This window comes from Gossypium raimondii, chromosome 6 (genome assembly GCF_025698545.1).
Source record: "Gossypium raimondii isolate GPD5lz chromosome 6, ASM2569854v1, whole genome shotgun sequence".
Taxonomy (NCBI): domain Eukaryota; kingdom Viridiplantae; phylum Streptophyta; class Magnoliopsida; order Malvales; family Malvaceae; genus Gossypium; species Gossypium raimondii.
In genome coordinates this window covers 28073613-28145701 of record NC_068570.1, presented here as the reverse complement: position 1 = coordinate 28145701, position 72089 = coordinate 28073613, and the positions used below count along the sequence as shown (strand labels likewise).

At 34.2% G+C, this 72089-nt stretch overlaps 3 protein-coding genes across 3 annotated transcripts; all 3 read left to right on the top strand.

Moving 5' to 3' along the window:
- Positions 1–38573: 38573 nt before the first annotated feature.
- LOC105773524 (uncharacterized) lies at positions 38574–42241 on the top strand. Its single transcript, XM_012595502.2, has 10 exons — positions 38574–38832; positions 38926–39009; positions 39579–39698; positions 39901–40043; positions 40134–40281; positions 40396–40479; positions 40791–40906; positions 41005–41084; positions 41533–41623; positions 41755–42241. The coding sequence occupies exons 1-10, from the start codon at positions 38574–38576 to the stop codon at positions 41980–41982; spliced, it is 1353 nt and encodes a 450-aa protein (XP_012450956.2). The 3' UTR covers positions 41983–42241.
- Positions 42242–60554: 18313 nt separating this feature from the next.
- LOC128041707 (secreted RxLR effector protein 161-like) lies at positions 60555–61049 on the top strand. Its single transcript, XM_052632004.1, has one exon. It carries the CDS (start codon positions 60555–60557, stop codon positions 61047–61049), a length of 495 nt encoding a protein of 164 aa, XP_052487964.1.
- Positions 61050–62033: 984 nt separating this feature from the next.
- On the top strand, positions 62034–67946 carry LOC105773585 (hypothetical protein). The gene is made up of 2 exons (XM_012595592.2): positions 62034–62198; positions 65261–67946. The coding sequence occupies exons 1-2, from the start codon at positions 62192–62194 to the stop codon at positions 67345–67347; spliced, it is 2094 nt and encodes a 697-aa protein (XP_012451046.1). The 5' UTR covers positions 62034–62191; the 3' UTR covers positions 67348–67946.
- Positions 67947–72089: the final 4143 nt, after the last annotated feature.

The window sequence follows — 72089 nt, the reverse complement described above, 5'->3', positions numbered from 1 at the left end:
GAACCGATTTAGATGGAATACGGTTTAGTGTGAAAGCAGCTCTCTCAAGTGCATGTCCCCAAAAGGAAGTCAGCAGATCAACATGACTCATCATGGATAGAACCATGTCTTACAAAGTTCGATTTCTTCTCTCAGAAACTCTATTCCATTGAAGAGTACTAGGAGGAGTAAGTTGTGAGACAATCCCACATTGCTTCAAAAGTTCATCAAACTCTAAGCTCAAATAATCCTCACCTCGATCAGATCGAAGTGCCTTGATAGTTTTGCCTAGTTGATTTTGTACTTTATCTTTGAATTCCTTGAAATTTTCAAGGGACTCAGACTTATGGCACATGAGATAGACATACCCATATCTACTGAAATCATCAGTGAAAGTAATGAAGTAGTGAAATCCTCCTGTTGCCTGTGTATTTATTGGCCCACATACATCATAATGTATTAGGCCCACTAGCTCGTTCACTTTTACCAGTAAAAGGAGATTTAGTCATTTTTCCCAATAAGCAAGATTCACATACTTCAAATTGTTCAAAAACAAATGAATCCAATAGACCATCTTTATGGAGCTTGGATATGCGTTCCTCACTTATGTGGCCCAAACGACAATGCCATAGATAAGTTTGATTTAAGTCATTTGTTTTTGATCTTTTAGTATTTATGTTGTAAATGAGATTCATTTGATCTAAAATATAGAGGCCATTAATCAATTGTGCCAAACCATAAAAAACATTATTAAGATAAAAGAAACAACAATTATTCTTAATAATTATCTCAAAAACAATTTTGTCTAAACAAGAAATTGAAATAATGTTTTTAGTCAAATTGAGCACATAATAACAATCCTCTAAACATAAACCAAGTCCACTAGGCAAAAGATAAATTATATGTTCCCACAGCTAATGTAGCAACTTTTGCTCCATTTCCAACTCGTAGGTCCACATTCCTCTAGCCAAAGTCCTACTCATTTGTAGTCCATGTACAAAAGTACAAATGTGAGAACCAGAACCAGTATCTAATACCCATGAAGTAGTAGTTGATAAATTAATATCAATAACATAAATACCTGAAGCAGATGTTCCACTTATTTTGGCCTTCTTGACTTCCTCAAGATAGATAGGGAAGTTCTGCTTCCAATGTCCAGTCACACCACAATCAAAACAGTTTCCTTCCTTAGCCACCCCATCTTTAGGTTTCAATGCAGCCTTTACTTTTCCAGGCTTGGGCCTACCTTTGCCCTTGGGCTTTGTCTGAACTTTGGCCTTTCCCTTGCCCTTATTATTACAGATCATTAGTATAGGTTTGGGTCCAACCTTTTTCATGTTGCCTTCAGTAGTTCGTAACATACTGAGCAACTGTGGCAGAGTCTTATCAATTTCATTCAAATTGAAATTGAAGACAAATTAGTTGTAGCTATCTGGCAACGATTGCAAAATAACATCAGTGGCCAACTCTTGGCTCAATGGAAACCCAAGCTTACACAGGCTTTCAATATAGCCAATCATCTTAAGGACATGAGGTCCTACTGGGCTTCTTTCAGCCAGCTTACATTGGAATAGGGCCTTAGAGATATCGAACCTCTCTTGTCGTGCTTGCCCCTGATAAAGTTCTTTCAAGTGCTCAATCATTTCATAAGAAATCATGTCCTCATGTTGCTTTTGAAGCTTAGGATTCATAGTGGCAAGCATAAGACATCCAACGTCTACCATGTCATCGAGATGCTTCTTGTAAGCATCTCTATCAGCCCTCGAGGCATTAGCGGGTGGTTCGTTAGGAACCAGTTGTTTAATGACATATAATTTTTGTTCTTGTTTGAGGACAATTCTCAAGTTACGGAACCAGTCAAGAAAATTCAAACCATTCAATTTGTCCTTCTCAAGGACCGATCGCAATGAGAGTGTATTAGTGTTTGCAGTCATAATGCATCTACAACAATAAAATATGCGTGTGTAAATATATCAAATTTATATCAACCATTAAAAGGACTTTATTAAATGATGTTCCCACTATTTTATTACAAATTTAATAACCCTCATATATTAGTTTCGGAAAGACTTTCTCGAAAAATATTTCAAGTGGGTTAAGGATCCATATTTCACCTCCTCTTAAGTCAACTTTGGCTTTACTCTCAAGATTATGGTTATCTAGGTAAACAACACTTGCTAATTACTTCATATGTAACTCCTAAAGTTTGGTGAACAACTCTTGTTCTAATCATCTTATGATTTATCCAAATTACTTGCCTCTAGGTTTCTAATCCTATTAGAATAACCTAGTTAAGTCATTAACCAATTTTAACCAACGAATATCACTTATTTATTCTTCGTGTTTAACCAAGATAAATACTAGTACTTCGCTTTAGCAGAACCTATACAGTATTGATCGAGGCCTTAACGAGGGCAAAATTGGAAGGCTATATTGACTTAATATTTTAATAGGGGGATTTTGTTAAGGTTGTTCCATCTCACCAATTATGGTTTACCTTAGTCCATTTAGCTATTTAATTGATCTCATCAATTAATGTGGTTAATTGTTATCAAATTTTAACATATTTAAAATTTGGCATGTTTTAGACATCCATAGCATCTCATACATGAATAAATAAAACAATAAATAAATGCAATAGTTATAGCCCATAAACTATGGTCGTGCAACCCAAGCCAATGGGAGAACCAAAAGGAAACTTAAAGGTGTAAGCCGTTTCACAAGCTATCGGTCCACACTAGTTGACCCATCTTCTTTCTCGTCTAGCCCATAGCAACTCTTACAAATTACTATATGCAGAAACTCATTTTACATACAAGGGAGTAAGATGAGAAGAGAAATACAAGAGAATAGTAGTAAGGCACGACACGTAGGCCGTATTTATAAAATTACAACCTTTTATCAAATGGGTCATCAGGCTATAACTATGCATTTCAAACACCGTGCATGTCAAAAATAGCATACATAACACAACGTCTTGTTAAGGTGAATTATAACATATCCTTTCAACTTTTATGGCCACCAAGTTTAATTTATTATAAAACATACTTTAAGAATATGGGGTCTGAAGCGGTCGGAGGAAGTAGGATGAAGGCCCGCGACCAGAGCCGTCTTCAGATCCCCATCCCCAAAACACAACAGGAAATTGCCACGGTAGGAGCAGGGGGTGCGGGGCGGAGCCCCTGCGGTACGAACCGCATACCCCATTCAAATGAAACCTCACAATTTGATAACTTTTATCAACAGAATCGTGTTTTCGAGATTTTAGTCATTAAGGTTTCATACCAGAACAAACCTTGTTCCACTAACCAGTTAACTCTTACAGGAAACTATAAGCACCACTGTCGCACTATTACAGATCTGTTAACACTTAACAGTAATAACATAAAACCGAATAGGCCATAACACCATGATTAACATTTAATCCATTTTCAAAAGGAACGGCTCTCAAGTTACTTTTAAACGATTTAAACAGTAGGAAACGTAATAAAAATAGAAGCATGCATCTCATAAAATTACATCATCCAAGTATTTAAACCCGAGTACATATCACACAACCTGGCTCTGATACCACTATTGGAACACCGGCACCCCTACAGCGATCCTAACCATGGATCCATGTGTGAGGAACGAATCGGGGTGAAATAAAGGTTTCAAAATTATCAAATCTTTATTCTGAGTAGACAGCAACGCCTCAACAATGAGTAATCTGATCTACTATCGAACCAAGCCACAATCTATCGTGACTCCGGCCTCTACGTATTTCACCCAATTGACAATGAACGGAAAGAATTCCCAAAACTGTTTTTGGAAAACTTTGCTTTGCCGGCTCGTAGACCCCAAGCAAAGAAAAAATAGGATTTTTATATCTATTTTTAGGGTTTCTAGAAATTAAATAAATATAACAATGTTTTAAACCGAAAATTATAATTACATTCATTATAATAATGATTTCGGTAAACTATATATTTATTTGAATTTATATACTAACCAAATTCATGTTCTCATTATGCGTACAACAACCTTGTACATAATGTGTTTGATATTTGATTACCCAATTAAATTAATTCTATAATTAATTTAATTCAAGCGACAACCAAACATAATACCAACTATGTTTTATTCCGTTCATTTCAACTATAGGCTATGACCCTGTAGGTTCTTGTAACGTTAGCAGTAATACTAGAATGATTCCAATGTTACAAACAATGAGTGGCACCTAGCAATGCATCATTGCTACCTAAGTCACAAGAAATCATGATTCGACATAACATTTTTATGATTAACCTTTCATGCAATAATCCTTAAGTCCTTTATCTCTGGACTAGACACAAGTCATGGAATAGTCACACTTGCATAATCCATTCCATGTTCCTTGATATCTTAAGTAGACTATGATATACAAATAAGTCTGGCATCTCATATCAGCTTATTTGAGCATGGTCATGCATTTTTAGTCTCACTCAATCAAATGGCCTAAGATATTACTCCCACTATGTAGGAGGGACTTATCCTATATCGATCAACCATATCCCTCTACATAGATCGTGGTATATCCAACATCAACCTTTATAGAACAACCAGTTACGGTGTACGTTTGACTGTATCAAAATATACAACTCACGATGTTGGGATTATGATGATCTCAAGTCTGAGGATCATATACATACTAATCACTATGAGTAATGTTGTGACAATTACATAATAATCCAAGAAACATACTCATAACGGGTCAGTCCATATGTTGTTCTCTAACACACATATTCATGCATCGATTTTGACATTCCATATCAATGATAACTATTTATCATCAATCAACTACATGTTAGTCTTAATGCATTATTGTTGTCATATCCAACAATAATACTTGACTAATGACCTTTAAGAATAATCATATTATTCTCGTGACATTATTATAAAATAGTTTATTTATACACATAGAAAAGAAACTGAAATAATGTAAATTGTTTAATAAATTAATGAAATATGTGAAAATATGAAATTAGGACATAGAAATTATTAAAATGTGATTTTATGCTTTATTATATAGTTTTCATGCAATAAATGGCTTATTTTATATTAATTTGAATATATTATATTTTTAAGACATAAAGTAGGTCATGCATGATTAAATTAAATAATAAAATATAAATTTATATTTAATAATTCATTTTAAAATATTTCATTAATAATTTGGGTGTTAATTAATTAATTAAATTGGATAAATTTTATTCTTTGGTCCTCTAACTTGTTGATTTATTCTGGATAGGTCTGATAGCTTTGCTAGATTACAAAACTGTCCAAATTGGAGACCAAGTCAACCCAATATTCGGCTACACATGGCTGTCCATTTAAACCATTCTTTGGTTTAATTACACAAGGTCTTTGCAGTGTTAAAGAAATTAGAGATTTGCCTGAAGATTTACGATTGACCGAGTCTCAGTCCTGAGTTGTGTGGCATCCAAGATTACTTAAAAATCAAGCAAAAAATCAAGTCAAAAGCCCCTAAGCATTGCCGACCACAATTTGAGGAGATTTGAAGAGGTTAACATCCACTATTTTTAGCAAACTATCCCCCTCTCCTCACCTATAAATAAGACCCTTTATTTCCTTCATTCATCATCCCTCAAGCATCCCTCAATCATTCCTCATTCATTCTCATCATTCATCATTCTTTCTTTTCTCCAAATTCTCTTAGCCTTTTCCATTCCCGTGCCTAGCATCATCTCTTTATAGAGATTTTACCAATTAAGTCTCTTAAAGAACCCTTGGTCGGCCACCTTGGAGAGCCATCAGCAAATAAGCAAAGCAAATGAATGAAGGAGTCTCGTCAGTCAGAGTCTTGGGTGACAGCTACTCTGAATTGGGTTTAATCTTCCTTTTCTTTAATTTAATATAAAGATGTTTGCTATGTGTTCTTTGTTCTTATTTACAACAATGTTAGCTTAATTTTATTTAAGTTAGGATGATTGCTTTAATTAAATAATATTTATTTGATTCATGCTTACAATGTTTGCTCCTCAATCAATCATCTTTTCAATTAAAATAAAGTCTGTATTTCGTGCATACATGATTGAAATGCACCTGAATTAGCAGAGCAATACTGACCAGACAACGGCTAATGGACACATAATTGAAATGTGCATGATCAATTTAGATCCTGACCCGATTAAATTGGAGGTTGCATAACAACTCTGACCAAGCTCTGTTATCTGCATAGTTTTTAGATTTGTGTGATTAAATTGTTTCAAACCTGACATGTCCCTGTTACCTCACACAAATGCTAAGAAACCCTTAGTAAATAAGGATCAATAAAATGCGTATTTACTAAGTAAAGGATTCCGAAAGGACCTAATGTGGTTTCCAAACTCATGAAAGATCAAGTTGCCATGGAATGTTTTTCCGAATGTTATTAAGCATGTTGATAATAGATTGAGTTTAATTAAAGTAATTGTCCTAGTTTATTTATGTTATAACTGTTGCAAATTGTGTTTAATTTTACTAAAATCTATTTCATTCATATAGTTTGCATACTTAGGATAATTTGCATTAGGGATCATTGCATTTAGTTTAATATATTTTAATCACCACTTCTCAACTATATTGTGTTTTTATTTACCAAATTGTTAATATAAGTTTACAAATTAAGTGACTTAGCACAAATATAATTCCTATGGACACGATAACTCGACACTTCCTTATTACTTAATAATGACTGTGCACACTTGCACGAACCTATGCGTTACAGTATGTCGTGACACCCTCAGCCTGGTTTCGTGACGTTGAAGATAGTTTCTTACTTTCTGTATTATGTTCTCTATGTTGCGACTTAGCTTCTAGGATTGGCCTAAATTGCCTTCTAATGGTCTCCTACACACTCACGAAGTATGTTAGCTCTCCTTTAGGTTTCATTCGGCCCTTAAGGTCCATAAAAGGCACAATTTGCACATTATATTAAATGCAAGTAAAACTAAAGTAACTCAATTAAAATAGAAAAAAAATACATGTATTCAAGCTCCTTAAATGTGAAAACTAGTTTAATCTCCTACACTAAATTACGACAGCTCAGTACCATATTTGCTCAAAGCCCATATTTGAATTACTATTTTTTTTTTTGCTTTGCTTGAGGACAAGCAATGACTTAAGTGAGGGGGAGTTTGATCTGTCGTAATTGGTGTAGCAGATTAAACTACTTTTTGCACTTGAAGAGATTGAATACAATCATTTTTATTTTGTTTTAATAATAAGGGGGAGTTTCATTTACATTCAACAAAAAGTGTAATTTGAGTTTTTTATTGACCTTAAGGGTGGAATGAGGCCTAAGGGTGAGCTAACATAATTTGTGAGTGTCCGAGAGATCATTAGATGGTGTATCAACTCAATATTGGTCGTTGTGTTGCAACACATGGAGCTTAATGTCACAATATAGGGATCATAAAGTAAGAAATTCAAGATTGCCTTTAGTGTCGCGACATAACTAAGGGATGTCACGACTTTCACAACCCACTTTTTGATTATTGAAGCAATTGTGAAACTGTCATCTCCTATGTTTTAAATTAAATGCGCAAGTTTGGAAACAAGGGAATTAATGGTAAAGTGGTTTAGTAACTAATTATCTATCTCAGTGGTCCAATGTTCAAGCCTCATTGTTCACACTCTTACATTTATTTCTTTTGACAATTTTTTCCTTTGTTTAATGTTCTTTCTGCCCACTTTGTTGACCATAATGGGGAGGATTTGTTTCCTCCATTTGATGGTCAAACTTACCACAATTAGGGTGTACATGATCTATTTTTTGTTCCATGTCCCCACCCTTGCCATAACCTCACCTCTTACCATGTAGCTTGATACATTGAACCTGGCCATAGTTGACCAAGCTCCTCCCTTGCTTTTGTCGTCCATACACCCTCTCATTCTCACTTTCTTCTCCTCTCCTTAGTTGAACCTCCAAACTCTATCATTGTCGAACCACCGTCGAACATAGCATCACCATCCTCTGACTGCTTTGAGCCATGCCTTCGCCACCGTCAGTGAACAAAATCTTTCTTTTATTTTTATTTTCCTCTCCTTGTGTGAATTCTCATTTTGAATTAATCAAACTTATTATTTTATCTCAATAGTACTTTCTAGATTACTCGATTCTCCAAAGTCGCCCCTTCTCGATTCATCATTTGATTTGAATTGATCAAGTGTAAGTATGGATCATTTTTAAGTCATAAAATCACTTCTCCTAGTATTTTCTTAACATGCTCAAATGTTATAGTGCCATGAGTCATATTGGTATTTTGTTAATATTAATTACTATAGTACTAATACTACATCTGATTGTTTTGAAGGACCAAACAATAATCGTAGGGGAGACCCCTAACTTCGCAAAGAAAATTCTTGTTTCAAAAGTCTTAGACCACGAAGGTAAGAAATGAGACTATTAGTGATAGACCTCTAAAGTGATGAAATGTTTTCAAAGATCCATACTAATATATTTTAATTATGTGATAGATATTCTTGCTAGGTAGATCAAGTGAAACTGATTAATAAGGGTTGAAGCAAATTGAATCTACAATCTAAGGTGTGGGATCAATACTATTTGTTAGTGTGACATCAACATTTTATTGTTAACAAAATAATTATATGAAATTATGAACACACTAAATATTTATAAAAAGATGTATAACTCGTCGAGATGGATACCAACTAAGAGCTCTAACCAAGTGGATCTATTAAATCGCCATGTTTACATGCATAACTATATAAAGTGATCTATATGTTTAATAAGTGAAATTGCCATATCACATGCATGGGGTGGGATTATGTGAAAGGTGGAAGCAGTGGCGGTAAATCAACAAACTAGTGGTGGCTTGTCCACATCAGTGTTGTCAGTTTTATGAATGGTAGTTTATTTGCAAATCAGTGGTAGTTTATCTACAAATCAATGACAGTTTATCTATAAATTAGTGGTGACATGTCCACAAAAGGTGTTTGAATGGACGAGTTATGGGGAACTCGATATTGATGTGTAGAGAAGATGGGTAGGAATTTTTATAAAACATGGATCGATTTTAAATGTGCATCGATATGTTCATGCATAGTTATTAGTGATAAATTCCATAATTTTGATGATGTATGACTTTGTCTTGTTTGGTATATGAGTTGATGTGTATGCAAATGTATGTATATTATGTGGTGATCTCACACTGAGTCTGTAAAAGCTCACCCACACTAATTATTTGTTTAAGATAATCCTCGTGGCTAGGACTCAGTTTTGGACATTGGAGAGGCTCTTGAAAATAGACGATTTTTATGTCTATGGACTATTTTTTTATATTGAGACTTTAATTTGTGTTTTATCATTGAACTGTGGCATGGATGTTTTATTTTAAAACTATGGACAATTGGAATTTTTGCATGGGTTTTTAATATGGATCAACTATTTTGATGTTTTCTTAATAAAATTCGTTTTCAGCAAACTCGTTTTACTGAATCTAAAATTTTAAAATAATTATAACATCTTTCAAATGATCAACAAGATTACTTCTCAAGATTATGTTTTAAACAAACGAATTCTAAAGAAATATTAAATATGTGTTTTAAAAATTAAATCCGTTTATTTCAACTCGTATTTTGGCCATTGCCATGGCCCATGTGTTAAGTTATCACTATGAACTATATGAATTAGGCTATGGCAAAAACAAAAATACAAATTTGTAAAGGATAATCATGTATGAAATATTAAAATTAGATACCTAACTTAAAGTGTTATGGCAATTTAACGACAAAGTTGAGAGGAACTATGTTGTTGAACGGGAAGGTTGAAATTACTCATATTACATTCTTATAACACAATAATGCCATGTCAAAGTTTTAACCAATATGTTATTCAGATTCTAGCTATAGTAGCTTGCTTCTTTCGAGAGTCTGACTTCAAGCTACCATTCGTAAGGCTTTGTATGTCTACAAGCTTCAAGGATGAAACCCAATATTATTTCTTCCTTACTCTATACAAAGCGTAGCTCTATGTCTAGAGTGCTATGAATATTCTTTTGAGTACTCGCTTGTGTCATTCGATCACAATCCAACTCGTCTAACCTTTTCAGAATTAAATTAATTTTGTGAACATACCATACATCGATCTATGTATAAAGATTGCATGCATTCATAATAACGCAATTTGAATGAAATAGGAAATCTAATCAAGTAATTCTAACCCAATGAGATTAGCTCATGGGTTGGAAATTAACATCTAAAATAAAGGTATCATTCAACAACATCATTTAACAGTTAAGATTCACAAAATTTAATCAAGATAATGAAGGAAGAAATTTAGAAAGCTTTCGCCAAATCAGCTCCCAACTCCAATCTTGTAATATTGTGCAAGATCCAGGGTTGAATGCTTTGTCCCTTTTCTTGCGTCTCTGCTCTGTGCTTTAGCTGCTATCCTCTCTTCTTTTCTCTAGATTTTTCATGAGTTTGTTAGATAAAAACCGCTCTCCCAATTCCCTTCCTAAATCCTCATGTAAAATCCCTTTTGTAGAACTATCCTATCTTTCCTATTTTATAGGGTAGGTTCCCTCTCTCAGCACACACTTTTTTCCCTATGTTTTAGGAGGATTTATCTGGTACATGTCCAACTCACTGAGAGTGACGAAGACTGAGTGTTGCATTAGCATCTTCCTAGAATTGCATGGCATTTATGTTGCAATCTATCTAACCTTTTTCCATGGCAATACTTCACTCCTTCATTTCTCGTCTTCTCTCCTACACCTGCTATAAACACAAATAATTCTTTTCCTTCCACCAATAAAAGTAACATATAACAACATTGAAAGCACAATCCAAGCTTCATGGTGTAATGTTGTAAAATATCCTAAAAATCAAACATATCAACTTAAGTAAAGACAATTAATCAAGTTTAGAGGCCTGCAATACAATTTTTTTCAAGAGTTATCTGGCTACAAAAAGGATCTTAGACAATATGAAGTGCACCCCTGAATAGAAGTTTAAGGAAACTATGCCATTGCTATATAATGAGGCCTATCGCTGGTGGCAGGCCATAGTGAGAGGTACCCAAGCTGAGCGATTGACATGGGATTATTTTTTGGATGTTTTCCAGAAGAAATATGTGGGCGTAAGGTAAGTTGAGGCCAGAAGACTGGAGTTTATTGAGTTGAGATAGGGAGACATGTCAGTGGCTGAATATGAGGTTGAGTTCCTAAGGTTTAGCCGATATGCTCTAGGTATGGTAGCCAAGGAACAAGATAAGTGCGCTCGATTTGAGTTCAGGCTAAGGTCAGAGCTGATGATGCAAGTAGCTCCGCTACAAGAGAGGGCTTTTAAAGCTTTGGTATAGAAAACCAAAATCTATGAGGAAGTTAGGCGCATTGAGTATGAGAGGAAGGAGAAGGCGAGAATCCCTCTGAAGAGAGAATTGGGCCAAAATTTATCGATACTCGGGGTAAATTTATTGATACTTCACGAAAGGTACCGATAATTTTTTAGACTTTAATTTTTAATCAAGAAATAGAATCCAAGTTTGGTATTATTTTTCCAGGTGGTATCGATACTATACAGAGAAAATATCGACACCCTAGTGTCAGTATCGATACCTACGTACATATTTTGAGAATTTCGCTAAATGGATCTTGTACATGTTAACACTCGTTTAGGGGAGCTTTGCATGTAGTAAAACTGATAATTAACCAAATTAAGTGACCTGAAACCTATAGACATATTATTATAAAGGAATTTTTGCTTAGAATAGGCTTTCCACTTGCTGTGAGTGAGATGAGACGGTGGTGTGGCATCTCAATATTCAGCCTGGCGTGCAAGTCGGGTATCATGAGTCTAAATTTTGTTGTTTTCTTGGAATTGTTGATATAACTTTATTTCAATTACATTTGATTGTTTGAAATGTTCTCATTGAATTGCATGAGGGGTAGGAACGGGAACACATTGCTATTAATCCTAAAGTTTGCCTGGAGGAACAAGACTTGGATTATCTCCTCGCCACTTACACCGTTGCTTGGTTATTTTTTTGTTTGTGTGTATGTTAGATTATTAGATATGCCTCCTAGACGTGTTAATTTTAGAGCTAGTGCTCAAGAGGATGGTACATCTTCCGCACCTCATGTACCGCTGCGTAGAGTGAATATACCTGATAAGAGAGTAGGCCCTCTGATGGAAGCGATAATCGAAGCGTTTCAGCGGATTGATAATGCTAACCCTGTTCCTACACCTGCCAATCCTGCACCTGTTAGTCCTGGTTTATTGCTTAAATATCTTCAGGCATTAGATGGTAAAGATTTTTCTAGAGTAAAAGGTACTGATTCAACTGTAGCTGAGTATTGGTTGGAAGGAGTTGAAAGGATCCTCGAACAGATGTCCTATTTTGACGAGGAAAAGTTGGGTTGTGTTGTGTCCTTACGTGACGGTGAGACTCATCTTGGTGGAATACGGTTAAGAGAGGTATTGTTTCTAAAAGATCGAATTGGAATTACTTTCTTGAGGTTTTTAAGAGGAAGTTTATAGGCGAGCAATAAATGGAGGTTCGTAAGTGCGAGTTTTTGGATTTGGTTCAAAGAGATTTTTTGTGGCTGATTATGAGGCTGAGTTTGTGTGACTTAGTTAGTATGCTCCTGAGATGATACTTTTTGAAAGGGACCATTGTAAGAGGTTTAGTTTTGGGCTTAATCATGAGATTCGGGTTTATTTAGTAGCACAGAATGTAGAGAAGTTTGATGAGTTAGTTGAGAAAGCCAAAGCAATTGAGGAGACTTTGGCTGAGCTGCCTTGTTCTATGGTAACAAATTCAGGTGAGAGGACTTTTGATGGTGTATCTAATCGACCGCTTAAGAAAAGGTGTGATACTTAGGGTTCTGATAGGAGTACACGACACGAGTTTCGACCAAGTGATTCTAAACAACAGAGTAATGTAGTAGCTAGTAATAGTGGTTCAATGGGTGGTTTTGGATGGCCACTTTATGTGCATTGTTAGCGTAGGCATTTTGGTAAGTTTCTTAAGTTGACAAGTGTTTGTTTTAAATATGGTTCGAAGGAACATTTTCTGAGGGATTGCCCGAATAGAGTAGAGGTTTCACAGACTCAAAGTTTGACACCTGTTTGTGCGACTGCAAGAGGCCGTGGTAGAAGTAATGGGAGACCGATTGAGCAGTGAATTGTTGCTCATACTGTTTCTACATCAGTTGAGTCTAGAGGTCTAGCTCAAGTTTATGCTGTTAGGAAACAACAAGATCATGATTCAAACATTGAGATTCCGGGTATTTTTGTCTTGTGATCAATTTCTTTATTCTTGTTAGTAGATTTAGGTTCCATCCCTTCGTAAATTTTAAGTGAACTTGCTAATAAGTAGAGAATCCCGATGGAGACTAGTGAATTAGAAAAAAATGGTTACGAGTTCTTTAGACAAGAATGTCATAGTGAATATAGGAAACTGTTAGAAAAGTTACTGTAGAATAAGTTCATGGTAGTGAATAGATCATTAAGAAAAGCAGTAGAAAGTTAGAGAGAATAAGAATCAGAGTGCGCAGCGAAAGTGTGATGGATAATTTAAAAGTAGAAATAGCATATCATGTGATTAAGCAAGTGATGTGTCAGTAGGGAATTTCGCGGACAAATTTCTTTTTAGACGGGGAGAACTGTCACACCCCAAAATGAATGTTCGGACTTTCGTGACATGGCAAACCAGTAATGTTTTCAATTATGCGTTTTAGAAAATTAAATAAATTTTTGAAAATGAGTTTTAAATAGCATTAATTTTGAAAATATGACTGATTTGCAAAAGAGTCAAAATTAAAAGCTTTTATGAAGCAATTTGATCAAATGTCCAAAATCAACCTAAAAACCCCATTTTCCAAATATTTTTTCATGTCAATTTCTCATCCCCCATATTGGTGCCGTCTCTTTATTTCCCTTCTACTCTCCCAATCATTTTTTACTTCTAATTCCTAAACCTCTTTGACCACCCTCACCCTTGAAACTTAAAACCTCTGTAAAAACCAAGAAAAGCACCCAAAAACTTCATCATCTTCATCATCTTTTGCAAAACGTGAGTTTTTTGAATTTGTGTCAAAGCTCATTTTTCTTCCATCAAAGGTAACCATTCGAATTTTTATGATTTTTAAATCATATCTAGTCCTTTAAACTGAATTTCTAGCCATTGAAACACATGTTTTAAATAAAAGCTGAAAATTAGGTCGTTAATGGTGGATTTCAAGATTTTGCATAAAAACGTGGTTTCAAAGTGTTTTTTAACTTGTTATAGCATGATTAGAAGGTTTTTGAACTTACCTTGAAGTTTCGTTAATGATTTCTCATGTTTTAATAAATTTTTGAAAAGTAGCCATAAATTATATTAAAAAAGTCAAAACTATGAATTGTGTATTTTATTGTAGTTTAAAGGTTGGGAATTAGTCGTAGGTGAATTATAAGATAAACGAAATTGGTTTTAGGCGAAAAGATTAAGTATAGATCGAGATATTCTAAATTTAAAGTTTCCTATGTTATAAGTTTCGGTTACATGGTAACATAGCTTAGGATTATGTTTTGTATGCGTGTAATGAGTCCTTAACTAATTTTTGGATGTATTGCAGCGTGAATTGTTGTGTTGAAGTTTCAGATTCAATAGAACCTTCTACGAGTACAAATAAAGGCAAGGAAAAACTAGTTTAAGCTTTTAGATTTTCGGTGAAAGCGTAATTGGTGAGTGTTTGGAATAATTTCTTGTGGACATGATTCAATGCATTATTTTGGAATTTAGTAGTAGCCTAAACCCCTACTCTAAATTTTGAGTGTAAGCTTTCTCATACCTATGTTATCTTGTGTACAAAGTGCTTATGTGTTTGTGAATAGGCGAATTGAGATAAGATGCTATAACATGTGATATGTGGTTATGATAACTATTGTGAAAATGCAAATATGTACATGTTATGTATATGTTAAATGTTAGTGACAGTGTTTTGCTAAAGATGCAAATATGCAAGGATTGTGCATGTATAATCGGTAAGTGATATGTGTTTAACTTTGGAAATTTTGGCCTTGTGATCTTGAAACCATTGGATATAGTTGGCACGACATAGGATTGTGAGTACTCACCTATATGTACAGTGATTTTGGGCATTGAGGCCCTGGGACATGTTGGAGGGATATGAGAATGTGAGCTGAGCTCCATTCAACGGGAGATGTGAGGAGAAATAAGGACAATGTTAGTTTTATGCTTCAATTTTGGGACATGTTCGACTCTATGAGTCTATGTTTGGTATGTTGGATATTTGCATATCCAATAAGTGATGATAGAGATCGCTTTTATGTTTCATAGCTCAAGTGCCAAATTATCTTAAATTATGAATATGTGTGTATTGTGATATGTGTTTATATGACGTGTGACCATTATGCAATTTATCTATAAACTTGTTTTTTAATATTATGATATATGCTTGAATGACAGATGATTATATGCGTAATAGGTTATATGCTTAAAAGTGAATATGTTTACTATGTAAAAGAACTAATAATAATGCACGAGTAAGTATATTATGACACTAAAGTTGGAACTATTAAGGTTTTGCTATATGGTTGTTTCGTTAATGTTTGATGAACTGTTTGCATGGAATTTGTTCTAGCCATTCACTGAGCTTCTTAAGCTCACCCACTACCCTCTTTAACCATTGTAGACTAGTTGTGTGCCGGTGTGAGTGTTGTGGTTCCGAAAGGTGATCCAAGTAAGTCTTTCGCATTATTTCGTAAGTGTTCTATATTTATTTACATTTTAGGGAAAATGGCAATGTGGTTGACTCTTTATGGCCCTGTTGATTTCTAGACATTATGCTAGTTTTTGGTTCGATTTATAAGGATTACATGTTATTGTTATGCTTGGGTTCATGAGCATGAGAATTGATTGATGTTACTTGCTCGAACATGATTTTGCGATATTGAACTGTTAATTAGGTCGTTGAATGATTATTTTTTGAAGTTATTAGTGTATGATGTTTGGAAACTAAATTGGAATGGGTTAATTACTTATATATGCTAAATTTTTTAGGTTTGGAGCAGAAGTATCGATAATCGGGTTTTAAAATTGATACATCTGTGTTTTGAAACGTGCAGGAAGTTAGAATAGAGGTTTGGCTAACTGACCGCCTCCGGTCATACTAACGCCCAAAGTGTGAATACTACAATAAGATATAGAAATATAGAGCGGTACCCGCAAGTATACGGGTCAAGTTGTAATATATTTTTACAACGGAGTAGGTGAGTACCCCAAGGATCGTACCTAAGGGTGGTGAATGTTGGATAAATTCTAATCTAAACACTAAAAGGATCTAAGTAGTACTTTAAATTAGTTATAGTACGAAAACATAAAATAAAGGATGTCTAGGGTTTTTATAATAACAAAATAAAATATCATAAAATAAATAAAATTCAAGAGATAGAAAAGGAGAATGAATCAAATCTTGATTATGGGTGATTAGCTCGCTTCAGTAATCCCCATCAATTATCGTTTCAGGTTCCTTGTCAATCAACTAGTCGCTACCCTAATAGGATCTTCCAATCTTCCACTAACATAACGAGTCAGCAATGACTACTTATCTTCTGGCCTCACGTCTAGACTGGCTTGGGGTGAAGGTGTTCACGGATGGGACATACTAATTTTGGATTAATTCCCACCTTGATGGCTTCATAGGGTTATCAGTCCTAGGGTTTGTTTCCCATCCTTCCTTTCCCAAACAGCTGATCCGTTGAGTAACCATACAAAACAGTCAATAAATCATACCTCCACTCACTAATCCCCCACAGAGGGATTAGTTCTTCATGGTTTTCATAGACAACATAGAATCAATATAAAGAGAAAGCATGCTAATTAAATCGATAGTATATAGTATATGAAAGAGCCTGATTGTATTGAGATTAATCGCGAATCCACAAAGTTTGAATGCTTTCCACAATTTAAATATATTGAGAATAATAATTAAAATAAATTCTAAAAACGAAAGAAAAACTAAACTAAATTTACTAATGAAAATCTAGGCTAAGTGAATAGTGTCCATAACATATGCTAAATGAGCCTATTTATAAATTCTAAGTAACCATCATCCTTAACCCTAGGTTAGCTAATGTTCCCAATCTTTAAGTTTGATTGTGCAGACCAAAACACCCCTACTTCGTGTTTAATTTCTGTCACAAAGTCGATGTTGTGACACACTAGGACCTGTGTCGCAACATGGCAATTAGTATACTCCTCTTGGGCTATCTTTAGGTGTATGTTGTGAAACCCTCAATCCATGTCGCGATATCAAAGGTAGTATTGAGCTTTCTCCATTCTACTCATTATGTTGCGATATCAAACATCCTGTATTGTGACATAGCGACTAGTATTGGTTTAGTATACTGTCTAAAGGTCTCCTGCACACTCACAAAATGCGTTAGCTCTCCCTTAGGCCTCATTCGGCTCCTAAGGTCAATAAAAGACTCAATTTGCATATTTTATTGAATATAAATAAAACTAAGAAAACTTAACTAAAACATAGAAAAAATGTTTGTATTCAAGCTCCTTAAATGTGAAAACTAGTTTAATTTGCTACACCAAATTATGACAGATCAAACTCCCCAACACTTAATTCATTGCTTGTCCTCAAGCAACATAAACATAAGTGACAAGTAAAAAAATAACGACCCTTGAGTAAGTATGATAAAAGCATTGACTTCAGAGCATATGACTTAGGCATTTCATGCTTACTAACAACTTTTACATGATGAGCAATTGACTTACCACTTTTGATCACAAACATCTAAGTTCAATATGTTACAAAATATACAAGCATTAAGGTTGTAAGGTCAATATGTTACAAAATATACAAGTTCTTTGATTATCCGAGCAAAATACAAATAGTCATTTATGCGTATATTTAGTATGATGCCCATTCATGTATACGGATATTTAGTTCAGATAGGACTTTTCAGCTTGTAACGTTTTTAAACTTAGGACATGTATGAAATTTAAAAATAGTAATCATCAAAAGCGTTACAAACACGAAAATAGTTTGGCACATCGTATTGATCCCTATCCTTCCCCCCTTAGTGACCCTTACCCGCTCACCGCCTTATCTCTCTTTCTCTTACCTTCCTTATCTTTCCATATATAGCAAGTCATAACATGACATAGTAACTACGACTGGCCTTACGAGTTTTTGTGCACTAACAAACGAGTTTTTCTTTCTTTTGTGACTTGTCACTTTTCTCTTTTCTAATACATCTCACTCATGAATGTTTCTTTTACTGGTTTAAGACTTTTTCTACTCGTACTATTTTTCTTGTTGGATTTTTCTTTTTGTTTCGTATATTAGGCTACCTTATAGCTTCTATTTCACAACTCTTTCCTATTTCACTCTATTTTTACAAACTCTGCCGTGATGTATCTACTTAACCCTCAATACATATGGCCAGGCGTCTATAATCATGCAGCATAGAACCAAAGAAAAAAAGGCAAATACAAATTAAATTTTTCATACTCGAGGTTTGTAATGAGGTTCATCAAAAAGTGTCAACAGGCTTAAAAATTGGTACTAAAGGTGAAATACAAATAGGTCAGCTTTTTTTCTCTAGAAGTAGACAAATAAGGTCTTCCTAATAAGATCGGTATCTCACGATCTTCTTTGAAATCAAGCACCACAAAATATGCAGGGATAATAAAACTTTGCCCATTGACTACCACATCTTCCAATACCCCTTTTGGATGTACTAAAGACCTATCAGCCAACTCTAATGTTATTTGAGTAATTTTAAGATCTCACAACCCAAGTTTTTCAAAATTTTATAAAGGCATTATATTAATACTAGTTCCTAAATCACATAGAGCTCTATTAAAATGAATGCTCCCTATCTCTATAGGAAAAGTAAAACTCCTCAAGTCTTTCAATTTTCAAGGTACCTGCCTCAAAATAATCACACTACAAGAACCGTTTAAGTTTAACTTGTTCGCCTACCTTAATTTTCTTACGCCTCACCATCATCTCCTTTAAAAACTTGGCATACTTGGGAACCTTCTCAATTAACTCAATTTAAGGTAAGTTAACATTTAATGTTTTAAACAAGCCCATGAAACTTACAAACTCGTCCTTATCCTACTTTTGTTTTTCTTCAAGTCTCGAAGGGAATGGAGTCTTTATGATTTTGACATCTTGAGGTACTTCCCTTTCTAGTTCAGCCACTAGGGTCATTACCTCTTCTAGCTTCGGTTTATCTTCAGCTTCTAGGGATTCTTCTTGAGGGTCATCAATATTCTCCATAATTACCTCTGGAGTAGGGTTTTCTGGGCTACTTAGTACTTTGCCCGACCTAAATGCTATTGCCTTCACATGCTACTTATCTTACCTTAGTGGATTGTATTCTGTATTACTGAGAATACCTATTTCAATTTGACTTTTGATGTTGCCTATCATGCTCATCAATTGACTGATTTAATCCTCGAGCTTAGTCAAAGTTCTTATTGAGTTGGTGCACTTAGACTGCACATGCTTGACATCAGTTCTCATTGACTGTATTTTTTCCTCAATTCTATCCAAACATTGACCACATGCAATATGGTCACTTGGGTTGGCCCTATCTTGGGGGTTCTGCAAATAAGGAATTTTTCACTTGATTTGAACTACCTGTTCCTTGGTTCCCTCCCTATCTTAGATTCGGGTGATCTTTCCAACCAGCATTATAAGTATTTGAATAAGGGTTTCCACTCCTATTCCCTATGTAATTTATATCCTCGGCAGGATTGTTGATATAACGGAAGAGCAATTTGTCTACCCCATGTGTAGACGGTGTAGAAGCAGACTCGATACAACTTTAACCGTAGCGGGTTTCTGGCCATATCTAAATTGTTCGATAGGCCACTAACAAGAGTTTAATGCCATGTTCTCAATGATTTCATACGCATCCTTGTATGTTATGTTCATAAGGGCTCCCTCTAATACTCCGTCTAATCCAGATTGTGCGTTCGCATCCAACACGTTATAAAATACCTACAGTCGCATCCATTCAAGAAATCAATTGTACGAGCATTTTTGAATCAACATTTTGAAACATTCCCACGCCTCATAGTTGAACTGCTTTACTAATCGAGAAGAACTTCTATATGAACTTTCCAGTGAGTTTATCCCATGTCATGATAAACCCTGGTACCTGCGAGTCTAACCAAGAAAAGGCGTTATCAATCAAATAGAAGGGTAACAACCGAAGACGACCAATATCATCAGTGACCCCGTTATACTTAAAAGTATCACAAGGTTGGAGGAATAATTTTAAATGTTGATTAGGGTCCTCTATCATTGTACCCCTAAATTATAGATTATTCTGAATCATCTAAATCATCGTTGGTTTAATCTCGAAATTATTAGTTGTAATTTTCAGCCTTGTTATACTTTCTTGAACCATGTCCAGACTTGGTAAGGCATAATCCCTTAAGGTTCTTTAGTTCTGAGCCATGTGTATGTTTGTGGGTAGTTGTGGTGCTGGTGGGTTTCCAAGGGCGTTATCGTTAGCGTCACCGAACAGTGGATTTTCACGTGGTACATTACTTCCAACAGGTAGTGGTCAATCTTGCATTTGTTGTTGTTGTTGATGCTACTATCGATGATTTCTTCAAATTATTCTCTCTGGATCTGTGACTGCTACAATAGGTGTACCCCTACTACTAGGCATACACTAACCCAGAAAGAAAATATTAGTAGTAATAATTAAAAAAAATTGTATCTATAACTTAAAATTTTCCTAATTATTATTTTACGTGTAAAAATTTAAAAATAAACTAGTATCGTTGCCTCCCTAGTAATGGCGCCAACAACTTGATCACCTCCGGACGTACTAATGTCCACAGTGTGAATACTGCAATAATATATAGAAATATGAGGTAGTACCTACAAGTATACGGGTCGAGTTGTAATCTAGTTTTTACAACAGAGTAGGTGAATACTTCGAGGAACGTCCCCAAGGGAGGCGAGTGTTAAGTCAATTCTAATCTAAACGCTAAAAAGATCTAATTAGTACTTTAAATTAGTTATAGTACGAAAACATAAAATAAAGGATTTTTAGGGTTTTTATAATACTAAAATAAAATATCATAAAAGAAATAAAATTCAAGAGATAGAAAAGGAGAATGACTCAAATATTGATTATGGGTGATTAGCTCACTTTGGTAATCCCCATCTTCTGTCGTTTCAGGTTCCTCGTCAATCAAACAGTCGCTACTCTAACAGGATCTTCCGATCTTCCACTAACATAACGAGCCAGCAAGGACTACTTATCTTCTGACCTCATAGTCCAGACTGACTTGGGGTGAAGGTGTTCACGGATGGGCCATACCAAGTTTGGATTAATTCCCGCATTGATAACTTCACGGGGTTGCCAGGCCAAGGGTTTGTCTCGCGTTCTTCCTTTCCTAAATAGTTGATCTGTTGAGTAACCCTAGAAAATAGTTAATACTTTATACCTCCACTCGCTAATCCCCCATAGACGGATTAGTTCATCATGGTTTTCATAGATAATATAGAATCAATATAAAGAGAACGCATGCTAATTAAATTGATAGTATAGATTATACAAAAGAGCCTGATTGTATTGAGATTAATCAAGAATCTACAAAGTTTGAATGCTTTCCACAATTCAAATCTCTTGAAAACAATGAAGAACAAATGAAATAAATTCTAAAACCTAAAAATGAAAGAAAAACTGAACTAAATTTACTAAAGAAAATCTAGGCTAAATGAATAGTGTCCATCATATGTGCTAAAGGAGCCCATTTATAGAATCTCAGTAGCCGTCGTCCTTAACCCTAGGTTAGCTGACGTTCTCGAGCTTTAAGTTTGATTGTGTAGACCAACACGCCCTTGCTTCATGTTTAATTTCTGTCACAGAGTCAATGTCACGACACACCAAGACCTATGTCGCAACATGGTATTTAGTATACTCTTCTTCGGTTATCTTTAGGGCCATGTTGCGACACCCTCAATATGTGTCGCGACATGGAAATCAGTCTTGAGCTTTCTCTATTCTGTTAAATATGTTGGGACATCACAAATCTCGTGTTGCGACATAGTGACTAACATTTGTTTAGCATGCCTTCTAAAGGTCCCCTACACACTCACAAAGTACGTTAGCTCTCCCTTAGGCCTCATTCGACCTCTAAGGTCAATAAAAGACTCAATTTGCACATTTTATTGCATGTAAATAAAACTAAGAAAATTTAACTAAAACATAACGAAATTGCTTGTAGTCAAGCTCCTTAAATGCGAAAACTAGTTTAATCTGCTACACTGAATTACAACAGATCACAGACCCATTAGATGGGCAAGGTTCACATACACACCAATTTAGAAAGGATGGATTACCCACCAAAATTAAAATCAAAATGTTAACAGTTAAGCAATGTTTATCTTGGAGCGTTTTCTGAAATAAAAGTATGAAGAGAATCTAAAGATTTAAGTGTATCTAACACTAGAAGGGCTAGATACCTACCAAAGAGTTGGCATCTATGACCTGTAAAGTGTAGAAGGGATCCACAAATTGGGCAGAGTAAGAATAACATGGTTATACATAAAAAAAATAAGCAAGCCAAAGAATCGGTAACAATAAAAAATAAGAATTCCTCTAAGTTTGCCTCAGAAACTAATATGGAAGGAAATTTTGAGGGTGAATTTTTTTTTATGATGGAAGAGTTTTCACATCTGATTTCCTTCAAAACCAGAAATTAGGAACATTTAGCGATTAAATTGAAAGAAACTAAAATGGCAATCTCTACTGAAAAAATATAGAGAGGCTAGTTGGACATAGTTGAGTTTCAAATCTAGTTCAGTTATATTAAAACCAGAGAGTCCTTTAGTGGGGGGACAAAATGATTACAAATAAGTAGGTATTATATGATTAAAAACCACGTGAAAGAGCTATAAATAGCTGAGAAATAAATCCTCAGGTGGATTCCTCTTAATTCTATTTCATTCTCTCATCTTCATTATCTTCCTTGGTTAATCTGGAGAAGTGATGCTTATGGAAAGCTTTGAGTGTAGTGATGATCGTGAGGAACTAGTCGAAAAAGTAGGAAACCAGAGGAGCTGGTAAGGTTCTAAGTCCTTTGGTCTACGTAAGACTTAGGAAACAAGGTTCTAAGTCCATTTTAGGGGCTCTGCATGTTACTAAATACTTGAGTTTAAAATTAAAATACTAAGTTTAACGCTTTATTTTTAGATTTTCCATTCTTAGCTGCCAGAAGTGTGGAGGCTCTAACATTCGAAAAAGTTAAGTAAAGGAGAAGGCAAAGAAACTTTAGGTGAGTTTTTATACCCTATTTTTGGAATATTGTATGAATGGCATGAATTAGGATGTGATGCATGTATCAGTTGGTGTGTTCCATGTTACTCGGTTAACGTGATTATATGTATGTGCTTGTGTGTTATAATTGTGAGACATGACAGGAAATATCGAAGGCTTACACGAAGTTAGGAATCAGAAAAAGGGGTGTTTCTGCTAGACACCACCATACGATATTGATGACTGCAAATTGTGATATGTGAAGCTCCAGGCCTTGCGGAGGGGACTGCAGTGTTCAAGCATCAGGTTAGGAATGGTGAAATGGAGGAATAGATGGAATGCAATGAGAAAAGTAAATAAGAAAGATCATGGCTAGGCCATAGGTCTGATTGTTGGCTATACCCATAAAATGAGTAAGACCATAGCTGAAAGACGCTATGACATAATATGAAATCACGCCAGAATGATAAATAGGACTAAGAAAATAGCTGAAAGACGCTATGGCATCCTTTAGTAGTCTATTGGGACAATAAACATGGGGTTATATTGTGTAAGACCAAAGTTGGGATAAGCTAAGTGATACGACCTCGGTTTAGTGTTGAATCCGAGTCGTTTAGTTCCCGATCATAAACGAAGAAGTAAATTAAGAAATAACGATTCAAGTGAAAGAAAAGGAATGTAATTGAATTCAGAGAAGTCAAATAGGTTCGATCAAAGATGGATATGGAATTGGTTTAGGTTAGAAAGATGAGAGTAGATTGGTCAAGTTCAGTTTAGATTTAATTAAGAAATAATGTTGATTTTGTTACGATATGGTAATGGGGTTTGGTACGAAATGGTATGGAAATTTTGGTACGTAATAGACCAAATTTGCTCTAAAGGTTCAAGAATGAACCAACACTAAAGAGAAGTGTTGACCCGAAACTTATAGGACCTAAAAAGAGTCAGAAATGGCAATTTGTAAACCTTGACCCGATACTTAAGAAAGTATGAACCAAAGGTATTAGGGTGAACGCCACACTCGGGTTTAGGGAGTGATAAGTTCAAAAAGACTCGGGAAGACGCCACTAGAAGCTAGATAAGTCTTACGGGTCTCTAACGAAATTTGAGAGAAAATGCCTCACAAATTCGGCAGCAATTCATTAACAAAAATGGCAAAAGTCCTTTACAAAGTGAAAATTTCAGCTATTTAGAAGTAGCACCTAAACTAACCGAACGGTCAGTTACATTCCTTAAAAATTAAGCAAATGAACCACTTAATTGAACCAACAAGATTCGGCTGAATATTAAGCTCTAATAGTCATCTTCTAGATGGAACAATGGACTTGGAAAAACTTGGATAGTGCATGGATTGCTAGGTTCGGCCAATGAGCATAAATTAGCTCATTTATATTGCAACTTTTGGTGAAAAGTGACCAAGAATTAAGAGGGTAATGAGCGACCAATTCTAGTGTGAAAAATCAGCATTGAAGAGTCATGGAGTGTGAACATATGGAACCGAAAAGCCAAAATGCATCCAGCAATGTGAAAGGATTAATTGGAAGCTTTGGAATTGGAAACATTAGCTCCCTTGACCGAATAGTCACATAGGAATGTCAAATTCAGCTCACCAATTTGATGACATTTCATGCATGTATCGCCAGGTGCAATGAACCCAACATGCATGCACCTTGCTAAATGAATCCCCACATTCGGCCAACCTACACAAACATGAATGAACTCAAATTAATGTGATATTTAGCTTAACATAATTAAGAATAAAACCTTGACAAATTAAACACATTAATTCGGCAATAATGACACTAAAAATCTGCTCATTTAATTCGGCAGCCTTAGGACATAATTAAAACATGTAATGAAATTTGACACATTAAAAAAATGCATAAAACATATTAATAAGCTGTAAAAATTAAGACAAACTAATAACATGTAAAAATAACTCAATTAAAATGCATAATTAAATTTGTCCAGATTTTAAACCAAGCAAACAACTAAAATTAATTGAGCTGTAATAAACTAATTTAGTTGACTCAAAATAATTATTCAGCTACTATATTAATGTCTAATTGATATTGAGCTGAATCGTAAGTGTTTGAGCTGAAATTGAGCTGATTCGAGCTCATTGAGCTGAAAAGGAATTTAATTCAGCTCGTAATAAAGTGCACGGAATGCTCATCGGGTTGGTCCAAGCTTCTTCGATGTGTCCAACCAAAATCTCACCCCAAACTTTATCTACTAAGGCCAAAACAGCCTCCTTGAATTGTTTGGCTCGTGATCGGGTGATAGGACCTTGAGGTAGCTCCAAAGGTTCCTTGTTCGAGCTAGGTAGGACTTGAGGCATGGCCGTATCACTATGACATCATAGAGAGCCTGTCTGGACAATAAACATGGGGTAGTCTGTTAAGACACTAAGGGCATTTTTGGTTCGATGGAATGGCCATTCCATTCCGTCCCTATTCCACGCGCTACAGGGACACATTTGTTTGGTTGAAATTTGACCGTCGAATCGCTATTCCGTGCAGGCTCTATTATGCGTAAACAATGCATATCCATTCAGAGGGTCAGGTTCTAAATGCCTCTTTAATGCCTCTCGTAATAGCTTTTCTTTTATTTCAGACAAAAATCTCCTCCCTTCTTTGGTCATGGCTTTTTTCTCTTGCGTCGCTTGGCCTTATGTTGCTAGATGGTTTATTTTTTTTCTTTTTCTCTATTTTTTCTTCTCATTTCTCAATTCCAATGCACCAGTTTCTTGAAGACTTTTTGTTTTCTAGATCATATTTAGGGAGAAAAAAAAAAGAGAAATGATCATTTTTTTTTGTTTTTCCTTTATCAATTTTCGTACCTAACAAATTTGATAAGCTAGATTTGTTTATTTTGCAAAATTTTGGTGAAAATTAGGTTGTGGCAAGATGTAGAGAACAGAAAATTGCTTGCTAATCGTCTTAAGAGGAACATTAAACAGGTTTCTTTCTGCGATGTTTTCGTTAGGACTCAGAAGCCAAACAAATTCTCCTTGTTTGATCCTATTTCCTCTGTTTCTATTATTGGTAAAAATTTTGGGTGTATGTTTATCAGATTATTCTAGAAACGTAGTTTACTATTAAATAAAATTTTAATAACTATAATGTGTCTATTTTACCTCTGATGTTTCTGTTTTTGTATTGCTAGAAACCAAAGGTTCTTACCATTGAAGATAAGCTAATAGTCTTAGGATGCAAGTATATTTCTCATTTCTAATTCTTATCATCTTTTCACACTTTCTATTGTCTAATTGGATTGTTTCTGATTTTATTCAACCCTCGTTTGGAATATTTAATTTGATATTTAGGGATCTGGAAAGAAAGATTGTAGAAGTTGAGATGGATTTGATATTAGCTAAGAGTCAAGGCTACCTCAAGCACCAGTTGCCACAAAGTGAGTTTTATTCACAACGAAAGCTTCAGCAATTATTGGAGTTTATACTGGATTTGGTAGTTACTTGAAACGAAATACATTTAGAGGTTCTTGGATGCCTAGAGGTGAGTTGCTAGTTTCTTATACTCTAAAGCTTTAATTTAGATTTTCCGTTGGCTTTTACTTTCATTTCTAGTGTTCACTAGTCTTTCTGCTACGATGCTATTACATCAGTATAACATATACTTTACTGTAGAAAGCATGTCTTCTCTATATTATCATGGTTTTTGCCAGGTGATGCTTTAAAAAAACTTGAGGAAAGAGGAGTAGTGATACGATTTGTGATTGGTCGAAGGTATTCCATAATCTTTAATCCTTACTTCATTCATGTTTTTTTATATGGATTATCGATTCTCTTCTTTTCCCAGTTTCATTCCTTTGCTATTATGCAACTGGTGGGCACTAATGGGATTAACTACTTTAAAATTGGTAGTGCTAATCGAGGAGATAGCTTGGATTGCCATATTGATATTGATGAGGAAAATAGAAAGATGAAAGATTTATTTATTCTTGTAAGTGGTGGCATTTGAATATGATTGCAAATTTGATTTTTTAACTTTTTCTTTGAGGCTTAGATATCTTCATGATAGCAAGACTTCATCAGAAGATTTCTTTAATTAGATGCAAGACATTGGTTTGAATTCTTCTCTTGATTTGGGGCTTTTTTTTTGGTAAGTTTAATTTTTTATTTTGGTTTTTTATTGTTTGTTTTGGGTTTGAAGTTCAATAGCATTTCGTGTTTGTAATGAAAATTGTGTATAGATATCATTGTAGGCTATGTTTCGTTTTGCTAGTGTTAAAGGGAGTTTTTGGGGCTAACCATTCACGGGTATCACAGGAATGGAGATTAAAGGTGTTGTTGCTGAAATCCAGAAGGACAAAAACACTCCTCTTGTGCCAAAGGTTTTTCTTTTTCCCTTCAATCTGTAAATGTATACTATCTAACCTGCAAACTTGTTGTGCTATTGTTTTTTCTCTATTTATTTTTATTTTTGGTTCAATGTTGTGTTCTTTACTTAAATTAAAACATTCAATGCTTCTCCTAGTACTAATTGTATGCAATTCTGATATCCTCTATGACACAAATATTCAAGATGGTTGGGATCAAATAGTTGTACGTAATGTATAACCCCCTTCTTTTTAGAGAGATGGGAAAGGAAATCTTTGATTGCACATATAATACAACTTACATAATGTATCAATACTTTTTCCTCTATTGGTTATCAGATGAAATTAACTTTGCATGTTGCATATTACCATGCCATCTGAAGTTAATATCTTTATCTTTTGTTCTTTTTCCAGGTCTTCATTGTAGAGTATTCTCTAATATGAAAAATTTCATCATTCTCTATATTACAAGAAGTTAATATCTTTATCTTTTGTTCTTTTACCCATTTGCACTACCTGTTACTCATTTTTTAATCTTGTTGAGATAGCTTTTTAGTTTTTATTGTTTATTTCTTTTATTTTTGGCTCTAAAATAGACATACTGTTAGTTCATACCATTTTTTTAGATGTCAATTTTCTATACATTACAGAAACTGTGGCTAGGGAAACTTAGATCAAGTTATGGCAAATGCACTTTCAAAATCTGGTTCTAATTGATCTGCAGCATACATTTCATGTTTTCTTTTTGCAATGGCATTTTAAGGATGCTTTTTTTCTTATTCCTAGAATGCTTATAAGTTATGACTCTTTTTGTGTACCAGAATACTGTGAGAAATATGTCAAGCCTAAAAGATGTTGTAGGAGCAGAAGAAGTGAAGTCAAGTGATGAAAAACTGAGAGAAGATGAATATGCTACCTCGAAGGATGAGGAAATTGCCAGAAAAATAGATCTTTAGGCACATATTATGCCCTGCATACTCACTACAAAAATTGTCTTATGTTGTACATGATGTTCAGCTCCAAGAAAATTTGAACACGACAGAACCGGGGAACATGTGGAAAAATTCCTACTTAACCCTTTTTGTCATTACTTTCCATGGATGTTTGTGTAAATTAATCCATTGTTGTTCAATAATTCAAATATTTATCCACTGCTGAGACTTTAAAAATCAATTCTCCCATATGCTCCTCCTTGTGTGCCTGCATCAATTATACTACAATTTATTATGTTTTGTTAGTGTTCATTTATACATATTGGTTGGTCTAACTTTGGTGATGACTTGGTTGGCTGCCAATGGAATTTATATCTCCCATGTCTCTAACACTTTATGGTGGAATCCATTTTACATGGCTTTTGATTTGGTCTACAAATTTTTGGTTGGCTAGGGTAGTCTCATAGAGAAGTTAAAACATGGGTTTTTTTGGTGTATAAATGTTTGATATTTTTTATATATATAAAAATGAGAATAATTATTGCTTTTGGATCAATATTTGTAATTTTGGCAACTATGATCCCATGAGATTATGTTATGATTTTAATAAAATTATACTAAGAATGTTATTAAATTATATATTTTATTTTTATTTAATTATATTTAGTAATAATTATATTAAAACATAATTAAATTATTTATTATTTTAATAATAATCTTAGCAAAATTTAATAACAATAATTATGTACTTAAAAAATATGTTAAGGGTAGTCTGGTCATTTTAGCTTTTTTTTCTTATACTATTACAACATCATTCCACTCAACCAAACACAAGAATACCATTACAGTTCTATTCCATTCCATTCAACCAAACAATTGAATTACTGATTACAACTTTATTCCATTAAACTTTATTCTATTACAACTCTATTCCATAACAGCGAACCAAACATGCCCTAAACACAGGATAGTCCATGGGGACAGTAAACACGGGGGTTACAAGGTGTAAAACCATAGCTCGACTATGGCAACCAACGGAGTTTGACAGAATGCTAAACATGAAACCTAACGAGCAATACCATAACTCAGCTATGGCAGTTTGTGGAGTCTGTCGAGACACTAAACACGGGGTAGTCTACTAAGATAATAAACACAGGTGGTCAGCCACGATAGAAATCATGGGAGAATCCTGTGAATAAAGGAAAGGGGATTAAAAAGGAGAGTGGAAGTATGAGGCGAAATGGTTAGCAAACGGGTCGAAGGAATCCGCCGATGAATGAGGGACGAAATGAAAGTTAGAAAGGACAACTAGAGTAGTAGTTGCGAAAGATAATAGGGCATAATGGGGGTAACCCAGCATGAAATAGTCATGGGAGTTGATGCACTAGTGGTACCTAGTTTACAAGATAATGAAAAAGGGTTTGCCCGAGGATAGTAGATAAAGATCCGCCAGAAGGCATTCAGAAAAACCCTATAAGTTAGAAAGGTAAGTAAATTGCACAGATTGGTTAACAAGAAAAGAGGGGTTAATAAGAACACATTGACTAAGAAGGATATATTGGGTGATGCATATGTCTATCAAGACTATTCCTTTTGAAAAGAAAAACCATTGGGGAAGTATCAATCAAATGGCTAGTTCCGTAGGGAACCAACATAAAGGAGAAATCGTGAACTCAAATAATCACTCCAATGATAGCTACGAGGTACTGATGGCTAAAACGGCCTATAATAGACGGATATGTCACACTTTTGAGCATGATATCTCGAACAACGTGAATTACAAAGAAGTAATTCAACCGCTATTTGTTCTAAGAGGGACTTAATCCTCTAAAGTGATGGGGTATTCACTAATTATCCCAAATGATGGGATGACAGTAAGTCATTCGAAACTAGGGTAAGAGAAGAAGTCTGCCATGGACTAAATAAATTTTGAATGATTACCGAGAGGGAGAGACCCAATGGCATTTAGAAGGGTAGACTGCAGGACTACCTTATAAGGACATTGTGGAAAGAAGAAATTAAGTAAAGGAAGGATAGAGTTCTTGGAAATAGTGAAACATTTGAAGAAATCTGACAAAATTAATCGTAGGTTGATAGGATTGCCCAAGGGCAATTCACTTAACAAACTATCAACAAATGAATAAGATTGGGAATAATTCAGAGCCATTATGGGTTTAAGAGAATTCACTCGCACTATCAAGGAGTTATTTGTGTTTAGTTTTTTTATTTAAACCTCTGTAAGATAGGGTCTATTCTCACGTAAAAAAGAAACTCATAATGTTCATCCGAACTTACAGGGGTTTAATCTATAGGTGCAGGAACTGCGGATTAAGGAACTTAAAGAGGGACTAAGCCAGACCGTGTTGGATCAAGGGATGCTATAGTGTTGTTTCATGCACATAGGAAAGGGAATACCTTAAGAAACTTTGCCATGTAAGCGATTGTTTTGTATTTATGAAGTTCCCTTAGAGTCTAGAATTGAGATAGCTTTGTCTCTGATGTAATTTTATATTATAAATAAATAATATAGTTTGATTGTAGAATAATGTGTTTGAATCTTTTACATAAAATTGGTTCAGTTGTGATGCCCTATACTCGAATCCGACGAATGAGTCATGTAAGGGTGTTACAACTAGACTTGTGAAAGATGGCACTTTAGGCTCGCTTAAAGAAGTTGATCTTTCACAATATGAATCTTAATTTGAAGGCAAGATGACTAAGTGATCTTTTAATGAAAAAGGAATGAGGGTCGTGAAAGCTTAAAACTTGTGTAAACTGACATTTGTGGCCTCATGAACGTCAGTTCAAGAGGTGGTTATGATTGTTACATAACTTTTATTAATGATTGTTCCAAATATGGGTATGTGAACCTAATACACTGCAAAATTGAAAACTTTGATAAATTCAAAGAGTTTTCTGTGGAAGTGGAAAAAAAATTAGGTTTACCCATAAAGAAACTTAAGTCTGATCAAGGTGTGGAATATTTATCAGATGAGTTTTTAGGGTGGCTTATAAAGAATGGGATATTATCCCAATTAACTGCGTTGGGAACTCCATAACAAAATGGCATGGCAGAAAGAAGAAATCAAACTTTGTTAAACATGGTTTGATCAATGTTAAATTATTTAAAGCTGCTAATTTCCTTTTGGGGATATGCCCTGTAAATGGCTTGCTATATTCTAAATAATGTACCAGCTAAGGCTACATCTGAAACTCTATATGAATTGTGGCATTACAGGAAGCCAAGTCTAAATCATTTAAGGATTTGGGGATGCCCAATCCATGTATTGGATAAAGATGTGAGGAATTTGGATTCACGGATAGAATTGTGCATGTTTGTGGGATCTGTTAAAGGAACAAAGGGTTGTTTGTTTTTTAACCCCAAAAGAGCAAATAGCAATAGTGTCCACTCATGCTACCTTTCTTGAATAAATTTTCATGAATGAATTTAAACCTAGAAGTAAAGAAGTACTTGAGAAACTTTCAAAAAATACTCAAAGCCCTACACTAACGGTTCCCAAACTAACTCCTAACAATAGACCTACAAACGATCAGCAGCATAGGGAGCTTTCTCGTAGTGGGAGGGTCTCTCATAGGCCTAAGTTCTTCCAATCTAGAGGAAGTTTTCTAAACATTGAGTTTGCCAAATAGGAAGATGATGACCCACTCACATTCGATGAAGAGATGCGGAGTGTTGATTCCAAGCTTTCTCTTAGTCGAGCACTGGCTTGATCATTACTATGTGCCCTGAACTTATCTTAATTTTCGCCCTCAACGAAGTGTTCTTTACTACTAATCTAATCTTCAACATCATTTCTTGATTCATCAAAAAATTTCAAGCTAAAAACACAAACAAGAAATAATTCAACATCCAGTTCTCAGCTTAGACTCGACTTGACTTTGGCATATACCTGTAAACTCAATATAAGGCTTGATTTAGTTCGAGAATTGACTAAACTTGTAGGCCTGATACCACTAAATGTAACACCTTACACTCAAGCGATTGTCAAATTCAAGACGTGAGACATCACATTCGTTGCTGAAGCAACTACGATCTCATTTCAACATCTAAAAGAAGAATCATATGAACAAATTAAGTTTAATCATGAGCTCAAATAAGTAAATGAGATTTTAAACTTTTAAAAGCGTTATTAATTCAAATTTGATTTATAAGTAACCTTATGAAAGCTCTCATGAATCGTTGATAACAAATGAGGGATTAAAATGCAAAAATGGCTAAAGTAGGGATCCTGTTGCGACATTGAAGAATGCATCTCATGACACTAAATACAATTAAATTTTGTTGTCGTGACTTTACCAATGAATGTCACAACCTTGGAAACAATAGCTTGATGTTGTGACTTTAGCAAGGAAATGTCATGCCCATGGAGACAATTTGCTCAAGATTGTATCATTTCTTACAAGATTACCAAGCATCAATTCCATTTGGCCCAAAGTGACACAAAAAATCATCCCATCATATTATGGGCATTATACAAAAATTCCAAATAGCATCCTTGGCATATCTAAACATTTATAAATACATTGTCACAATAACATACATATTCATACTAGATTCATGCATCATACTCATTTACTAGGCATGCAAGCAATATCTCAATCATAGCATAAAATAACCAAAATGAGAAAGCATACCATCTTATCACTAGATTAATATATATACATACCACTAAAAATATATGGTCACATTCAAAATGCAAACTTTTCAACAACAAGAACCAAAATAACAAGATGAACATAAAGGCCAATACATGACACTAGGTACATGTCACTTGCTACAAGCATATCAAAAACTGTACAAACTTTGCTAGGTTGATAATTGAGCCTTGGATGCTGTCATACACCTCGAGTCCTCAAGATCTAACATTACCTATGCATGAAAATAAACAAAATCGTACACTGAGCAATAATGCTCAATGGTGCTAACATGATTTAAAGTAATAACCAAATATAAGCAAAATAACAAATAAATTTAATATGAAATCCAACTACTATTATATCCAACATGCTTTATGCTATTTAACATGTCATATACTAACATTTAACCTCTTTACCATTATATCTCAATTACATGTATATTAAAGCATATCACAAGAACCAATTCACTTTCTCATTACATTCTCTAATCTATTGATTCGTTTTATAACCATATCAGTCCTTAGGGCTCGTATTTATTGAATCACATGGTCTTTCACATGCTATCTTTCTTTGCTTTCACTTTAATATACAATTTTAGAATTTACCTTTAACATTCAATATACAATGTCAATAAGTAATGTTTCATATTCCTATTAATCGGACACAGACTCAAGATGGATACACGAATCATTGAACCATCACACCAATATATTTGACACTCAGTGCCTCATCGATACATGTGAAGTATAATGCGCTCCACACCTCATCAGTATAAATTGACGTAAATATATAAATGTTCTTAACACCTCATTGGTACGTCCAAAGTATAATATGCGCTTCGTGCCTCATCAGTATAAATCGAAGTACAATCCCGTACACTAATCTTATGGCATGCCAACTATACTCGACTATATCCAAGACTTTTAATAGGGTATCAAAGTTTCAAACATATATAGTTCACATATCATAATTTAGTACCTAATAAATTCACATCATGCTCAAAAAAATTTCATGCCATTTCATATCATCTTATTATATTAACATGTTTTCTTACATTATTCATCATATCCATATCATCATATTTAGTATCATCACAGTTTTCACAAGTTACCTACTATTTTATACTTACCTATTAACCCGACAAGTATGATTATTAACTTAAGCATGATAGTTGTAACAAGTCATACATATATATATTAAACTCAAATCATGAAAGCACAAGCCAAAATAGGCTACTCGTATACGACCTTCACCTTTCCTTTATCTCAAGATGACCCGACGTCATCCTTAACTACGTACAACAAATTCGATATAGAAATAATATCAGTTTCACATAAACATAGGAAAACACAACAATTTAACATAATGTAGTTTTAGTCCATATATCCGGAATACTCATATTTTTCAATATTTAGTATCAAATAAAAATCTAATTTCACATTCTTTCATTAGGGACCCAAACTTTCAATTATAACATTAGTTTCTAAAGTTTTCACTTTATTGAAATTAGTCCCCAATATAAAAATTAACTATATAGCTATACCTTTAAAATCGAGCTACTTTGACTATCTTCTAATACAATTTTAACAAAATCTAAGCTAAACATTTAAACCTCCATTATTTTCAAGTGAACAACTCTTTAATGGCAATTTAGATTTAACATAACAATTTGAAATTTTAACACATGGGTACAATATGCTAGGTTGACAAAATCATAAATTCACACAAATTAAGGCTCCGTTTGTTTGGTGGAAAATATTTTCTGGATTTTCCAGCGTTTGTTTGGTGTAAAATGAATTCCTAAAGGAAAACATTTTACAAACACGGGTAAAATCACTTCCTTAGTTTTGGAAAACGTCTTACCGATTTGGAATCCGTAAGACATTTTCCATTCCCTTCTCTACACTCTCATCGTCTTAGCTTAAAAAATTTCTTCGCAGAATTTCTTTAGAAAGGTATATATTCTGTGGCTTGTAATTTTTTAGACTGTTGTGAAGGAGGAAAATGAGAGATCGTTTCTGGAAATTTTTGGAATGGAGGAGTTGGAAAGATTTTGGATTTTCTCTGTATTTTAATAATGAAAAATCTTACCAATTCTTGCCATTCCACTGATTTCCAGCACTTCCTCTCCATTTTCTTACCTTTCTTCAATCCTTTTTGTTTCATCATTTCCTGCAGTTTGTAAGTGAAATCGGTAAACCTTACCTAATTTTCTTACTCTTCTGTTTTATTTTTATATAGATATGTTCTTAACTGTCTTCCATGGATCTTCTGAGATTTGCTTCTTGCTGTATAGTTCCAGATCCTTGGTTAGGAGCGGCGGAAATATACACGCAGCGGCGAGGTCCGGTGACCTTTCAAAACTTCAATCAATTCTGGCGTTTAACCCTTTGGCCGTTAATTCCCGAGATAAGCACTCCTGAACTCCGTATCCTATTCTCTATTCTATTCTTCTCTATCCTAAATCCTTATCCAATCCTTCCTTCCTTCGTTGATTTTATTTTTATATTTTCTTCGTTTTGGAATCATTGCTGATAATTTTAGCTATATTTTGTATTCAATTTGGTATAATTTGCAATATCACTTACCCACGCATGATTTCGTTATTCCATTATCTAAACTGAATGTTATCTGCTCTTGAGATTTGATTTTTGATGGTCTCTTAGGCAGTAGTTACTAATTTGATGGCTGCAAATTTAGCCTTTGCTTGAATAAGTGCCTCATAAAACAAACATTGAATACATTGCCCAAGTGTTTGGACTAGGGCTAGTAGTCACATGAAATAAATGTTCTTACGTTTTTTATTTGGATTAGTCACAAATGAAAATTAATGAAATAGCATTGCTCAAATTAGCAACACCAGTTCAATTCAGATTCTGGGTTCTTTTGGTTGAATCCCCATGCTGGAAAATGTTGTTGAACCCTAGCTTGTGCTATTTTTTATGTATATATATATTTATCATTTTCAGAAGTGATTAGTGGATTACCTCAGCTAATTTCACTGACATGATTGTATTCTGGGAGCTGCCTCCCAAGTGTTGCTTATTGTTTCTAGTGACTACAATGTTAGGCCATGGGGGATTGATCCGGTGTAACTGTATGAACTGTTAAAATTAAAGCAAAATATACTTGTTGCTTGAGATGTTGCAATTGTTGTGAATGATGCATAGCCTGATTAGCTCTCTACTAAGAAAGAGGTCCTCTGTTCAGAATTGTACCATGCTCAAACGATGTGCATTCTGCACTTTTTGAATGATTTGTATTGTATATATTTATTGAATGAAATTCGGAATATCCTTGCATCTCAACAAGTCGCACCATACTGTGCACCAAAATGGGCTGTTGAAGGTTTACGCAGAATAGTAGCAAAGAAGATGCCTGATGGATTTGCCGTTGTAGCACTTAGTCCTGGTGTGATAAATACCGAGATGCTTCAATCTTGCTTCGAAAATTCAACCTCGGGATATCAGACACCTGATGCATGGTATTTTTTTTTAGTAAGAGTGAATATGTTTTTTCCTTGGTTTATGTAGTTCTGCATTTTTGCCGCAATGCCAATTTTATTGTATTCTGGAGTCATATAGAAAGGAGGATGCTCACATATGTTCCTCTTCGTTTTAAATTCATCAACAACCCATAAATTCAAATAGTTTTCGAAAAACTGGTCCTTTAATTCAACTCATTGGAAGACAGGTCTTTGAAGGCAGTTACAATGATAATCTTACTGCAACAGACAATGGTGTGTCCTTCACCGTTTGATGAAAATAGAGCTGTCGTTTTCAGATTCAGTTTATCTCGTAGTTATGATAAAGGCCTTTGAATAATCAAATCATGAATTCCCTTGCATTGCATATGAACAAATTGTATCATTTTATATCTGTCCCATTTCTCTAACCGCATGTCTTATTCATTAGCATCAAGTTCTTATATTATGTAGACATTGTAAGGTCTTTTTTTGGCTGAAAATTATAAGAGTTTACTTGCAATGACTCATTGAGTATTGCCGGTACATCGAAGATCAATTTGTATCGAACTTTTTTGTAACTTTGAAGCTAGTTACTTGGGTACAGATGATTGTATGATAAAATATTATGTCGAATTCTGATACTTTTCTAGATCTTGTTTATTTACTTATTATTGTTTAATCATAGGGCTATGGAATTTATCTCTTGCAATATATGACTTTTGTACCTATGGTACAGTTATTGAAAGAACCTTGTTTTGGAATGTCAGTTATCGAAAGAAATCCATATTTTTATATTCCAGGAGGGAAAGCATAGTTTGTATTATCTAGCGTGTTACTTTGCTTTTTCGAACTAATTTTAAAATTTTAGCATACCATTGTCATCATTTCCGGCAAGTGTTTTAATAGTTTTTTATAAAATTGTTTGAATAAATGGAATATAGATCATCATATGTGTATGAAATTTAAATATCTTCATCTGACACATCCAAACGTAAAAAAAATGTTTAAAAAAGTATCGTTGATGAACAAATTAAATTTGTAGGTGAACAACTTGGCAAAATTAATAATGCTTTGGAACAATTTACTGCAGATAAGACACCACAATTTAAAATATAAAAAATTATTAATATGTATATTAAATATATGTAAAAATAACATTTTCAGAAAATATTTTCAGGAAATCTGCCAAACAGTAGAAAATATTTTACACAGATTCATCCAAACACCAGAAAATATTTTCTGTAAATCATTTTACAGAAAAGTAAAATATTTTCCAGAAATCATTTTACGGAAAACATTTTACTGGCAAACAAACGGACCCTAAATGAAAATTTACATTTTTACCTTGAGAATTTTTGACCAAAAATGGCTATGGAATAAGCATTTTTTTTTCTTCCTAACTTGGACGGCAAAGATGGAGAATTTGAGAACACCTTTTCTCTCCACTAACTTGTCTATTTAAACATATATACATATATATATATATATTAGAAATTTTTAATGAATAATACTTTTTGAGTTTTTGCATATTTAAATATTTATATAATTTTCAATAACTCTTTTACAATTTTTTAAAGTTTTTATTTATTTATCCAAAATGAATCTAAACAATGTTGTTCAAATTTATTTATATGTACATTCTAATTATTTTTTTAAATTATTTTTGAAAAATTAATTTTATTAGTACTGCACGAGATAATTTTAGTAATTTTATTAATCATGAAAATTAACTATCAAATCAATCAACTGCTAATTTTTATTAATTAATAAAACTAATTAATATTTTTTGAATCATTAAAAACTCAATTGAGTCAACATTTTTTATAACTGTCAATTAAATTTGTTATTTAAAATTTTCTTTTTGACCTCATATATGATTAAATATAGTATAGATGTTTAGTGAGGCGAGTCAAAGTTTGGGTTCACAAGTCAAATCCAACTCAGAGTTCAGACGCATCAAGACTACGACCGAAACATATATTCATGGTGAGACACCTTTAACAACCCTTATTAACCTCTACTCTCACAGCTGCTTCAACACAAAACCCAAGAAAAAAAATAAGAACATGCCAGCCCAGGATGACGAGGAGCAGGGCCAGGTATTCTTTGATGAATCCGACATAATCCACGAAGTTGATGTCGACGAAGAAGGTTTCGGTCTCTCTATCTAAATTTACGTTTCCTTAGTTACTATATTCTTTTAATATTATTTGTATTTTTCTTTCTGTGCGTGGGTTTATTCAGATCTTCCTGATGCTGACGATGAGGATGATATTGAAAATATTGAGGATCCAGATGATTCTATTCACATATTCACTGGCCATACGGGTATTAACAATTTCTTTTTTTAGTTGTTGTTTTGTGTTTTCATGTTCAAAGCTGGGATTAGATTTCGTGGTAGCTTCAAACGGCTTAACTTTATTGTTCAGACCTTGATTTATCTGGATTTTAAGTTTAATTTGAAATTCGATATTAGTTCCTGAAAATAATCATTGATGTTTGTTGAATTTTAATTTGCCATACTATTTTTCTTGAGAGAAACTTGCTTTGATTACCAGCTCAAATGTCAAAACTAATCTGTGTTTCCTTAAAGGGGAAAATAGATCTTAGAATTGTTTACGAAATTATTCCATCAATATAGAAATGGGAACTAGAATATTTAGAAAGGGTTGTCCCATCAGATTATTGTAATGTTTATTCCATCTCAGTTTACTCTTTACTACTAGCTTCCTTCATGAAGGCTATTTTTCACAATAGATGAACATCAAGCATCATTACGAAAGTTTGTAAGAAAAACAAAATCCTTATGAAAGTCATCCTCTATGCGTCTAAAAGAATTTAGAGTGAAAACTCACCAGAATTTGTACAGAATCTTAATGCAATGAATGTTTTTCCAGGTGAACTTTATGCAGTTGCCTGTAGCCCAACAGATCCAGTGTTAGTGGCTACTGGGGGTGGAGATGATAAGGGGTTCCTTTGGAAGATAGGTCATGCTGATTGGGCTTCTGAGCTCCAAGGTATGGCCATGATACAATACAACATCTAGACAGTTCACTCTCTTTTTGCAGTACAAGTTTTTCTCTTCAGTGATTTATTGAAGCCAATATTACTTTTGCATTTTGCCAAAGTGGATGTGACACACACATCCCTTTGACTTTTCTAACATTCTTCATTTCTTATGCTTCTACTAAACCTCTTGTAAATGCAACGCCTGTGCAGGCCATACCGATTCAGTCTCTACTTTAGCCTTTAGCAGTGATGGACAACTACTTGCATCTGGAGGTTTTGACGGACTTGTTAAAGTTTGGGATACCTTTGGAAATTTCAAACGCACACTTGAGGGTCCTGGAGGTGGCATTGAGGTAAAACTACATAATACTTGGATGCTAACTACTCTTAATATTACATGTTTTCTTTGGAACTTAATTAATGATGGACTTGTTGCCTGATAGTGGATTAGGTGGCACCCAAAAGGTCATCTGATCTTAGCCGGATCTGAGGATTGCACTGCTTGGATGTGGAATGCTGATAATGGGAACTGTCTTAATGTATTCTCAGGCCATGATGCCATTGTGACCTGTGGTGATTTTACCCCTGATGGTATTAACTTTTCATTCTCTACTATTAGGTCATTTGTTTTGCTCTTCTTTTTCTGTTTTTGCATCTTGCTTTCTGTTTGAGCAAATCTGATAAGTATATATGTGATTTAACTAGGCAAAACAATATGTACTGGTTCTGAAGATGCTACATTGAGGATCTGGAATCCAAAAAGTGGTGAAAGCATTCATGTTGTAAGAGGTATTCTACTGAAATCGTATTTTAGATGTCCTAATTGATATTTCAGACCCAACCTGATTATAAGGTTATATAAAAGAGCATGAACTTAATTGATTTGAGAAAATACTATTGAAATCAAGGAGCTAAAGAGATATGCAGTTTGACCGCAAATATAGTAGCATTGGAATCTTCTGCTGTCACAGCTAGCTAACGTAGTGAACATGTTCACAAAAAAATATCATTTTTTTTTGTAAAAGAGTTCATATTTTTTATTTGCTCTCATTTTCACAGTCCTCTTTTAAATTGTTGATAGTAATTTTTTTTCTCGTTAGGTCATCCATATCATACAGAAGGACTGACGTGCTTGTCTATAAGTTCTGATTCAACTTTAGCTATTACTGGTTCTAAGGATGGCTCTGTTCACATTGTGAATATCACAACTGGGAAGGTATGGCTTCTACAAGAGATCGATTAGTTCTTAGTTCGAAGGATGGCTCTATTCACATTGTGAATATCTCTAACTTGCAAATATCGCCATAAATGCAGGTTGTTAGTTCTTGCTCTTCTCAGACAGGTTCAACTGATGGCAATCCGGAGTCAATTGAATGTGTTTTGTTTGCACCAAAGTATGTATATGATGCTGTCTCTCTCTCTATCAGCTAATCCAATACTTGTTTCACTAGTTCGAATGTAGTTGCCATTTTTCATCAGATAATTATTTCTCTTAAGAGTTTTGGTGAATCCTTGATATTATAACGACAACAATATCAAATCAGTTTGATCAATTCCCTAAACCTACTTGGAAAATTGAAAGAAAAGCAAGTGTTTTGGTTTCCAACTTGAGAAATATTTCCCATAAGATTTTAAGCAAACTGACAAAGCTCATTGTTGAAATAAAAGGATTCTTCTAAAATGAGTTCAGCAAGGCCACTCAAGGGAATGCACCCTAAAGTTTGCCTAGTGGGGTTTAGAACAGCTTGGGGATACCTATGGTCATATTACCATAGAAGCCTGCATTTCTGGCTTTGTTTTTGTATGACTGATTTGATCTTATGTTCAAATTATATGCGACAGCTTTCCTTGGGCTGTTTTCGGTGGCATGGATCAAAACCTTACAATTTGGGATCTACAAAACTCATCACCACGTTTCATATGTAACCACGAGGTTTTGGAATCATTTCAACGTGTCTAATATTTTACTCATTATAACTGGTCAACATAAGTTAGCTTCATGGTTAAACGTGGTTAATTTGGTTAAGTTTAATTTGTAATGATGTGGTCAAACAAACTTTGCAGGAAGGAGTGACATGCTTAGCTTGGCTTGGAGCATCTAAATTCTTGGCTACTGGGTGTTGTGATGGGAGAATATGCATATGGAATTGTCTCTCCGGGGAATGCATCGAAACCTTCAAAGGGCATGAACATGCCATCCAATCTCTCGCTGTATCTTCAAATCTGGAGTTCCTTGTTTCTGTTTCCATGGACGGCACTGCTCGTGTATTTGCAATCCGAGATTTCTGTTAGTTCCGAGACCCTCATGCGGTGACTTATTGTATAGTTGCTCAGAAGCATGTATACCCAAATACTTGTTTTGCTGTAATTTCTCTTTAAGTTGGACAGTAAACATTTACAAAGAATTATCCCCCAAATGTATTGCATTTATGGCTGCATCTTTTCCATCCGACTGAATATTTTTAACTTCTTTCATGTACCACTCCCGATGATTTTGTAAATATTAATATGGATGAAGTGAAATCCAAACTTTTCACTGGGGTTAATTCAATTGGAAATCGAATATGGGACAATTGAATACCTGTCTTGTACGGTTTTGAACAAGCATTTTGCTGGTAAAAATTTGATTTAAATTACAAAAGTACTTAATAAAATTTATGGTAAATTGCATTGATGGTTACTCAATTATTGATAATTTTATTTGTCGCTCAATTATGAAAATTATAAATGGTTGCCTATGTTTTAAATTATCTTTTTTGGTCACCCATTCATGAACCATTAATGAGAATATGGCGTTGACTATTTTTTAACCGGTATAATAATAAAATTAGTCTTTAACAATTATGCATTATGTTAATTTTATTCTAATTCCAAAAAAAAATTAGCTCTTAATTTACATACATTATGCCAATTGGATCTTGAATTTCATGGTAGTCGGTACCGTACTGGTACCAGTAGCATTGGTCAGTACGTACCATTTCGATCCTAAACTGGTACGTTTCAGCCTATTTCGGTCAATTTTGGCTTATATCGGTGACCGCAACCAGACGTGTGAACGTCTAGACTGAAAATACTGCAGCAAAAAGATATATAATAAAGCAGCAGTGTCGTAAGTATATGGGACCAATTTTAATATAGTAAAGTGTTACAATGAAACACTCCAGGAAATATTCCAAGGATCATACCCAATGGATTGCGGATTGGAGAAACTTATTATTAAATTAATTATCGAAAATAATTATTAATATAATTGAGTCACGAATTAATAGTGTTGATGCAGAATTAAAATATTAATTAAATTAATTAACCTAAAATAACTAATGAAATTTCTTATTCCTAGTGTCAACGATGCGAGTTCTCGGCCTATAATTGATTAAATCCCTAATTATCAATTAATTTGCTAATCATCCTCAATTGAGATACTTACCACTCTTAACTAAGAATACCCTTCTGGTCTCATCTTCACTAATGGTTACCACCTAAGTCACCTTTTCAGTATCTTCCTAGGCATACAAATATCCTTTCAATCTCACCGCTTGGCACAAGTTATACTCGACAGGATACCTTCTCAGTTTCACCTGTCTAGATATTCTACTAGAGGCGTCACTCCCTAATATACTAAGTACTCTTGATTAAACACCCAATTTTAAATAAATAATTACTTAATCAATAAATTAGTTCCATACTAAATCATGCAAGATATAAAATACACACAAGAATTTATCCCAATATTCATACGATCGTTAGTTGATCAAGTTAACGAAATATAAATAAAGGAATAAAAGATTAAAGGAAAAGAGAATACTCATTAATAAATAATTGAAGCACAATTTTGGAACAATTTCCGTCCGCAATCGTCTTCACATTGGAATAAAAAGATTTCGATTAAGCGAACATAAGAAAACAAAAAACTAAAAATAAAAGATTGTTTGACAGCTCCTTAGGGCGAATCCATAGGTCGACTCCCTTCCCAATGAGGCTATAAGGTTGTTTATATAGACAAAAAAAACTAGGTAAAAATCCAAAAGACTAAAGTGTCCCTTCAATTATAATGTCAGTTAGGGTTTTAGGTTGAAAAAAGACCCTTAATTGTCTTAAAAATCATAATTGTTGTGCACAGGAATTTTTGGCTACGTAGAAGCCGATGTCGTGACACTGGGTTCCGGTGTTGCAACACCTAACCGATGTCGCGATACCCAATTTTAGTGTTTCAACATCGGCTATAACACCCTCACCCAACCTGATCATCGAATCTGGGTATGGAGTGTCACAAATAGACCCGATTTGAACTAAGGACCAAAGTATTAACTAAATGAATTTTAAGCGAATTTTATTAAATAATATATATGCATCTAAACATAATCCTTAAATGAAAGTTTACTAATTTAAATTTTGGACTCAAGGGTAACTACTTGATTACATTACATTCGAACCCTAGGCGAAGTCTCTAATGTTTCCCCCTTCCCATGTGCATGGCACTTGCCAATGAAGCTTCTTGGTCCAACATGATTTGACTGGATGCCTCCCCAAGTTCCTTAATCTACAAATCCTACAACCACAAGTCAAACCTTTGTAAGTTCGAAAGAACTTAGTGAGTCTCTATAATACGCTAAAATAGGCCCCCTACCATACAAGAGTTTAAATATAAAAAAAGCTAAACACGATTAACTCCCAGCTCAATTTTTAGAGGTCTTTCTCTACCTGAAGTGGCGGGTTCTAATTTATTTTCAAATTTATTCATTGGTAGATAGATCATTAAGTAATATTTTCTTAGAAAATCCTACCAACCCTTGGTAGTCTCAACGATTCTTCAAATGTTTCGATATATCGCTAGATTATGTCATTCCTTTACTTGTATTCTTTGATCTAATGATTCCTAGTATGACATCTTTTATCCACCATGTCCTATTTTAATGGCCTTTTGTCCTATTCTCCTAAAGGCCCCTAGGTACATCCCATTTGGCGATCATTCCATATTTATTTAATCCATAGTAAACTATTTTCCTTATTATAATCCTGTATAACCTACTCACATTCCATCCGTTGGCATGACTAATAAGGTCCCACGCCACTCTGGTGGACCGAATCTCGCTTAGTTTAAATAGTGATCAGATTACTTCTTTGTGATTTGCTTTAGTCACATTACCTTACCCTTAAGCGTAGCACGCCCCTCTACTACAGACCACTATGGCCTATAGTACTCAGCCAGCTGTCACTAAGTAGCCATCTCGGTTCTCAAATTCTCTTTCAGACTGAATCTCCACATAACTAGTCATTCAGCTGATACTTCCTCAATGATTTCCCCTTAAAAAGGATTAGTCTTGATAGGCATATCTATCATGCGGTATGTCTTTCTTTTTCAATGGGTTCTAACTAACCCCATTTTCCTTGTAGACTAACCAACGTGATTTATGTTAAATATCTAGTTTACAGGGTTTCTTTAAGTACCCTCTGGTTGTGCATAATGACAGATCCTTATCTGTGATCCTCGAATAAACATTTTTTTGGTTGCCTATACACCAGACACCTACTAGTGTGTCATTTTCCATGACTATTTAATGTTGAGTTACCACTCTATTACTATACTGGCTTTTATGATTACTGTTCAGGCGAATTGTCTCCCATTTCTACTACATTTTCCTTGTTTGGCAGATTCCTCAAGCCCACTCGCCAATTTGCATTTTTTCCCGTATGTGTGACTATCCATAATTACCATCCTAGCATTCCACCCCCTTTTTAATGTTCCGACGGACTTTATTGGTTGTCATCTCCTAACTAGGGTCTTACTTTCTTTCACCCAGTGTTTACTGTCATAGCAGACTACCATGTGTTTAGTGTCCTGGCAAACTATCTCGTGTTTATTATCCTGGCAGACCTTCTATGTTGCCATAGTCGAGCTATGGTTTTACACAGTATATCCCACGTTTAACGTCCTGGCGGACTCCATTGATTGCCATAGTCGAGCTATGGTCTTACGCCTCGTGATTTACGCGTTTACTGTCCTGGTATACTCTACTAATTGCCATAGCCCAGCTATGGTCTTATACCTTAAACCTATTGGAGGTGTTGCCCTGAAGGACCTTACCGATGCCATGGTGTCGCCCCATAAAGCCTGCTAACCATCGTCATTGTGTTGCTCTATGAAACTTATTATTCGTCAATATCATCATATCTTGAATTCACCTTGATGCTCGAACACCGAAGTGTCCCCTTCGCAAGGCCCTGAGCTTCACACATCACGATTTACTCCTAGTAATCCTAAATGGCAAAATTTTAACGGAATTCCAATTTTCTTTTTCCCTACATCTCCACCCATTCCTCCAATTGTCGTTCTATACCTTAAGGCTCTAACACTACAGTGTCCCCTCTGTAAAGCCCGAAGCTTCGCACATCACGGGTGCACAAAGTAATGTCATATGACGGTATCTAACAGAATCACCATTTTTTTCCCATCCAAACTTCATCTATCCTTTCAAAAATTTGCCCTTATCATGCATACAACACACATTATCATTATGCATGCATCACACGAGATAACATTTCCATAACTAACTACTACTAAATGATTTGCAAATGACTGGCAAGTTTCTACAACAGCATGTATCAAATTTGAGGTAGGGTGTAGAGACTCACCTGATGCTTCTTCGCCTTATCAACTTAGCTTTTCCAAAGGCTAAAGCTTCCCTTCTCTTGGTAGCAACTCTTCAGATTTTCTACTTTTTCAACTAATTCCTCATGATCATCGCTCCATACAGAGCTTTCCATGGCCATCACTTCCTCGAAGCAACCAAGAAAGATAAAGAGGAGAAGAAGGTGAAATTGATTCGAGAAGAAGTCTCCCAAGGAAGTCATTTCCTAACTATTTATAGCCTTTCCTACATAGTCTTCAACCGTTTAGAAACCATCCATCGACAATCATTTTATCTCCTACTAACAGACTCATTGGTTCTAATCTAATCGAACTAGATTTGGAACTCACATATGTTCAAACCTACCTCTATATTTATCAATTTTTTTGGTAGAGACTGCCAACTTATAGCCTCTTTCAATTTTAACCCTTAACTATTCCAAATTTTTGGGTTTAAGGGAAACCAAGTGTAACACCAATGCCTGTTTCATCCTAGGATTTTATTTTTCACTTTGATCTTTAGTGTTGCGACATTAGATGCTTGTGTCACGACATGACTGTCGTCTTTTGTGTTTTATAGGCCTAAAATGGCTGCCTGCACATTCAAATAGCCTATTAATCATTCTCAAGGCCCAAGTTGGCCTAAGGGTCATGGAAACACTAGAAAATGCGTAAAAATGCTTATTTTGCTTATAATTACATCTAAGATACTAAAACGGGAAACAAAACAAAGCAACATAAAGCAACTTGAATTAAGCTCATTAAGTGTCGAAAATAGTCTAATTTTCCACAACGAATTGTGGCAGACCAAACTTCCCCACACATAACTCGTTACTTGTCCTCAAGCAAACATGACAAAAATAAAAAAAATAAAAAAAAACAAAGAAAAGATAAACACTCAATATAATTAAAGTGCTTGAGCTTGCTTCATACACGAGATTAGATCGAAACACTATAAATAAGATGGTGTGACTAAACACATAGTTCTTGTAACAACTCATTTTCAGTGGTGTCGAAAACTGTGGTTATGATATGGACAATGGATTAGGATCGAAAAGCTTTCAAGTTGCGAATTTGACTTAAGGCTCTAGACCAGATTGAATAGAAAATTGTAGCCTTAATACCTAAAAATAAATAACAACTTATTAGAAGAAAATAATGAAAATGATAAAAATGATTTAAATAAAAAAGAAAATAGATTTAGTTTGGAAAAATACTCCTAATTTGATTAACTTTGATGTTCTTAGAGCTAAAGAAAATGTAAACCAAATGGATTTTCAAATGCTTGAACTTGGAAAATAAGAACTTGAAGTGATTAGATTCAAGACAGCAAATAAATAAAATAAACAACAAGTAAAACTAAAGAAGAGATGAAAAAGATGATGGGTGGACGAAATTGAATATGGAAGATGGAGTATGGATAATTGAATAGACGCCCTAAAAAGCCTTTGGAACATCCAACAACTCTCTTCAATTAGTTCTAATCTCCCCTCTAAGAAAGAGCTCTTGGCAAGTTAAAGCTTGAAGACGATCCCCAACAATCTAAGAAAATTGTGTTAAACAACTTCCAAAACAAATAAGAAACAAATCTTGCAAAAAGAAACTGAAAGAATATATTTTTTATTAATAAAAAACTCACAGTATGTCCTAAAGATGGTGGATAACACTCCTTTTTATACTACAAGGAGGTTGGATAAAAGAGAAACAAATTCCTAAAATTGTGGAAGACAAATACCTACAATTTAGCCAAACAAATCCCTAAAATTGTGGAAGACAACTTGACTTGACTAAGCTTATTAATTGGGTCATTAACAGATTGAGCCATTAACAGATTGGGTCAAACTAAAACTGAAAAATAAACTAAGTCCTAAAGTGATCCAAATAAACTCTAGTTGAAACTTCAAGATGGGCTTATGGACGTCTTTGTGGGCTTATTTTGCATACTGGATCCATTCGTTGCAAGATTGGCTCGTTTAAGCTCGTCATAGTGATCCATTTTGTTCCAACTCCAAAATGTGGTTTCTTAGACCAAGATTCAGAATCTTGTTTTCTTTTGTAATAGCTTGGTTTTTAATGATGTCTGAAACAGTGGTTCGAGACCACCAAATCCGACGAGTAAGCTCATAAATTTTATTATTTAATATTTACGAGTCAAATATGGTTTTAAAAAGATTTTTGAATTAATAATTTATGGCTTATAATGAATTATTAGGTTTGAGTGATAAAACCCTAGTTCAAGTGATTTTAGAAAATGAGATAACAGGACCTCGTTTCTATAAACCGATCCATAAATATTTTTATAAATATTTACGGAGTGTCATTAAGGTAGTATTAAAGTTACGTTGGAAAATTTTAACGTTTTAATAGTTAATTAATTAAAAAGACTAAATTGAAAAAGGTGCAAAACTTACTAATTATAATAATAGAGTGACTAAATGGCTTGATTAATAAATAAGGAAGGAGTTAAGTGATAAATATGTCTAAATTAATGGATGAGGCGGCATAATAATAAAATAAAAAGAAACAATGGCAAAATTGTAATTATATTGAATTAAATAAGACAAATTGAAATTTAAAAGCATTCTAGGCTTTTCTTCTCCAATTTTCGGTTTAAAACAGAGAAGAGGGAGAGCACAAGCTGATTTTCATATTTTTGCTGCAGGTAAGTTAAATTTAGCTCCGTTTTAAATAATTTTTATATTTTTAGATTGTTACAATTAAGTCCAACTAAATCTTACCTTTGTTTTTTTATTTTGTTAAAGATTTTGGATGTTTCCATTGATGAATAAATATGATTATTCATGTTAAATTATGAATTTGAGATATTATTTGTTAATTAAAAGTATTTTATTAAGTGATTTTGATGAATTTCCGATTAGGGAGTAAATTATTGAAATGGTAAAATACAAGAGTTTGTTGTGAATTTATTGTAAAATGGGCTGTATTGAATGCCATTAATATTTGGATAGCTTTAATTTTTATTAAAATGGTTAATTTGCATGTTTTGAGTTTAGGGACTAAATTAAATAAAAGTAAAACTTTAAGGGCAATTTTGTAAAAATGTCAAAAGTGACCAAATTGCAGGAAATGAATTATTTTATTGTATAAATTAATAAATTGAATGAAATTATTAATTTAGATCAAGATTGGATGGAAATTGAGAAAATAGAAAATTACAAAATGCCCCTAAATCTTGGTATTTTTTGCAATTTAGCCAGGTAAGTTCATGTAACTAAATTTTTATATTTATATGTTTGAATTGAATGTTGTATTTTTGAATTTGTGTAAATGTCATATATATGAAATTGATCATATATCCAATGATGTCTGATAAATATAAAGTCTCGTTTGAATAAATAAAATTCGATGGATACTAGATTCTCAAATTGGTTGTGGCCCTGCATATGTTGCAGACACACCACAGCTTAAAAGAGCGTCTCGATATTTGGCCCTCTCGAGCTTCCCGTTATATGGTTCTTACGAGCTTTTCGTTATATGGTTCTTGCGACCTTCCCGTTAATAGTTCTTCGAAGCATCACGATCGGTTGGGATCCTGCATGTGTTGTAGGCACATCGCAGCTCTTATAAGTATCTCGTTATATGGCTCTCAGTGAGTTTCCTGATTAAAAGCTCTTCGTGAGCTTATCGATATGGCTCGCTTGAACTTCCCGATATATGGCTATCCGGAGCTTCCCGATTAATGGCTCTTCGGAGCTACCTGTTATTGGCTCTTATGAGCTTCCCATTATATAGCCCGGATAAGCTTTGTGTTAATGGCTCACATGAGCTTCCTGTTATATGGCTCGAGAGAGGGCTTCCCGATTATGTGCTCAAATGAGCACCCCCGAATATGAATTGACAGATTTCAGATTCGTACACTTCATGTGTACTACCTTTGTATCCATTGATATTTTAAATGATTCAACAGGTAAAGTTCTGTTATGAGATAACATGAGTTCGAAATGAACTATTACCGATATATACCTGAAATACATGGAAATGATATTTATTTGATATATTGAAACATGACATGGAAAATATATGTATTTGAAACTTGCCTGATAATTATGTATATTCATGATTATGAACTGTTACCGGAATAAATATACACGAAATTCATGAAAATGATGATGCATGAAATATTGATATAATGAAATGAATGATATATGTTTATGAAGAAACGACAAGAGAATGATATGTATCATGACATGTAAATATGTGACTATCTTTGATACGTTGATACAAGGAAATTATGTATGTTGAGACGAGTAATAAACTCAAGTGTGACATGTCGAGAAAATAAGTTTATCAATGTTGAATTTATATGTAATATGCGCAAGTACGCTAACCAGTGTTGTTGCCTGATGCTTAGGCAAGTGCCAAGCTATTGATTGAATGGTAATATGATTATTTATATGATGCATTGAATTGGTAAGTATTTAAGTGAAAATATGTTAGTGCTCATGAAAAAGTGGTAAGGTTTAAATTATGCTAGTGTATGATATTCTGAGTCTATTTTCGATGATTTTTATATTGTTGAGATCGTTGTAGCTTAATCTAGCTAACCCGTGAACTTATTCGTAAAATTGTTAAATGTTTTAGATTATTCCATTGATGAGTTTGTGGTGTTTTTGAAGTTTGATGGTAGATTGATGAACTTGTTAGCAAAATAGGAACATTTTGTGAAGTAATTTTAATTAGTTTTGAATTTAAGGACTTAATTGTTATAATTTTGAAATAGGCATGGTATAATTGTAAATATTCAGTTGTTAAGGGTTGTAGAGGGACTACAATGAATTCTTCTGATAACATGTTAAATTTGCTTATTTTTTGTGTTTAAATCGGTTAATTCTTGAATTGATCCCTGCTAAATTAGTGATTTTATATTTTAATCCTATCAGGAATACGATTGGGATGATATGAGTAAAAACGAGTAGAAAAGAGCTAATTTGCAGCATAGTCAATAAAATGGGGCCGAATCAAAAACTTGGAAATAGTCAAGGACTTAACAGATTTCTTTTGACCTTGTAAAAGCCAAAATTAGAAGAAAATCTGATTTTATTTTTATTTAATTCTAATTTTGCGTAGTGGGTAGTTAGGCAAAATTTAGTAAATCAATTTTATATAAATAGGGCATCTGTGGTAGCTTAAAGACACACTTGAATTTGTTTAAGCAATTAAATTAAAACATTTTTTCCCTTCCAATTTCATGCGTGTCGGTATTGCCATTCCATTTTCATTTGCTTGTTTCTTTGCAAATTAGTTTAATTGCTTTCCAAATCCCTTCCATTTCCAACTTTCACCATTTTTCATTCAAATCCACTCCATAACCAATCAAAGCATGATTAATTTCATGATTCACTAAATTCTAACTTAGCTTTAGGCCGGTATTCTTTCCGATAAAGAAAAGTGAGATATGTATCCGTACTAAAAATCCTTCCAATCGGTATTCACTATTTTTCCTAAATATCGGGATTGACAAATTCATCCTTCAAGTTAACTCTATTTTAAATCAAAAAGTGCATTGGGTTAGAGTCATGTTTGCGGACAATTGGGGAAACAAGTCGATCGTGTTATATTTAGATCTCCGAGAACAAATGAAAAGAGATACTAATTGAGTTTAAATGTCCTGCGCGGTTGAGGCCGTTAATTCGAGTTAGGTTCTTCAGAGCGCAAGGCTATCGAAATCTTGAATCGGGAACGTGTGTATCTCGGTTAGATAATTTGTAAGGGTTGGTTTATAGGTCATACCGGGACCAACTATGAGAGGAAGATTTAGCGGTTAAGACATTTTTAGCCGTTATAACCAGCTTATTATTTGGGGGAGAAGACTAATTTCGAGGATCAGTTCAGAGATCAGAATCCATCGAGTCTAGGACTAAGGCTTATTTTTTCTGTTATCAAAACCCAAATTCATTTTCTAATTTAATTTTACTTTTGATCTCTTTAATTGCTTATTTCTACTATCTTAATTATTTAATTTCTAGACATTGCCAACTCCTATAATTTATTTAATTTATTTTTGAGTAGGTCTATTTGAGTCGTGGGCACGACTATTGCCTTGATTATTGGCTCGACCGAAATTCTATTCATAAGAAAAATACAGAAGTTGATCATAATTTTCAATCCCTATAGACTCGACCCTACTACTCTTTACTATTTTTTAGAGTCATTTTATTGTAGGAATTGTTTTTGGTGGTTTCGACACCCATCATCTTCTTAGTGGTTATTAGGTTAATCGTGAAAACTTTGTAAGTTTTAATATAGGGACTAAATTGCATAAAGGGTGAAAATTTTAGGGTAAAATCATAAAATGATAATAAAAAGGTTTATCTACAAAAGTTTAATTTTTTAAGTGATTTTAAATGGTTAATTGAATTAAAACTATTATTTAGACCAAGAAAAGAATCAACCGAAAAATAATCGCGGAAAAAGAAAGTTAGCGGAGTAGTCGTCGACATCGCGTTCGTAACCATTTTTTATTAGGTAAGTTCGTATGTTGATTGATCTAGTTAATTGCTTTTTTATGATTATTTACTACTATACATGTTGTGAATGGGTTAATTGATTGATATATGGTAATTAGTGAATTTGACTAAATTAGTGTATTAGTTAAATTGATAATTATGTATGAAAAGTGTGAAATATATGGATGTTTGCTTGTAATGGTTTGAAAATGAATAAAGTTAAATTAATTGAATGTGTAATGTGGCCTGTATGAACCTCGTGAATACTTAGGATACAAATGACATGTCATTAGGGGTATTTACCGTTTCGGGTGTTGGTCTTGAATGTCCTACCGATGGCTGAGGTCCTACATTTGTTGTAGATTCTCCATAGCTCGTGTGAGCAACATCGTGTAGCCTAACATATCGACCCGCAACTCATGTGAACAGACCCATTTTACAACTTATGTGAGCATATATAGTTACAGCTTGTGTGAACATCGCTCTTGAGTATCCGACGTTATTTCATTTGGCTCATCGGGTGATAAATGTATAAATGGAAATGGATATATGAAATGGCTATATGAAATTAGTCATGTGAATGGATGATTTTGATATGAATAATTGAAGTGAAATGTATTATGTTAAATGAACATGGGATGAATGAATTGAGTTCAATATACATTTTCTTATAAAGGTATCATGTCATGGTTATGTTATATCTTGTATTTATAAATTCACTACCTTGTGAGGTTTGTGGTGTGTATAGGAAATGAGTGAGCTTATGAGCTAATTAATGAAATTATGCATGAATTGTTTAAGTTGATTCCTAATCGGTAAATTTATGTTTAAGTTTTATGCAAACTTACTAACTATTGATTTTCTTACGTCTCTTGCATTCTTTCTTTATAGATAATCGGAAGTCATGGTCGGTTAGAAGCTTAAGTCGGAGCTCACACTATAAGTTCATTAACTTGGTGGAAGTTTTGATCATTTTGGTTTTGGGCTATAAATGGCATGCACTAGGAGTTTCTAAGTTCAATTGCTTATAATAATGTTGTTTAAAACTTTGGTTATGTAAGGTTTGTGGATGTGTACATAGTTGGTGCTTTTGGCTTAATTATGTCTATATATATCCGCATGAGCAAGTTGATTCATGCCTTGAAAGATTAGTTTGAATTGTGGTAAGGTGTTATGACCTGAATGTTAGGTACTTGATGGTGAATGTGATTGATGAATGTGTATGGTTTAATGCTTGAATTGTGGTGCCAATGAGGGCATATTGGTTAGGCACTTAGTTTGAATGTTTTTAGTATATTTTGACATGTTTCAATGTGTTTTAAATAGGTAAAAAATGGATTGAAATGGTATGGCTTGTAACCTAAGAAATGGTAATTGAAATGGCTTGGTTTTGAAGTTATTTTAGGTGCACACGGCCTAGGACATGGTTTGCCACACGGTCGTATGCCATACACGATCACCCCACACAACCATGTGGCCTATTTGATTTTTAGTACAGGATTGTCCACATGGTCTTATAGAGTTACACGGTCTGGCGACATAGTCATGTGACCTTTAGTTACATAGACTCAGGTTGTGACACAATTTGACCACACAACCATGTTTTTGAACCACACGATCTAGGCTCTATTACATGACCGTGTGACCCCTATTTTTAGTTTTTTCCTCATTTTTATTTTTTATTTCAAATTAGTCCCTACTTGTTTCTAAACTAATTTTAGGGTTCCAAAATCTTGATTTAAGTCTCGTTTTCGTATTTATGCTATGAATAGTGAACGATTATTAGCTTTTTATGCTTAATTAAATACTTTGAATTGTGTTAATGTATTATCGTCTTGTTAACTATTGTAATATCTAGTAACCCTAATCCGAAAATGGAGACAGGTTAGGGGTGTTACAGTTCTAACGTGATAGGTAACTCACTCATGATTTCTAGAGTTAGACAGGTTCGTTTAATAAATTACAAAGTAAACAAACCAAAGAATGTCAAGCATAGTTATCCATCAAAACAAATACACTAATATACATTTATGCTAAAAGAAAAATATAAGTGGTAAGAATTTTCAAAACCCAGTTCAATTTTCATCCATGCCGTGTATCACCTAGGTCACATAGGACATTTCGGCTTGTAACGGTCTACAGCTTAGGTTGGTTCAGATTTCAAGAATAGGCTCGACAAAATGGGTTAAGCACAAAAATAATTTGACACATTATGTTGTTCCCAATACTCCACCAATGTCCCAGTTAAGCTCACCACCTTATATCCACTTCTCTCACCTTCCTTTTCTCTCTATTTCTTAAGACACAGTATAATATTAACGAGTACAATCATTTTAGTCTTTTGTGCTAAAAATGAGTATTTTCTTCTTCTTCTTTTTTCTTTTTTTTTTCACTTTGCTTTTATTTATTCAGGATTTTCTTGCTTGCCTTTTAGCCTTTACAAAGCTTTTCTTCCAATCGATTTTTTTCACTAAAGCACAAGCTTGCAAGAATCTTATACTCACTATACTACATTGTTCCTTAGTTTTCACTCTCAATATTTTTTCTTTATTTTGAAACTTCTGCAATGTATCTACCTAACCCTTAATATCGATGGTCTAACGTTTAAGTTTGGGTCGTGACCAAGAAAAAAGATAAAAATAATATGAAATAAGCTCATGGTTTCAATTATGGTTCTTCAAGAAAATGGAGTTAGGCTCAAAATAAGGTATTAGGGGATTCATGTATCGGGTCGACCTTTTTTTAGTTCTAATGTGTCTACTAAATAATGCCTTAGGTCATCCCTAGATATTTCAATACATGGATTCAATTAACCAAGTTTATCAATTTTACAACCTATATGTTCAATAAGGACTAGTTATCAATGCAATTTGAGAAGTCCTTTCACTCTTGTGAAAGTTGATAAAAACCTTCAGTAGGAAAAGTTGAGTGGTAAAAAATTCACTGAGTGAGTGCAACTTTAAGTCTGCAATAATGATAAATTAGAGAGTGTACTATGAAAGAGAATCATTCTCTAAGCAAGGCCTCATAGATGTATGTAGATATTTATGACATTCCTGTTGGTAGCATTCTTTACTTGTTGCTCTTTATTAAACACATTATTCTAACAACGCTAGTAACATCTTGTTATATTGGTTGTCAATGACACATTTACACTGTATAACAATATTACTATAGAGCTCAAATTTTAACATAAGAAGCTAGAATATTTTAAATATAACCAAGATTTGGCATTGTGGCTAGAAGCTAACCTCGATGATGACATGCATATCAAATTTTTTTGTGTCGAGTCCAATGCCCACTTAGAAAGCAATACATTGACAGTCATTCAGGTACATTGTAACATACACTTGCAGGGCTATTTTTTAAAACTGTAATAGTAGAAAAACTGGCAAGTATGGGATTAAAGCTTTATCCATATGAGGATATTGTCAAAGATTATATGCAACAACAAATAGATTTCCGAGAGGAAAAAATATCTAGACTAGAGCTTTGCCTTCAAATCATTAAGTAGTTGGGGTTGTGCCTTGAGCAATGTAGAGAAAAAGTCACTATAATGGTTTAGGTGGGAAAAAATGTTAATGTAATAGGTCTAGCCAGCAATTCGTTAATGGTTTAACGTTTGAGTGACCATTTTGAACAATTTCTCTAACAACAGTAACTAAATTGACAAAAAAAAATTAGAGTGACCAAAATATGAATGACGTTATTTTAAAGTGATTTGGAATGTAGTTTGCCCTTTTATTATTAGTATATTAATTTTGGTTATAATTATAATTATCATTGGTCATGCAATAACTTTTTGTGAATTATTATATTTATGATTTGTAAATTTATTTCAATATCATATATTTACCTATCAATATATAAATTGTAATAAAAAGTAGAATCGTAATAATTAATCATTATTTTATGGAAATTGAGACTAAAAAATTTAAATGAATTAAAACTATTAAAAACATTTTCTATAACAAGGATAATTTAGTAAAAATGTACTTCTAAAAATCTTAGTGTTAGGAATATGAAAGTAGTTAAAGAAAGGGAGTTAGTTGTTAGTCAGTTAATGAGTAGTTAATAACTGCTTCTCATGTATTGCTTATAAAATACCTCAGTGTATATTTCTTGATGATATATGGAAATGAGTATTATCTCAACATGGTATCAAGAGCCATAGTATTTCTGGCATAATTTTTCTTTTTTCTCTCAGTGAGCTGTGCGCATGGCTACAGATGGTGTTCCAGCAGATGATACGCCTCGCCACTCCAGTGACTCCGGTGCTGCGATACATTCACCCGATTCTGGAGGTTCCAGTTTGACAACCATTCAATATTTTGCCAAGCATGACACAATTAAGCTCACCACTCAGAATTTCTTGCTTTGGAAACATCAATTGCTATTGATTCTTGAAGGATATGGCCTGGAAGGGTTTGTACAAGGCACTACACATTCTCTACCTACGCTAATTTCGGGTTCTGATGGTCAGCTTGTGGCGAATCCAGCATTTCTTGTTCATCACAAACAAGATAAGTTTTTGGCAGCATGGCTTTTATCCACGGTTTCTGATGATATTTTGATTCATTTAACCAAAGCTAAAACTAGTTTCGATATTTGGACTACCATTGACAGACGATTTGGTGCTTAGTCCAACGTTAGGCTATCTAGTATGAGGCATGCTCTTTATTCAATCAAGAAAGCGGGTCTTTCAATTAAGGATTATCTTTCCAAGGTCAAAACTCTATGCGATAATTTGACTACTGCTGGGAGTCCAGTTTCTGAACAAGAACAAATCAGTGTTGTCCTGGCCGGTCTTCCTATTGAATTTGAGTCCATTCGGGTTCTTACTGCAGCTACGTCTTTGAGTCTTGATCTCATCACCGAAATGCTTCTCGACTGTGAAGAACATCAGTTAAGTCAGTTATTTGAGGCACCTTTGCAAGCCAATCTGGTATCTAATACGCAGCAAGGCACTTCTGACAACTTAAAGTCCAACTCAGATTCCAGTCGTGACTCCACTCGTGGACAGAGAGGTTCAGGCCGTGGGTGGTCTCGTGGTCGTGCTCGTGGCTCGGGTCGAGGGTGGTCTAGGTCTCGACCACAATGCCAATTATGTGGTAAAGTTGGACATTTGGTGCAAACCTGTTATCATCGGTTTGATGAAAATTTTTCTAGTACTGATTCGAGGTCCTCGGTGACTGTTAACTATCATCAATTGCATGATGCTCCTACAAGCTGTTGTCTCTCCCAGAATAGCTGCCATACATGTCCGTCTTCTTCATCTAATTGTCACTCTGCAGTGCCTAGCCAGATGTGGTACCCTGACTCTAGTGCGACCAATCATATCACCCCGAGTGTAACTGGTCTACAGAATACTTCGACTTACACAGGTACCAACAAGGTCTCCATGGTTAATGGTGAGTTAGTATCCATTGCTAATGTTGGTTCTTCAACCTTTGTAGCTGGTTCACGGTTGTTGCATTTAAAGAACGTTCTGCATGTTTCCTCAGTCTGTAAAAATTTAATTTCTGTAGGACAATTTGCAAGAGATAATGCAGTATATTTTGAGTTTCATCCTTTTCTCTGCTTTGTGAAGGACATACAGACATGGATGATCTTACTAGAGGGCCACATGCATAATGGCTTGTACAGGTTTGATGTTTCTTCTTCTCCTTCACTACGGCTTCCCTCTGTCCAAGGACTTGAGTCTCCTAGTGTGAGCAATGTTCAGACAACCTCCTCTGTTGAAGTTTGGCATGACAGACTAGGACATCCATGTCCCAATGTTCTTGCTTGAGTCTTGAAGTATTGTGAAGTTCCATTCAAGCATAACAAGTTACATTCTGTATGTTCATCCTGTCAGATAAGTAAGGCTCATAAACTGCCGTTTAGTGCTTCTAGAACATTATATACAGCCCCGTTTGAATTAGTTGTTTCTGATGTTTGGGGACCTTCCCATGTACCTTCAAATGGCTTTACTTACTACGTGTCGTTTGTAGATATGTACAATCGGTTTACTTGGTTGTATTTTCTTAAGTCAAAGAATGAAGTGTTTCAATGTTTTCTTCTCTTTCACAAGATGATTCAAGTACAGTTTGGCACATCCATAAAAATGTTGCAGACAGATGGAGAAGGTGAATACAGGTCTTTGACTAACACTCTGGCTCGTTTGAGAATTCAACATCGGTTAACATACCCTCACACGTCAGAACAAAATGAGGTAGCAGAACGCCGACATCGTCATATAGTTGATATGGGACTAGCGTTACTTGCCCGTGCTTCAATGCCTCTGGAGTATTGGATGTCTACTTTCTCTCAAGCAGTTCATCTTATCAACAGGTTACCATCTCCTGTCTTGGAGCACAAATCCCCCTATGAAAAGTTGTTTAAAGCCAGACCAGATTATTCTCAGTTGAAGGTATTTGGGAGCGCTTGTTTTCCATGTCTACGCCCTTTCCAGAAACATAAGCTCCAATTTAGGTCTCAACAATGCGTTTTTCTTGGCTTGAGTTCCAACCAGAAATGGTACAGGTGTCTGGCTCCAGATGGCAGGGTTTATGTCTCACGACATGTTGTCTTCAATGAAATGCTGTTTCCTTTTCAAAATGGGTTCACTTCATCAAAAATCGACACTAGTGTGAGGTTTTGTCACCAACAGAATGCTGTCCCAGTAGTTCGCCCGACTGGTCAGTCAGCTTCAAGACCATCGTGTGCTCATCCACCTCCTTCTGGCTACATGCATGCTCATTCTTCAAGGTCTCGTCCATCCACCGGTTCCAGCTTGGTACCCAACAGTTTGGACAGTGCGGCCAATTCACCCACACACTGCACTTTAGAACCATCCTCACAGTGTCTCCACCTGTTGCACAGGTCGCTCCTATTGTTAACAGACACCCTATGTGTACTGAGTCAAAGAATGGAGTGTTTAAGCCAAGAGTGTTCTCTACCGTTCAAGAGGAGACAGAACCAGTCACTATTGCTGAAGCTTTCAAAAGCACTGCCTGGACTGCAGCTGCATAGGCAGAGTATCAAGCCTTGTTAGCAAACAGAACGTGGGATCTTGTCACATTACCTGTAGGGCGTCGAGCAGTGGGATGCAAATGGATTTTTAGGATAAAACGACATGCTGATGGAACAGTGGCTCGTTACAAGGGCCGATTGGTTGTTAAAGGCTACTTACAGGAAGCAGGTGTTGATTTTTTTGAAACCTTTAGTCCAGTGATCAAGCCAACAACGATTAGGGTGATCTTGTCTCTTGCAGTGTCTCGCGGCTGGCCTCTCCGACAAGTAGATGTCAACAACGCGTTCTTAAATGGGGACCTGAATGAAGAGATTTACATGGCTCAACCACCAGGTTTTGAACAATACTCAGCTAATGGTCGACCACTTGTTTGCAGATTGCGAAAGGCCCTCTACGGTTTGAAGTAGACCCCTCGTGCGTGGTTTCATAAACTTCGAGAGTTCTTAGTGGCTGAAAAATTTATTGCATCTAAGGCCGACAGTTTACTATTCATTTAACAAGACCAGTCTCAAAGTCTGTATGTCCTCGTCTACGTTGATGATATAATCATCACTGGCAACAACTCTCAGGCTATTGATGAATTTGTAAAATGCCTTGATGATAAGTTTTCTCTGAAAGATTTAGGTCCCTTGAACTATTTTCTTGGAATTGAAGTAACATACACTTCGAATGGCTTATTTCTCAGCCAAAAGAAGTATATTCTGGAGCTACTTCGACGAGCGTCTATGGAGAAGTCTAAACCCTCACCTACCCGATGGTCACTACGTGTAAGCTGTCTGCTCAAGAAGGTAATCCTATAGAAGATGAAGGTCTGTTCCGGAGTGTTGTGGGAGCTCTCCAATATGTGGTTATAACAAGACCAGACATTGCCTTCGCTGTCAATAAGGTATGTCAATACATGCACAAGCCTCTCGATACACACTCTAAAGCTGTTAAAAGAATTATGCGGTACCTACAAGGAACATTAGAGTTTGGATTACAGTTTACTCGCCACTCTAAACTCCTTCTCGAAGGTTATTCAGATGCTAGTTGGGGGTCTGACATTGATGACCGACGGTCGACATCGGGGTTTTGTATTTTCTTTGGTGGAAATCCAGTCTCTTGGAGCTCCAAGAAGCAACGTGTTGTATCAAGATCCACAACAGAGGCCGAGTATCGCAGTCTTACGCATGTCACTGCAGAAATAGAATGGATTCGATCATTGCTGATAGAACTTGGGGTGGAGGTGTACAACAAGACGCTGGTTTAGTGTGACAGTTTTGCTGCCATTGCCGTAGCTAACAACCCAGTCATGCATTCTAAATTCAAACACGTGGAGTTGGACCTATTTTTTGTAAGGGAAAAGGTGGTGAATGGGTCGCTGCAAGTAGGTCACATATCTGGACAAGAGCAAGTGGCTGATATTTTGACCAAACCATTGTCAGCAGAATTGTTTGACAAATTCAGACGAAAACTTAGGGTGATCTCTGTGGAAAGAAATGTTGTACAAAAGTAGGACAAATCTCTTCAGGAACGTAGGCAGTTAAGATGCATGGGCCATGTTAGGAATATGAAAGTAGTTAAAGAAAGGGAGTTAGTTGTTAGTCAGTTAATGAGCAGTTAATAACTGCTTCTCATGTATTGCTTATAAAATACCTCAGTGTATATTTCTTGATGATATATGGAAATGAGTATTATCTCAACACTTAGCAAATGAATCAAATAATATAACATAACATACAACTCGTAATCTTATTACAAATCATAATACTATATTCTTTGCCCTCAAAGGGATATCACGTTTTGATTTTAAATTTCCAAAATTCCTACATGTGATTATGCTTAATCAAGAGGTGTTTTAAATAAAAGACTAGTGTATCCTCCCTTGTTCCACTCTTATCTGAAATTCATAGACTAACATAAAATAGAATTTTGAAAGACTATGAAAACTTCAAGAGCTTATTTCGATCACTCTTCATCGAGTGAATATAGTAAAGGTTAGGACACAAGGTTACGGCTGAACACAATCTTTTTTCCTGCCAAAAATATTTTTGTCTACTCAAATAGGTGAGAGCATATTTCAAACTTTCATGATGCGAGTTATTCAAATTTTAATTTTATTTAATTATTTCAACTAATTGTCTGCCTAAAAACTTTTAATAAAATTAGAAAACTAATTAGAATGAAATAAAAACGAAAGTTTCTTTTCTTTAACATATTAGAACGGATGTTTTGACATATTTTTATCGTTGAAATAGTAATGAATTGAGTGAACAACAACACGCACACACAAAACAAAAAAGGGGAGGGGGAACAAAATGGAGAAAGGAACAGAAATAGAAATCCTATTCGACTGAGGAGTTGAAAATAGAGAGAGAGAGAGAGAGAGAGAGAGATCTGAATTCTGAAGGAATGGAAGGTATATTCTTTCTTCTTTTCTCTTTCTTCCTCCAAATTTAAACCCTAAATTCTCTCTTTGCTGTCTCCATTCCTCGCTTTTGACTCTGTTTACTTCCACCCCCACGTTTTTTACTCTCTCTCTTTTTTTTTCTCTTTCATTAATTGTTTGTTTATTTATGTATATATGTTTTTAATTATCTGCTCCTTTCCCTTAACATATACTGCTTTCTTGTTATCTTAATTATATTGAAATTTGCATTCTTTTAAAACAGAACTTTTTAAAATTTTGGTTAAAACCTTTTTAATCGTGGAAAGGAAAATTGGGGAAAGATAAGTAACTAAGTATAACAAAAATTGAGGTGTATTCTTTGACCTCCAGTTCTTAATTTTTTGTATCTAAGTTGATTATCGATCCATTTGATATAGTTTAGCCTTTTTAAGACAAATACACTAGTTGTCCATGGTCTGTCTGGAACTGCTCTGTGGCATTAGCACCATCAGCCAAGAAGGTGATATCGATAGCTGTAACTTCTGTTTTGCTGCATTTGTCTGTGCCTTGCAATGGACTTTTTAATACAATGGCTTCTCTTACTGTATAGAGTTTCCTTAATCCAACAATAGCAGCCTTATTTTGTGCAAGGTTGTTTCTGTGTGCTTAGATGCCACATAGGGGTTTCTCGTGTGTAGCTTTTCTTAAGGTAACATGGTAATGTGATTTTAACTCATTATGTCACTATATTAGCGTTTCAATGCTTTAGTTTCGCTTTGAAAAATGACCTAGAGGAATATATTTGGCATACAAGACTACACATGATGCATCTATTGGCCTAAAACTGTCTCACAAATACAGTGCAGAAGGCTATATAATCTCAGTTTCACATTTTGTTTCTGTTTTGTGGAAGATTTTTACTGTTCATGTTCCTTTTGTTCCTTCTCTTGAACACCATTGTTTTGGTTTCTGTGAATGTTTGAAGCCATTACATTGGTTAAACTTAGAATTTTTGCAGTATAAAGAGATCTGAGCTAAAATTTAAAACATGATGTAAGAAAAAAAGTGAAGTTACAATCCTGAGTGATGGTGGACATTATCGTAGTGTGATCAATTCTTCATACCCATCACTTCAAAATCTGGAAATTTTAGTCATAGATCAATGATAATAGAATCCTTCTTGATGGTAGACATCATTTTTGTTTCCATTTTTCTAATTATTATAATAATAAATATATAGGCTAGAATGATATAGAATCCTTCTTGTGGGATTTTTTCTTTCTTGAATATAGTTGTACCTGGTTCATTTGTGCATTAAGTTACAACCATAAGAATGGCTTTTGCTTTGTGTACTTCTATATGCTTTTACTTAAAGTGGTCAGCTTGAGAGGATATGATTTAGTGCAAGTATTCCAAATTCAAAGCACTCAAAATGTTATCTGAATTCTCAATCAAAAAGTCTAAATCAATAACCAAAATTTTAAAAATCCAATAAAATATCAGTATCTCAAACACATCATATTCCAAGCCTATGCATGATTAAGATAACAATAGGTATTTATAACTAAACCCTGGTAGAGATGCAAATTATAGCACTTAACCCTTCATACTTGGTAAGTAAAGAAAATTAATATAAACCAACTTACTAGTCTAGATAACTTAATTCCTCAACTAGCATGTTTCCATCATTAGGAAATCTTGTGGTATTTTCTACATATGAGTTGCATAATCATTGTTTGGTAACCATTTCTTCTGAAGTTGTGCTTTTGCATTGCCATGTTCTTGCCATACAATATATCTTTCTTTCAAGATTCTGTCAATTAATATAATTGAAATGGATTTTTGTTGGTGATGTCGCTAGGTTTATTGTAAACCTATGGCTTAGGTCTTTACAAGAACTTTGTGAAGCATCTTGCTCTTCTTCCCTGATAAATGAGAGAATAAACTAATATGTATATGAATAAATAGAATAGTGAAAGCAGATAATGACTTTCATAAGCTCCCATAATGCACATTTATTACATTAATACCTTGTTTTTATTATTCTACAACATCCTGACTGTCTATCTTGGATTAAACTCTATATCAATAGATTAACGTGACATGTTTCAAGTGAAGCAAAAATTACTGGAACTGTAATAAAGCATCTTTACAAAATATTAACAGGCAGAAAGTGGAACATTGATTGCCTTTGTCTTTATTTTTCTTTTCATTCTTTTCTTATTTATTTATTTTATTTTCCATATAAATTCATCTAACTTAGCAGTTGAGCCATTGTCTTGGAGGAGTACTCCTTTTGATGGTTATTAGAGGAAATGATCTTTTAATTCTGGACTTATATTATTATTTATGATATGGACTTTCTATGATATATTTGGGCTTAATTTTTATGTGAAGCTCAGTTAAATGGATATCTTTTCAGACATTTGGTTAGCTTTCAATGATTGAGATAATGAGTTTTAAGAAATGAATTTTGCGTTTTGACAATTTAAATTTCAAATAATTTCTGAAGTCTTTCTTTTAAGATTATGCGGGGAGTGGTGCTACTTGCTCCAAAACTTTTGTTACAACTTTTTATTCCACCTGATGCGCCAAATGTTTGTTGGACAACATCAAAGGTGACAGAAACATCTACCAAAGTGGATTAACTATTAATAATGCATGTTAAAAGTTGAAACAACAGATTTTTGCCACATCAGGTGGGGCAAATGGCTGGGATAAATTGTTGGGAGGCATGGTAAATCTTATTTTCCTCATTAGGGCTACATCAAATGGATAACCTGTAACATGGTATTTTTTTTTAAAAAATTTATTAAGGACTTTCTGGTCTGGTATTGGTTGATTTCTAGAGTTTGTATCATATCATCATCTTTACCTCAACATGAAGTGATTTGGTTTCTCTGTGTGTATTCTGTTTATGGAGTTAGTAACTTTTTAACTGAGGGTTAAATGCAAAAGATTCTGAACCGTTAACTACACTGTATTATATCTGTAATATAAGTCTTATTCTCTTTGGTTTAAACTATTTTGGTGCCTGGTATTGTAATATTCTTAATTGTCAGCTTATCTCAAATGCACATGATATTTGACAGGTGGGTCCCCAGACCAAGAATCAGTTGGGTCTGGTACAAAAAGGTCCAGTGTGTCCTCTGGCAGTAAATCTCGTAATCACAAGGAATTTTTATACAGACTTGTAGATTGTGAAACTTTTACTGCAAATCTTGAAGACTGGTTTCAATCATTATATGAGAAGTCAGCACAGATGAAGCCTGTCTTTGATGTACCTTTTGAGTTAATAGATCTTCAAAAATTTGACTATGCTTTGGAAGGAGTTTCGTTCCAACAGCTTATTCGGATGCCAAATGCTGTTTATGCTTCAACATCTGATTCTGCAGAAGCAACTGCATATCTTGCTGTTGAAGATTTTTTACATGCAACTGTGAAGGGCTTGTGGGAGGCATTTTGGAGTCAAGATGAGCCAATGCCTTTCTCTGTTGCCTGTCTTTACAAAGAAAATTTAAAATTTTACCAGGCAGAGAACGCGATAGCTAGTGGGAGACTTGGAAGTCTCTGTGCTTCTGGTGTATTGCTTAAGAACCCAAGACATCCTCATGGAAAGTGGGACAATCTTCTTGAACTGGCTCTTTTGAGGTCTGGTATTCAAAGCCTTGTTGGGGAAAGCGAACAACAGCCTTCTCTGCATGTCCTAGGTGAGGCTCTTTTCTATGCCTTGCGCATGCTCATATCAAGGAGCTTAAGCAGACAGAATCTTCCTCTCAGTTCAAATTCTGCCTTTGTTCTTCTTGTTGATTCTCAATATGGTGGCGTTGTTAAAGTTGAAGGAGATGTAAATAAAATGGATTTTGATGTGAATAATGTCTATAAGTGTGCTGCTGAGTGGATACAAAGGCATGCCAGAATTGCTGTATCTCCAGTTGATAGGATCTGGAACAAGCTTGGGAATGCCAACTGGGGAGATATTGGTGCTTTGCAAGTAACTTTTGCAACATTTTACTGTATTATGCAGTTTGCTGGTCTGCCTAAGCACTCCATTGAAGATTTAGCTGCCGACCATGGTTGTCGCCTCCAAACAAGGAGACTGGAGAGGCAGTTGGGGGATACCAGAGTGAATGGAAGTGGTTTATTTAGGTTCCAGCAGCATGGTGTCTCTCCCGAAATTGTTGAAGTTCAGGATGAATCTGTCAAGCTTGAGTCTGAGTCGCTGAAGCTGGAAGTAGGATCTGTATTATGGTTGGAGGATTCAAACTGGGAAAGAGGTTATCATATTAACCAAATCAGGAGTAATGGTGAGCTTCCTTATTACATTGCTTCACCAGTTGAAGACCCAGGAAAGTCTCTCTTTCTCTACGTGGGTTCTCATCCTTCTCAGCTGGAACCAGCATGGGAAGATATGAATTTGTGGTATCTAGTTCAGAGACAAACCAAGGTATTGACTATTATGAAACAGAAAGGCCTATCTGGCAAATATCTACCTCAATTGAGTGCATCTGGAAGGATTATTCATCCTGGTCAGTGCCGGAGACCCAGTTCAGGTGGAAACTGTGATCACCCTTGGTGTGGCACCCCGATTCTTGTGACCAGCCCAGTTGGTGAAACTGTTGCTGATATGGTTAGTGAAGGTCATTTTGGTGTGGATGAGGCTATCAGGTGCTGTCATGACTGTTTATCTGCTCTTTCTACTGCCTCATCAGAAGGCATTAGGCATGGAGACATTCGACCAGAAAATGTGATCTGTGTAAGATCTGGTGAAAGTCGTCCCTATTTTGTCCTTATTGGTTGGGGACATGCTATTTTAGAAGATAGGGACCGCCCTGCAATGAACCTTCATTTTTCATCTACTTATGCTTTACAGGAGGGAAAGTTGTGCTCAGCATCAGATGCTGAGAGCCTGGTTTACATGCTTTATTTTGCATGTGGAGGTGCTTTCCCTGATCTTGATTCTGTTGAAGGGGAACTACAGTGGAGAGAGACGTCATGGTCTAGGAGGTTGATTCAGCAGAAATTGGGTGATGTCTCTACTGTATTGAAAGCATTTGCCGATTATGTTGACAGCTTGTGCGGAACGCCTTATCCTATGGATTATGATATATGGTTAAGAAGGTTTAAGAGGAGTATTAGTGAGGAGGATCACGGAAAGGAAATTGCTGCATCTGTCTAGAATCATGTTTTGAAAGCCATTCTGGCCTGGATTAGCCAACTCTTGCAATCTTGCTGATTATTGCTTGCTAAGTATGACGATTTTTCTGGAAATCTCTGATTCTTGAAGGCCATTGTTGAACTCATGCGATGCTTGGACATTTATCTTCTGGGACTGGACTATTCAAAATTTTGGCAATGGCTGCAGTTCTCCCTTGACCAGGAGTTAATATATTCAGTTCTGTATGGAAGAGGCCTTCTGATGAGCCGTTATCCAAAATATCTTGTGTGCTCATGTACCAGGGTTTGGAGGATTTATCTGGATTTTGTTTGGAGGGGGTTACGACATGCTGTAGAGGAAATGGAGTATTATTTCTTGGCTTTTTGTTTTTACTTATTTTTATTTCCCTTTGTAAAGATACAAGCAATGTGGAGCCATCTCTTTTGGCCTTGTCATGGGTCTAATGTTGGAAAGTATTAAGGGGCATCTGTAAATGAACCGTGAGGTAGTTGCTACTTCGATTGCCGTAAGTATTTCTGTGTAACTCAATTTTTTACACTCCTTACAAAATTTATGACTAGTGGGGTCTTGAGCGATGCAAATCACCTCTTTTTCCTTCATATTTCGCTTCTCAAGATCACCGTTCTTTTTGAATTTACATATAATTTATGAACAGGAGGGAAAAACAAACCTTGCTTAAAGAGAGCAGAAGATTTAGATTTTTAGTCTGAGCTACCGATTGCTGCTTTATTAGGGTTAGTCCTAGTCCATTGAGCTCAACCCTAAATAATAAAAGTTCCAATAAATTTAATAGATTATAATAAAATGTACATCATTTGGCATCTCAGTTTGCCCAAATTTTAATTTATCAAATATAATTTGATGGATATGATTTAATTTGAGTTTTAGAATTGATTTGTTGAAAGTTATTTGTTAATATTATTAATTAATTATAAATTTTCATCAAATCATTTCTAAATTTGAATTAAGCACTAAAAAGTTAACATCCTTACTTTTAAGTACTTTATCAAATATTAAATTATGTATTAAACCTATTTTTCTATCATTTAACAAAATATACAATATATCTAAAGACTCGTGTAAAATATTTGTTAAAGCTTTGATAAATAAATAAATAAATAAATAAATAAATATATATATATATATATATATATGTTAAAGCTAATAATGAATTATTTTTGGAAATAACGAACTTCCTTAAAATAAGCGTAATATATTTTATTATAATAAAAATTTTAAACAAGATACCTTTACTTTTTAACAAAATATCTTACCGTAAGATATTTTGTAAAGTTAATAACATTTTTTTATGAAATAACAACTTATGCTACATTTTAACTAGACCGGTAGTAATCCGATTATTAATCAATTTTATTTTGTCATGATCATAAAATTGCTATCAATTGTTTGACTTTTTCTTTTTAGTCATCAAATTATTCAAAATTTTCTTTTGGTCATCCGCTATTAAATTATTAATGGAAAGATAATTTAGTAGTTTTAAAACTTGCATAATAACTTTAATCATTAACATTTATACATTGTGTTAATTTAGTCTTGAATCAAAAAATTAACCCTCAACATTTACATATCGTAATTTGGTGTGTGTATTTTTGCAGTTTTATTTTTATTTTTACATTGAGGGTTACTCGTAAAAGAATGAGAAAAGATGAAAACTATTATCTTGAATCTTTGAGTGTTTTTATTTTTGGTATATTTTCGATCAATTTTAGTTTATATTTTTTAAAATTTTTGGTGGAATAGTCACAAAAAAAAAGCAAAATTGAAGGAAAAAAGAGATCAAATTACACAATGTGTAAATGTTGAAAATTAAATTTTAGAATCAAAACTAAATTGACACAATTTATAAATGTTAGGGTTAAAGTTGCTATTATGTCAATTTTAAAACTATCATGTCACCTTTTCATTAGTCATTTAACGGCTAGTGACCAAAAAAAAAGAAAATGAATAGTTGAGAAACCATTTTATAACTTTTCATAATTGGGAGACCAAAAAGAAACTTATGAATAATTAGGTGACTATAAATGTAATTTATCCTATTTTATAAAGTTAATAATAAAATACCTTACAAAATAACAAAATATCTTACAACTCATCTAAGATATTTGGTAAAAGCTAATAACAAAATACAAAATTCTCAGAACATACCTAAGGCATTTTGTTACCGAATTCTGTGTTTTATAACAAATATCTTACATTTGTTCTAAGAACTTTTGTTAATTCTAAGGTATTTTGTTATTATCTTTACAAAATATCTTTGTAAATACCAATTTTATTTATCAAAATTTTGTTTTTAAAAAAAAAACAAAATTCCTTACCTTTAACAAAATATTTTACTACTTGTGTAAGATATTTGGTAAAGCGAATAACAAACCTAAGATTTTTGTTATAACAATATTTTATTTTATTTTTGTGATTAAAGACCTTACCTTTTAACAAAATATTTTACAACCCATGTGAGATATTTGTAACTAATAATAAAATACCTTATAAAATAACAAAATTTCTTAGAACAAACATAAGATATTTTGTTATAACCGAATTTTGTTTTCATAACAAAATACTTTCCTCATTACCAAATATTTTATAAGAATGTGTAAGATATTTTGCTAATCTAATTACAAAATATTTTACTCAATTACAAAATTTCTTACCACCAACTTAATATATTATATTATACCAAATTTTAGTGGTTTTTAAACCAAATATCTTGCCTCTATCAAATATTTTATAATCTTACTCAACTATAAAATTTATTACCACCAAATGTATTATACAGTGGCATATCTAGGGGCTGACAGGGGCTCGCCCTAAAATGGAAAATTGTCCATGTAGGTTATTTAGAAATTTTAAAATTTTAAGTTAATAAAGATAAAATTACACTTTGGTTGTCCTTAAAATGATAAAAAAATTAATATAATCCTTTAAAAATTATAAAATATAAACTATTAAAATTTAAAATTTAAAATTTAATTTCGCCTTCTAAAAATATTTTTCGACTTATTTGGTATTATATTATGTTATACTAAAATTTAGTGGTTTGTTAATAAAATATTTTACCTCATGGATGTAAGATATTTTGTTAAGTTAATAACAAAATGTAGACACGAATATTGTCCGGATGATTAAGAAAAAAATTTCTATTTCTTAATCAAAATCAATTGCTAGCCAAAAAAATATAAAAATCAGTTTGGTGTTAATAATTTTAACTTCGAATTGTTGTTTTGATCTAGTAACTTGATATGATATCACAATTTTAAATTTTAGGATTTCTTTAGAGTTTAACTTGGAAGAAATACAAGGAAATAATTTTTCCCTAGTGTGATTAACTTTTTTTTTTAGATAAAGGAAAACTATGGATCCTTTATTTTCCTTCAAAATGTTAATATTTAAATTACCCCAAATCAAAAGGAAAGTAAACAAATTTTAGATATGTAAAATATCATTTTACCCTCTTTACTTTTTACATAATTATATTATAAACAAAATTTATACTTATAAATACTCAATAATTATTTACTTTTTTAATTTTCACCGACTAACCAAACAAAAACATTTTATTCTATTTTTCTTTCCGTTATTAATTTTAACAATCCAAATAAAATAATACTTAACTTTTTATTCTTTTACAATTATTAGTCCAAAGGTAATTATGAATTAATGTTGAGTTGTTTTAATAATGGAGGATTTTGATTTGTTAAGTAAACAACTCATAATATTCATCCCACCCAACAAATTATTTAATGCATTAAACCAAAAATCCATAGGGAATTTGTTAAACAAAAAGGGCAATAGCGATCATAATAAAGATCATAAACAAACTAATAATGGGGTCCTACGCACATGTCTTTTCAAACTCAAAACTAGTCTTTATGAAAAAAGAATTATGGTAAAGGACCTTTGCGCTACCTTGGATTTGCGTATGAAACGAACAAACCCAAATTGCTCTGTAGTTATTCAATGCATTCTATAAATTATCAAGTGTATTTAAATAAACAACATTGACAATTACAATCAAACCTTTTTAAACCATCAATAGTTAATGATAGCATTTTGATTTGATGATCTTGAGTTTGACCAACTAACTTATGAAAGAAAAATGTTTTATCACATGACTGTACAATCAAACTACCACAACCAATATATCAACGATAGTGTAAGTGTCACGGGCCAAAGTGCAAAGCCCGTGACCATGGCACAAGATACGCTCCATGGAGGTCTATCGATTAGATGGGACCTACGAGAACTAGCCCGATTCAAAGAACTGTTGGAGAAGCCTATCAGATTGAAGCCTGGTTGGCCCGATAATGAATATATGACAACTTAGGCTAATTTGGTAACTAATCTTAGAAGATTGAGGGAATCATATCTTGTAAAGATTAGATTAGATTTGATGTGGCATATCTTGTAAATCCTTAAAATCAGGGGATATCATTAATCTCGTCTGTCGATGTAAATGTGTCTTGACCGTCGATTTTGGGAGAGCTCAATTATAAATAGAGAGCCTCCCCCTCATTTGTACTCATCCATTGTAAGTTGAATTCTTAAGAGTAATAGAATTCTTTCAACATTTACCCAAACACTTTGTATGCATTCTTTCTTTGGCTTTCTGTTGTTCATTTGTAGCTTCTTTTGGCACAATCGCTTCCGCTATACAAATTGGTGCCTTGGAAGAGTTCTAAAAGAATTCTCACTTTGGGCCTAAAGGCTGACTTAGGCAAGTT

Coding starts and splice junctions, on each gene's coding strand:
- LOC128041707 (XM_052632004.1), top strand. CDS start 60,555: ATGGTCACTACGTGTAAGCTGTCTGCTCAAGAAGGTAATCCTATAGAA.
- LOC105773524 (XM_012595502.2), top strand. CDS start 38,574: ATGTTTAGTGAGGCGAGTCAAAGTTTGGGTTCACAAGTCAAATCCAAC. Junction 40,044..40,133: donor GTCCTGGAGGTGGCATTGAG/GTAAAACTACAT, acceptor GTTGCCTGATAG/TGGATTAGGTGGCACCCAAA. Junction 41,085..41,532: donor TGTGTTTTGTTTGCACCAAA/GTATGTATATGA, acceptor TATATGCGACAG/CTTTCCTTGGGCTGTTTTCG.